A 72,089-nucleotide genomic window follows, 5' to 3' on the forward strand; every position below is an offset into this window, starting at 1 on the left:
GAACACACTTGGACGTGGCATGACGGCGGAAAACACTTACCGATGACAGCGACAGTACTAATGATCTCAGCGATGACGTCGAGTAGACGTATTTGTGAGGCCGAGGAGACGGAGACTCTTGTCCTAGCATTCTCCCCTCAAACTTTTCACGCAGCCCATTTCGAAGAGGTTTTCCAGTCTCTCGCCCTAGGATACATCATACTTGTTATTTTTATGGCTTCAGTTACAAATCGTGTCTGCTCCCTCGGGTCTAGCTATTCAAGAGACTAATGGATTGCAACCTGCAGTTTGAAAACATTGGCTTATAGGATTAACTTATGTATTAATACAAAGTCCTTTGGGGCCTGGCTTTTGGTATTCCAACCCAAGCCTCGGGAACTAAAATAAAACTTTCCTCTGTCAAGTTTTGATCCTCATGAATAACAATTCATTTAATCGTTCTGCTCACCATTGAGCACCTCCTGTGGCCATGGATGCCTGATGACTCACTGCCTGATTCGGAAAAGTAAAGTTTGATTTATTTTTTCAGAATTTTGTTTTGTCACATATTCATCACGGGTGCTGGAATTTGAGAACGGCCAGCAAATAACATCTTTCTTCCCCGCCCAAATTGTAAACTTGTTGAGAGGTAGAGGCAGGAATCAGGAGAGTTGTCCGAATACCATCTCCATTCCTGGTACAGGTGTTGGGGACATGGCCTGGGCTTGACCAGCAAGTGAGTTTCCTAAGGTGCCCATTCTGGATGGAACCCACTTGCCTGCAATAGGCAGTGCCCAGCGCCCCAAGCCTCACCTGTGTCCCCAAACCAGGTTCTTGCTCCAGTAACATTTAATATTTTTAATTGCCTGGATTAACCAGTCCCTCGAGTGCCTCTACCTCTTGGCTTTCTTTATGTAAGATAATAACAAATATTCCCAATTTAGGCAAGTAGAATTGGCATTTTCTGTTACTTGCAGCTCAAAGCATCATTATAGGATGTGTTATTAAGTTTGAGAAACCAATGTGGGCAACTTTGGGGAATTACTTAATGTTATCTTAAATGGAAACTAAAGAGACATTTTAAAAGTTTAATTCAGTACAACTGATGTCTGTCTCTGTGAGTTCTAAATGTTATTTAAAAATATTTGTTGAGCCCTGGCTGGTGTAGCTCAGTGGATTGAGTGCCGGCCTGTGAACCAGATGATCGCGGTTCGATTCCCAGTCAGGGCACATGCTTAGGTTGTAGGCCAGTTTCCGGCAGGGGCCAGTTCCCTGCAGGGGATGCACAAGAAGCAACCATACATTGATGTTTCTTTCCTCTCTCCTTCCCTTCCCCTCTAAAAAGATAAATAAATAAAATATTAAAAAAAATATTTGTTAACTAATTGTGAGCATGGCAAAGAGAAGGTCTTATCCGTGACCTTTGGGTAAGAAGCCCCCTAAAACCACTGTAAGTGATGACTCTCATATGAGAAACCCTCTCTTCACTCTTAGCACCTATGGTTAGAGCTTTATAACTTCCATTTCTATTTGTGGACAAATCTCAAGAAAGTTTTCTTCTTTTGCTTTTTTTTTTGGTCTCTTTACCTATCTTTTATTCTTCAATTCATTTATCAAACAAATGCCACCAATATTTTTCTAATTTTGAGACCCAAAGGGCTCTTTCAAAGCCTCATAGTATGTAGCCACTCCCTGTTAGTAGGTACAATTAATAATGGCTTCTTTTTAATCTCTAATTTCTGTGGCACCATGCCAACCTGCTTTTCCATTTCACCTCTTGGACCACTCTTTCTCACAGTCTTGTATGGTTCCTTCCTTTGTGCTTGATTTTAAATGCTGGCGATCCCTTAGCGTTCTCTCCTTTGGCCCATTTTCTCTTCCCATTTCATGTATTCTCACTATACCTAAAATTCTGTAGGGGGATGATTGCTAAGTTTACATCTCTGGCCATGATTTCAATAACTATTCATGGACTAAATGGAATGAATGAACTAATTTCTCTTCCAAGTCAGTTACCTGGATTGGACTTTGGTGTCTTACAGCGACGCGGACACAGTATGTCTCGGTAGTTACCGTTTGTCCGGTCTGGGTGCTGCTCTCCCTGTGCTCCGTCCCAGCCACTGGTTCGCACGAGACTAGGGCTTGCCCTGAACTATTCCCTCACCTCTCACTGTGTCCTTTACCACCCTGTCGAATCCCAAACACCAGCCAAACGTTATTCTCTGTACACACCTGTTGCCACTCTCCTAGTTCAGAGCCTTATAGTTCTTGCCCAGAATTACCAGTCTCTAATATTGTTCCTTTTTCTTTGACTCCTCCATGATCAAACTGTTAATTTGCACTTTGTATTATGTCAATACCACATGAACGCTATAAATAACATATAAATACTCTGAATATAAAGTTACAAGTGTCTTTTCAGAATTCAAAATACTTTGTTGTAAAGGGATCCTCTTATAGCTTATAATTTATTATTTTAGATATATAGGAAAAATGTTTAAAAAATACGCATTTGCACCCAGTTACATTATTGAACTAGCTTATTAGTTCAAAAGTTTTTCATTCATTTTTTGGTGTGTTTTCTAGCTATGCAATAATATAACTTCCAAATAAATAGAGGTTTGTATTTATAATACATCTATACGGCATATAAGACATTTATAAATTTCATTTTTTAAATTTTATCTTACTGTATTATCCAGAAGTTACACAAGCCAATAATGTTTATTTTAAATCTTGGTAAAAGTGAATAGAAGACTATTTTTTTAATGTAACAAAGAATATTGATATTGACAGGAATTGACAGAATCATGCTTAATGGTGTTTTGTTAGAAGTTTTCCTATAAAAATCAAGAAGTCAAGAACAACAGGCACTCCTATTTTATTTACCAGCATCAGACTTCAGCATCAGACTGAAGTAGGCAAAGACGATTATTTCTATTCAACATACCAAGCCCAACCGAAGTCTCAGATGTTTGCACTTCGGTCCCAGGGAAAGAGAGAGAGAGTGTGGTGGCTTTGCTTGGAGAAAGGTCTGTGTTGGCTTGTGACATCTGTTGTATGGATCAAACAGAATGATATGAAAGTCGAGACTATTTGAAAGATTTTCTGATATAAAGACAGTCTGACTTTCTGGAATAAACCCATGAATAAGTCTTGCTGTTCTTCCAAACTGCATTCAGAATCTGACGTATTCTCCCTGCCTTTACTGCTATACCATGGTCCTGACCACAGGGGACTCACGCCTGGATTATAACACCAGCCTCCAGAGGGCTCCACTGCCTTCACCCTTGCCCCTAAAATCTACTGCCCACTCAAATTCAGAGTGATTCTTTTCTTTTCTTTTAAAATATATTTTATTGATTATGCTATTACAGTTATCCCATTTCCCGGCTTCACTCCCCTCCACCCTCCACACCCCCTCTCACCCACATTCCCCCCTTTAGTTCACATCTATGTGTCATACATATAAGTTCTTTGGCTTGTACTTTTCCCATAGTATTCTTCCTCTCCCCCTGTTTATTTTCTACCTACCATCTATGCTACTTATTCTCTGATTTTTTAAAATTAAAACATGGATCACACCACCCCTCTGTTCAAAACCCTCCCTTGGCCCCCCTCTCCCTTGGAGCAAAACCCAGAGTCCTTCCAGTGGCTTACAAGTCCCAACCTGAGCCGCTCTCACCCCATTACCTCCTGATTTTATCTGTTACTATTCTCCCCTGGACCACCTTAGCCACGTCAGGCACCTGCTGTACCTGGAACACTGCAGGCTCGCTCTCACCATATTGTTTTCCCGGCCGCAAGTAGCTCCTTCACCTGCGTGTGCTGATCAGTACTCTGCCAACTCCTTGAAACGGACCCTCAGGAGACCTCCAGAGTTTTCTCTCTGCACAGCGCTGTCCCCTCTGGTACACTTTCCTGGAAACTTCAGCTGCCTTGGTCTCCCCATCCTTGGAGATCAGGGGGCTAGGCAGGGCTCTGCCTGTGTTCCTCCTCCCAGCACTGCAGCCTGGAAACTCCCTCCAGGCAGTCTGCTAACATTTTTGATGGTTTGATTCTTGTCTCCTCTCTCTCATTTGTCCCCTGACACCCAAAACCACCTTGAAAACCATTATTTTATATATTTTGTCCAGGTTTTCTAGTTGCTTTTAGTGGAAGGGTAAATCTGGTTCCTGTTACTCCCTCTTGGCTGGAAGCAGAACCTCTCTGCCCTTCGTAATTCCTCTTCCTGCTTTAGTTTTCCTCTCCAGCACTCACTAACTCTTGACCCATTCTGTAGGCCACCTAATTATTTACTTATTGTCGGACTTTCTTCACAGGGGTCTTTATTTGTTCGCTCGCTCGTGTATCTTTAGACCCAGAGAAGGGGCTGACACATCGTAGACAGGCAATGGTTACTTATTAAGTAAATGAGCACGGCGAGTATTTGCTAGAGGAAGAATTTTCCAGGATCATCGGGCTGTGCTTCCCCTTCGACAAGAAATCCTCCACGGGCCTGTGTTTGTGGGCTGAATACTCAGTTGCAAGCGTCTATCACCTTCTCAGCCAACACCCCTGTCGCCCTATCTGTGGAACACTTTCTCATTCCTCTTGCCATTTCCCTTCAAGGCCTTTGCTTACCCAACACTCCTTAACTGGATCACAATTTTGAGAAGCATGGATGGAGGGTTTTAAGTTTCTTTTAAAAATACAGTCATTTTACAACCAAGCGTATATGTGTTTCTCCTCTACATTCAACCCTAAGCAGCTGCTACTTAATCCTCCTCTCTTTCTTTGTATAAAACACGAATGTTAAAGGCCCTTTTAGCTTCGTAGGGTGGAAGTTCAGGTGGGAATTCATCCAAGGGAAACTCTGGACTCGCTCGGCAGGGGTGGGCCAGCTAATAACACCACCTTTTCCCACAGACTTCCCCTTGTCACAGCTCCGCGCGAGGGGTTCCCATCTGTCAGCTGGTCCACTCAGCAGTTACTCACTTGAGGAACCCAAGTTAAGTGTGCACATGTGCGTGTGTGTTCCCTGGAATATGTGGAGGTTTCTGGGACACTTTTTCTCTATTTTAATTTCTAATGGGTTTTATTCTGGTCTCGGGGCTTTTGCACTTAGAATCTCTTTCCTCTCATGCCTTATTGGCTCCTTGACATGCTTAGGTCTCAGCTCAAATGTTTCTTTTTTAGAGAGAGCTTTTCTTCTCACACCGCTTAATAATTATTGCCCCCTTTAATCTCCTTTCTGCAGTTATAGCATTCTGTGATTATCCAGTTTGTTTGTTAATTTACTTGATTATTGGTAGTTTCTTGTTTTGATGTGATATCCCCAGGGAAAGGGACTTTTCTGTCTTGTTTACTTTTTCCTCTCTGCCTTCCACAGAGCCTGAAACATAGAGTTTAGAAAATATGTATTGAGCGGGTGCATGAATGACTTCACTAGGAGAACAAGGGACAAGAACACTATGGAGAGACTGCAGGATGTATATGGAATTTTGCATTTACATATGGCTGAGGCAAGAGCCATAAGGGCAGAGGGGAAATTCAAGGTCAAATCAAGAGGCCCATGTAGGCCCTGACATGATGATGACTGGACTTTGTCACTGAGGTGATGTGGATCCATGGAAGAGCTTGAGCAAGTGAAGGCACAGATGTGTGTTTTAAAATGGCCAGTCTAGCTGTGGATGGTGCGTGGATTCAGAGAGTAAGACATGCTGCAAAGGGACCGGTTTGGACACTGTTGTAGTGATTTGGGTGAGAGAGGAAAAAACCCTGAGTAAATCCAATGGCAGTGGAAGTGAAGAAATATTTTAAAGACTGACATAGGAGAAAAAAGTGTTTTGATTGAAAATGGGGGATGAGGAAACAGGAATGGAGAGGGGCAGAAAAAGAACAGCCGGAAACTTAAATGGATCAAGCAGAGCAAAGAAACATTGATTTGAAATGAATCTGGGTTAGACCTCAGTGCAAATGATGGAATTAGAACCTCTGAAGAATCTTTCCCTTATAAAAGCAATGAACACATTTACAAAAATTGTTGGAATCAATGATTTCAAAACAGAGGAAATTAACCCAAAGCTTAAAGCAATCCAGGGAGCATTTATTTAAGAAAAACAGCTGAATATTAATGTGAAAAGCTAGTATGAACAATGGAGTTTTAATTCTCCCAATTCCCATCCCCTCATCGCATGCTCCATGGTAACCTTGAACATCAACAGCCAATGATCCCAGCGAAAACTAGCAGCCTGCCATGTGCCAGAAGAAGAAGAAGGGGACTGGAACTGTTTCAAAGCTCTATTTCTATAGAATTGCCATTAACTGATCTGTCTGATGGTTTCCTGGAAGACCTCGTTCTTGAGGCTGTCCTCATGCAACTGATTCAGAGCCCATCACATGTGAAAAGTCATTATCTTAGAGGCAACTTGTTAAAAACAATGAAAGTCAATTGTTTAATATCATGGCTGCCTAGAGAGAGTGGATAAGAAACTGGGACAAATAACAGTCTAACCACCGCCCCCCCAAAAAGTAAAAGCTGGTGAATAAGATCTCCATGTGGGGCTTTGAATAACTTTGACATAGACCTGATAATGTAGAAGCCCACATGCATGCTTTGGCCTGTGGAATTATTGGAAAAGAACTATGAAGGCTCTAAACTCTCAATAGCGGCTGACTTTGAGGCTCTTCTCTGGGGGAACTGAAAGCTAAGACAAGGGTGTTAGCTGAACAGCTGATCGCTGGAGGCATGGTCAGCATTCACCCAGAACCCACTGGCAAAGCCTGGGAGACATATTGATTCCAAGAAGTTGAGGAAATGTTTGTGTAACTATTAGCTGACCACTAAGCTAAGAAAGCAGAGAATTCAGAGTTGACAAATGTCAAGTAATCCAGACTTTACAGAAATAGTTCAGCAAAGTCGTTAAGCAGACAATAGCAACAAAATCAAACAGCAACAACAAAAACCCTGGTTGGAGGGTGATTTTTAGAATTCCTACATTATTTAAAGTGCTCAGTTTTGACAAATATGTATGAGGTATGCAAAGAAGCATGAAATTATGTCTCTAATACAAGAAAAAGATCTGTCACTAAAAACCAAGGACGCCTAGATGTTAAACTTACTAGGCAAATACTTTAAATCAGCTATTTGAAATGTTCTAAAACCTGAAGGAAACTGTATCTAAATAATTAAAAGAAAGCATGAAAATGATGTCCTATAAAATTGATAATGTCAATAAAGAGATAAAAATTATAGTAAGGCACCAAATACAAATTCTGGAGTTGGAAAGTATAATAACTAAAATGAACAACCCACAATACGGTTTCAATATTAGATTTAAGCATGCAAGGAGAAAAAAATCAGCAAACTCAAAAATGGGTAGTTGCGATGATCCAGTTTGAGGAACAGAAGGAAAAAAGAAAGAAAAGAAATGAGCAGAGCTTAAGAGATCTGTGGGATTTTCACATAATAGGAATCTCAGAAAAGTGGGGTGGGGTAAGGAGAAAGGGAGAAAGAAAATTTGAGGAACTAAAGGCTGAAAACTTCTCAAATATGATAAAAAAGTTTAATGTGCCCATCTAAGAAGACTAGTAACTTCCAAATAGACTAAAGTTGAGGACATGTACTCTTTTACATATTCTAATCAAAGACAAAAGGGTAATCTTTTTTTTTAGATTTTTAATGTATTTTTATTTTTAGATAGAGGGGAAGGGAAGGAGAAGGAGAGGGAGAGAAACATTAATGTGTTGTTGCCTCTCATACACCCCACACTGGGGACCTGGCCCACAACTCAGGCATGTGCCCTGACTGGGAATCAAACCAGAAACTCTTTAGTTCACAGGCCAGCACTCAATGCACTGACCCACACCAGCCAGGGCCTAAAACAGAATCTTGAAAGCAGTAAGAGAGAAGTGATTGACAGTGTACAAGTGACCCCCCCCAAAGATTAACAGCTGATTTTTCAACAGAAACCATGGAGCCCAGAAGACAGTGGGTTTCCATATTTAAGGTACTAAACAATAGTATCAACCACTAATTATTTATCTCATAAAACTATTCTTTAAAAATGAGGTGAAATTAAGGTATGCCAGGATAAATGAAAGAGCATATTCTCCTTATTAAAACTACTAAAGGAATCCTTTGGGATGAAACAAAAGACATATGGGAATAACTAGAATCTGCATAAGAAATACAGAACATCAGTCAAAGGAACTACATAGGCGAGTATAAAACACAGTATAAATATATATTCTTAAGTTTATTGGAGTGACATCAGTTAATGTAAATGGATAATTTGTTTGTAATTTTTTTTCTGCCTGATTTAAAACACAACTGCATAAAACAATGACTATAAATCTATTTTGATGGGCATACACTATAGGAAGATATAATTTGTATGACAGCAACACAAAGAAGGGGTGAGGGAATGGTGTTACATAAAAGCAAAGCTTTTTTTACTATTGAAATTAAGTTGGTGCTACTCTGAGCTAGATTGTGACAAATTAAAAATATATTGTAATTTCTGGGGAAACCACTAAGAAAATAGGTGGAAAAATAATGAAAGAAACAAGGGGATTTAAATATAAGACTGAAATAAAATACCCATTTAACACACATACAAAAATAAAATGATTTAAAGAAAAAGAAAAAAGACACGAGATATACAGAAAACAAATAGCAAAATAGGAGATATAAATCCTACCTTATTAGTAATTTCATTAAATATAAATGTATTAAACATTTCAATTAAAAGACAGAGATGGGAAGACTAAATAAAAAAGGTACCCAACTTTTTGTATCCAGTAAATCCATATACTGTCTACAAGTAGAATGCTTAAATTCAAAGACACAAATAGGTTGAAAGTAAAGGGACTGAAAAAGTTATACCCTGCAAGCAGTAACCAAAAGGGAGGGAAGCTCAGGACTCTCGTTTGTTTCTTAGTAAGGAGGAGCTAGAAGCTGGTTATTTTTGTATATGTACAGCATTGATTTATTATCTGAGAAAAGTGTAACTAGTTTTCATGTTAGAGGATGAGGTCAGGCTTTTGAGTGAACTCTGTCGTCATTGGGTCCTGTGCTAAAGACTCCTGCAGGCATCAGCCTGTGGGGTGCCTGAGCTGCGTAACCAGAGACACCATTTCAGTCAAGATTCTAGTGTCCAGTGTGAGCCAAGTCAGGTGGGCTGTAGCTCACAGAATGCTTCTTTAGGTGGTTTATGAGGTCTGTCCAGAAGGTATCCAGCCATGTGCTATGAAAAATAGAGACATTTATTGAAGAAGGTACAAGATATGAGAAACATTGTACCTAGGACAATGACACCTCAGTCCCTTTCGAAGTAGGCACCTTGTGACCTCACACAGTTCTCTCAGCATCTCTCCCACTGTTCAAAACACTGCCAAATCTTTTGTTGGAATCACCATCAGCTGCTTGTCATATTTTCCTGAATCTCATTAATGGTCTGAAATCTCTTCCCTTTCAAAAGTGATTTTAGTTTTGGGGAAGCCAGAAGCTGCAGGGAGCCAAATCTGGGCTGTAGGGGAGCTGAGTCACATTGGTGATTTGATGTTTCCCCAAAAATCTCTGCATGGGAAGTGATGCATGAGCCGGAGCATTGTCGTGATGAAGTTGCCAAATCAGCAGTTGCCCATAGCTGCAGCCTCCTGACTCATCCATATTTTCCGCAGAGAAATGTTCAAGCTTAGTGCAAAATCTGATGCAGATTCGTTGTTCTACTCGCTCAGTCATTTTGAATGTGACGGCCACACAGTACACATGCTCACTCAGTGGCATCTACTGCCCCCACTGACTAGTACAGTGAAGTTGTCATTGTTCACATGTGTGCATTCCTGTCCACCCTCCTTGGCTGCCAGGTTACATGCATGTCATGCAAACTGTCCTCATTATGTTGACAATGGTTGGACTTTTTCCGGACAGACCTTGCACTTCTTTTTATAACAGAAGAGGGCTTATTCCCCTGCAGACCTCCTGCTTCCTCTATTGTAAAATGAGAAACTCAGAGATGATGTTTTTACATACCCATGGTTGTAGGAGCCTCTGATTCTGCCATAACACTCCCCTTAACCCCCAACCCCTGCCTGTAATGAATCTGAACAGCAGGAACTGAAACGTGAAGTGTGTTCCTTGGTCCTGGGGGAAGGGAACACAAACAACTTCCTAGTGACCTCATACAGCCCAGCCATGGAGAGAAAGAGTAGGGAATAAAAGGTGATAGGAATAAGATTTATGTTGATATATTAGGTGAGGGTTACTAGCCAGGGCCCACCCTTTCAGCAGGGCTGGAAGGTATTTTACCAGCTACAACGATATATGTGAGAAGGAGTCTCCCATTAGGAACTTTTCCAAAGTCTAATAAAGCTATGCTTTGCTCCCCCTGACCTTGGCCCAGTGACAGGTAAGTCCCACAACCTCTACCACCTTATAAACACTGAGATGGGCTATAAGAAAGGACTATAGAGGCTCTATTTAGTGGCTTAGGTCAGCCAGTAGGCAGAAAAATGTCAAAACCACTAATCTAATTTATTGATGGCTTTAATGGGAGTATGTAGGGGAAAGAAGTTCTGCCTTGCACTGCAAATATTGCTCCAGCCCCTTCACCTGGAATACCCTAAAATTGAGAAATGGCCTGGTGAATACGGAGGAGAAGTGTTGCCATCAGATGCAGGTAGAGGGTAGAAATGAAGGGAAGAAAGTGGAAGTGAGCTTGAGCTTGGAGTGTCTCTGCTTTTCCATTTTTTCTTCTCTCTCTCTCTCATATAACTTAGTTCTGCACACAGTGCACACTGTGACAGCAACTGGGTGAAGTATTACAGGACCAGAGGGAGCCACAGTTCACTTTCCCAGGGCAATGGTGAATAGTGAGCTTAAGTGGTGACAACTGAATTGGGTGGAGGTGACTTTGAGATTTGAGGTGGAGGCGTGGGAGAAAGGCTTTCTGGGTATGTGGAATGGTAGGAAAACACAAAGGAGGGTGGTGGTTGTGAAGAAGAGTATGGTTTTTGGTCTTCCTGGGTCATTGGGCCAGGTGTGGGGGGAGAGGCATGGGGATTGCTGGAAGATGAGACTGGAAATGTCAGTTGGTGCTGGATCATGGAAGCTCTTGCCAATGAAGTTCTTCAAAGTTACCTCTAACTGTAGGAAGCCACGAGGACTTAGGCAGGATGGGTGGGGCATGGGTCCTGGTCAGGTCTGCATTTTGTAAAGAGCACTCCAGTGGCAGTGGTGGACGGAAGGTCGGAGATCGGCCAGAAAGCTGTTGCAATGGTGTGTGAGGAGAGGAGGGGTGAATGGGAGCCAAGACAATGGGAGGGGCTGGCACTTTGGGTCCGGAGGGCAAATCAATGTAGGCAGGATGGACTGTCATAGATTTAGGGGAGCCCCATCAAATTAAAATGAAGGAAAGAGGCACATGCACCCCCAATATTGATGGGCTTCCCAAGCCATGCCTGATGGGCAGATGCCAACAAGTCTTAGATCTCAGCAGGGCAGAGGCCTAGAGTAGCCACCGGCTCAATAACAAGGATACGTTCACTGCTATGAATGGAGTTGCTGTGCCCGCAAGTCCCAGGCTTCAGTTTCCCCAGGGATGCAAGTGGTCAGCAGTGCCGGGGTCCAGTGTGGGCTGGGCTGCTGCAGCAGCTGTGAGGCTGTGGGTGTCACCTCCCTTCTCCAGGACTGTGCTCCAGCAAGATAGGGTTATAATAGGTCGTGTTTTAGACTTTCTCTGAAATTGACAATTTTAAATTCAAGTCTATTTGGTTGGTATATGATATTATTACTTATATTAGTTTTAGATGTATAATATTTCAACATTTTTATACCTTACAGTGTGACCACCCTGCTAATTCTAGTAATCATCTGTCACCATGCCAATTTGTCACAATATCACTGACTGACTATTTCCACTTTACCTTTTTCACCCCTTCCCTCCATCCTCTCCCCCTGGTATCCATCCCCCTCTTTAAAATTTAATTTAATTTAATTTTTTCTTTTTAATTGAATTTATTGGGGTGACATTGGTTGGTAGCCATCCCTTTGGTCTCTGTTGAGATGGGTCTGTTTTTGTTTTGTTGTGTTTGTCCATTTGCTTTGTTTTTGTAGTTCCACAGGTAAGTGAAAGCGTTCAGTAGCTGTCTTTCTCCATCTGACCTATGTCATTCAGCATAATACCCTTTAGGTCCATCCATGTTGTCACACGTGGCAAGAGTTTCATTCTTTTTTATTGCTGCATAATATTCCAGTGTGTGCACACCCCATCATTTTTACCCATGTATTTATTTTAATTTTTAGATTTTTTTACAATCACAGTTTGTATCCAATATTATTTTGTATTGGTTTTAGGTGTACAGAGTACTGGTTAGATAATCACGTGCTTTACAAAGTGATCCCCCTGATATTTCCAGCACTCACCTGATACCACACGTAGTTATTACAGCAGTATTGACTGTATTCCCTGTACTGCACTTCACATTCTCATGACCATTTTGTAACTACCAGCTGGTACTTCTCAATCCCTTCACCTTTCTCACCCAGCCTCCCAACACCCTCCGCTCTGACATCCGTCAGTCTGTTTTTTTGAATCTGTGAGTCTGTTTCTGTTTTGTCTATTCATTTATATTGTTCTGTAGATCCCATGTATAATTGAAATCATCTGGCATTTGTCTTTCTCTGACTTATTTTACTTAGCAAAATGCCCTGTAGGTCCATGCATGCTTTCGCAAATGGTAAGATTCCATTCTTTTTTATACAGTTGAGTAATATTCCATTGTATATATTACCACACCTGATGGACACCTAGGTTGCTTGCCTGTCTTGGCCATATCTTGTAAATTATGCTGGCCTGAACGCAGGGGTGCATATACATTTTTGAATTACTTCTTTGGATAAATGTCCAGAAGCGGAATTGCTGGGTCGTACGGTAGATATGTTTTCAGTTTTTTTGAGAAATCTCCATACTATTTTTCATAGTGGCTGAACAAATTGGCAGTGCACAAGGGTTTCTTTTTCTCTATAATCTCTGAAATTTCTACTGTTTGTCGCCCTGGGCCTAACAGTGGCATGCATTGGGAACCCTAATAAAGATTTACTAAAGAAACCAATGAATGAATGGAGTGGAGGGTCTTGGAGGCATCACAGGGAATGTGTACAGTACCACAAAGCTCTGGGACAGCCCCTGATTTCAGGGGGACACTCTTCTCTTGGGGTGATGGGGAGGGAGGGAGTGGGAGAATCCAGCCCTGAATCCTGGAAAACGACCACACCGAAATCAGACCTTCTCTGATGTGTCCCGGGGGTCAGCCTGTGGAGCCGGGTCATCGACCAGCCTAGATGCTGCCCAGAAAGTTGTATTTTCCCCGCAACATTTGGTAGAACGTTTCAGGGTGAGGTGTGGGGAGGAGGGGAGGCTTATAGGAACCAGATGTTTGGGGGCCATCTCTGTGACACAAGTGAGTAATTAGTTTTAAGTGATTATCCATGTGACCAGTCTGGGAGACTCAGCTCTCTGGGCTGGGGAAGCAGGCTGGACTGGCTGTGCCCTGATTGGAGAAGAAGTGAGAGGTGTTGAGGGCTGTGTGCATCTGTGTACCTGTGCTGGTGGGAGATTATTTCCAGAGAATTCGTCCTGAGCCAAGTGTTTTTGGCTGCAAGGGGTACCAGTGCAGATGGGACTGGGATGACTCTGATGGGTCCTAGTGCCGCCTGCGTGGCTGAGCAATTACAAAATACTTCTGTACACACACAACAGAAGCGACTTAGAGGAAAGTCCCTCCCATGGCAGAACCTGTGAGGGGTCTAGAGGTGGCCTGCAGGAACCAACTGCTGAGGGCCGTATTGGGTGCTGGACACCCCGGCCATGGGGGTGTCGCTAGGTGGCAGTTGAAGACCAGCAGCCTAGCCATCCTCCCAGCCCCATGTACCTTCCAATAGCCTTGTTCTGTGTGGATCTCAGATTGTGCCTAAGACACAAGGCCACGAGGGGTGGAAACCCTATGTTGATTGACATGGGCCTCCTGGCAGAAATGGGTGCTCAGGTAGAAAGTGCACTGAATTCTAGAAAAGAAGGGCACGTTTCTCACATCCTTGGGTCCAGGACCCTCGTGAGATTTGTACCTGCAACACAAAGGAAGTGACAGAATTACTGCCACCAGAAGTCCTTGTGGGGAACAGCAGGGAGGGTACCCCCAGGGGAGGCAGAAAAGGCCTCGTAGACAAGACAAAATCAAGGCCTGAAGATCTGGAGTTTCGCACTTATCAACACGCCAATAAGATCTGTCCATTACATTTGTTTTTCAATCACCAAAGGCTGCCCAGGGGAGAACTTGAAACCTCAGTGGCCTTTTGGGGTTTTTGGGTGGGAATTCCCAAGTGCTAGTCCAGGAGGCTCCATTCCCTGTGCTTCCTCTGGCCTACAATCCCACAGACCCTCTGTTCCTTGTGCTCCATGGGAGGAAGTACGGGGCAGTTTGCTTGAGACAGACAGCTCGTCAAGGGAGGGTGCGCCCCGCCCTGAGCGGTCCTCAGTGGGCCTCTGAGGGTTCAGTTGCCATCCCTGAAATGCAGGGCGAGTGGAGGATGGACAGGGAGGGGCTGGACCTGTCTTCCTCCACCCAGAGGAGGCAGGACTATGGTTTGTCAACACAGCTGCTTTTGTTCCTCCACGGAGACCAATGGCATTGTGAGCCTTCTCTCTGTGTAGACACTGCCAGTTCTAATAGGGGTTAGTCTTTAATCCTTACAGCGACCTCATACTGGAGACATGGTGCGACTCAGTTCTGACGGTTGAGAAAACCGAGGCACAGAAAGATGAACGGAACACTTCTGTGGCCCTTACTCTGCCCCTGGCCCTGTTCTAGGCACTTTAGGCACATTCATACCTTTAATCTTCACAATAGCCCTAGGAATCATTAAGAAAAATTACCCAATGCTTGGAATTAAAGGAAAGAGAGGACTGCACATTGTCTTGAGGTCACACTCAACATTGTCAAACAAGCCTGCTGCGGTGAGCAGATCGAACATATCCACACCCTCATCCCTGGATCCTATGTATTTGTTGTGTTATGTGGTAGAAGGGACTTGCAGAAGTAATGTGCATTATAGAATTCAAGGTTGCTTTCTTGTATACTGCATTATCCGGGTGGGCAAGATCTAATCACTGGAGCCCTCAATAAAAGCAGAGAACGGTCTCCAGCTGCTGTCAGTCCAAGGGATGCAACAGAGGAATAGGCAGAGGCATTCGAGGGGCGAGTGGAATTTGGCGGACATTGCTAGAGGACCACAGGGAAAGCAGGAGAAGGCACGCAAGCAGTGTCCAGGAGCAGGACCGGCTCCCTGCTGACAGCCAGCAAGGAAAAAGGGACCTCAGACCTACACCCAACCAAAGGAACTTGAAGTGGAACCTTCCCACAGCCTCCCAGTGAGAGCCCAGCTGCCTGACACCTTGACTTTGGCCTTGGGAAATCTGGAACAGAGAAACAATTGAGCTAAGCCACTTCTGACTTATAGAACCCTGAGATAATACATTTATGTTGATTTAAGCCACTGAGTTTGTTCTGACTTGTTTAGGCACCCATGGTAAGCTAATACTCCCGCCCAGGAGTTCTCTGGGCACTGCTGTCTGCCGGAGCGCTCAGCTGCGATGGAAACTGTCTGTTCTTCTCCCTCTCCACAGCGGCCACTAGCTGCATCTAGCTACTGAGCACCTAAAACAATATCACTCCTGGGAAACTGAGTTTTAAATTTTACTTATTTTTAATGAACTCAAATTTAAATAGCCATATGAGGCTAGTGTCTGCCGTATTGGGTGGTACAATGCTAGCAGGCATCTTTGTTTTACTTACTGTTTCTTATTGAATGGGGCCTGGACTCTTCAAGTTACCTGTCAACCTCTAGGTGTTGTCTGGTAGAGATGCAAATGTTTTCTTTCTGGAGGAAGAGACGACTCCAAAGGTTATGGATTTGTTGCTTGTAGGACATTTACCCAGTGTATAGCTAATCCAGCAATCCTATTCTGATATTCTTTCAAAGTGTCTAGAAAATCTCAGTTTCTCAGATGTTTTGTGATCCATTTCTACCAAACCTGTCAGTCCCCTGCCTAAGGAGTTAGAAAAGGCTTTGGAAACTACACACTCTACATTGGTGTCACATTTTTTTTAACTCCTTGAGAATGATGCTGTTGTGAAATCCTCTCATTATCCTCATTTTAAAGATGGTGAAACTGAGACACCGTGATGTAGATGATTTATCCACGGTCACGCAGGTAAGGAGAGTTAGAGCCAGTATGGCCCAGAGGCCACGCCCTTAACTAACTCAAAAAATGTCTCCATTTGTTTGAACATTGATCCAAAAATCATGGCATCGGAACTTCTTGGAACCTGCCTTGGGAGAGCCCTGAAACCAGCGACTGTCATAAGGCAGAGAGAAGCCTGGCTGTGTCGGGCAGGGGGAGTACATACGGTGTGGCCCACACCTCTCTGAAAACCACGCCAAGGGTGGCCGAGGCGTCTTCGTGGCGGCTGCTTCTCCTGGTTCCTCGGGTGAGGTTATCTGTGTTCAGTTTTTGGTGAGGAAGCTGTCGAGAGTGGCCACCAGACTGTCAGCGAGGGACTTAGCTAGTTTCCCATTTCAGATATGCCTTGGAAAGTGCCCCCTGGCAGAGTCGTACCCGGTAACCAGTGGAAAGGGAACTCCCTCCTTTGCCATGCTGTTGCTGTAGTACATTGAGATTCATTCCTCTGGGCGGTGGCAAACCCAAGCAAGAGCTACTCTGCCTGTTGCTGTGGGTCATGGCAGGAGCCTCCCCCAGCAGCAGAGGGAAGAGGCTCCTCCCGTGCTTAGCCCGGTGTTGGGTTTCCCCCAAGCTCCCCGGGTGCTTTCAAGCCAGAGGGCTGGGCGACACTGGAGATGTCTGTCTGCTGCCCTTGGAGGCCCCAGTCCACCCTTCTGCTTAAGGAGGCCCATGTGAAACTGCCTCTGAAAAAGAGAACAGGTTTTTGAAGCATATGACTGTTATCAACTTTTGTCAGTGTTTAAAAGATTAAAAATCTTTTATTACAAACCAATGATATTGATGGTTATAGCTACTGCTTTTGAGCTTATTCTCTACGACAAGCATGGAATTACTATTTTATATGCGTCACCTTAGTTACTCCGCCCAACCACCCTAAAAAGTAGCTCATGTCCCATTCCTGCTGATGAGGGAAGAGACCTGTAGAGGCTGGCATGGTGACATGGGACGCACCTCTTGATTTGCATTCCCCTAAGCCTTGCTTTTCTGTGTATTAGAAAGCAAATAAAACGAAGGTTAGCGTCTTCTATTTTTGTCCCTAATACCTAGCAGAATCCCTGAGTTTGTTGGTGCTTCATAAATATGTGTGTTTGCTAAATGACTGCTTAGTGATTGAAAAAGTGTGCAGTTCATTATTCTTTCATTAGTCCAGAAGTATATCTTGGGCACCTGCTGTGTGCTGGGTGCTGACCATGAGCTATGATGTAAGAAAGTAGATGTATATTGGAAAAAGATACCTTTGTGGGAACGCAAAATGGTACAGCCATTTTGAAGACAGACGGTGTTTTTTTTCTCAAAATTAAGCCTGCCCTTACCATACAATTCAGCAGTGGTACTCCTTGGTATCTGCCCCAACGTGTTGAAAATTTATGTCAACACAAAAACCTGAATATCAATGTTTGTAAGATCTTTTTTTATAGATGAAGCCAAAACTTGGAAGCAACCAGTATGTCTTCTGTAGGTGAACAGATAAATAAACAGTACTATGCCCAGAGAATGGAATATTATTTAGCACTAAAAAGAAATGGACTACCAAGCCATGACAAGACATGGAGGAAACCTTAAATGCATATTACTAAGTGAGAGAAGCCAGTTTGAAAAGGCCACCTGCCATATGATTCCAACTGTATGCCATCCTGGAAAAGCCACAGATATGGAGACAGGACAAAGACCAGTGGCCTTCTAAGGTAAAGGGGAGGAAGGGGTGAGTATATGGAGCATGGGGGATTTTAAGGCCATTGAAATTACTGTGTACGATAGTAGTAGTTTATTATATATTTGTCCAGACCTACAGAAAGTACAATCCCAAGACTGACCATAACATAAACTGTGGATTCTGGGTGGTTAGGATGTCCCATCCTAGGTTCATCAGCAGTAACAAATGCACCTCTCTGGTGGGGGTATTGGGTAGCTGCGCAGGTGTGGGGGCAGAGGGGCTTATGAGAAATCTCCGTACCTTCCTTTCGATTTTCACGTGAACCTAAAACTGCTCTAAAAAAATCAAGTATTTTTAAAAAGGCACCTTTATTACCCCTGGGAAGCTCATGCTCTGAGGGTAGGGGAGGTTTTCATATTGAGAACCCATCAATCCCACTTACCAGTGATAAGAGAACTTATCAATGATATCACTGTTTGTGGAATGCTGCAAAAGATAATTTTCAGTGGAATGGTAAATTGAAGTGATCTTTCTCCACTAAGTTTTATTTAATCATTTATGAAATCTTCAGTACAGTTATGGCTAGTGATTTGGGGAGAAATGTAGATAGTTTTTCTTTTTATTTGTTTAATTATTGAGAGTATCCACATCTAGTGATGTTTTGAAGAGGTTTTTCTTCACACAGGAAAGATTTCATAACTACAGAGAGATGTGGTAGTTTATCATTGGACCTAAGAACCACATCACGGAATTGAAGTAGTTCTAGAAAGCTGGTGGATTCTCCATCACCAGAGCATTCTGAAGGGAACCCAGAGGCTTAGTGGGCAAGACACTGGTTTTGGTATCAGAGAGACTTGAGTTGTAATGTTGCCTCTGTCATTATTAAATAGTGACCTTTGGAAAGTGATTGAACTTTCATGAAGGTCAGCTTTTCCATCTGTAGAATGGGGATGACACTGCTTCCTTTCAGAGTTACCATGAGCTTGTAAATAAAACCAGCCCAGCACTCTGCCTAGCACACTGTAAGCATGCACCAGTGATAATGGGATGATTGTTATTTTTGCTACCTTCTCCTTCTTCATCCCTAATCTTAGAGTTAACGGTGTCTCCCCAACCCTAACATACCCAAGAATCGCCTGGGGATCTTGATGAAATGCAGTCTCTGCTTCAGCAGGTCTGGAGCAGGGACCAAGGGTCTGTGTGTCTCACCAGCTCCCAGAGGATTCCAGAAACGTCAAGGCTCTAATGAACCTATAAAAATGTGAGTGATGAAGCATCACCTTACATGCAAATCCCAGCGTTCTCTGTTCCTTTGCTGTGGAAGATGGAAATACCACACTTGGAATGGAAACCCTCATTGAAATATGATTTCATCATTTTCTTTGACTGAGCTGAAAACATTAGAAACTTAAGGGCCCGTTTCCTGTCAGTTTTGCCTCACTAACTCTCTGGCGCTTCTCTGTTGGAAACCTTACCCCACTGGGTGGCGTATCCTACAAAGCCTGTGTTTCCCCTCCTTCCCCTGTTAGCATCTCCCCACAACCTCTGACCATCTTGGGGTCAGTGGCTTCTGACAGATGCGTATGAGATTAACTCAGTTTGGACCAATAGGCCACATGTCCAACACCTGGCTGATGCCCATTTTCAAACTAAATTTACCATTTTATTTTTGGTAAAAAATGCTTTTCAGATGAAGATGGAAATTACAATGGAAATCATGGCTAGCAAGGGAAAAGAGCCATTTAGGGTAATGTCCCTCATAATTGGGGTAATTTCGACAAACTCAGACACTGTAGAATTCCTATGCATCCTCCCCACCATCCACAGGCCAGGGAAGAGTGCCTTCTACCAGAGAGAAGCCTGTACTATCCTGCCTCTTACAGCCTGTGGACAGGATGGCAACCTTCATGTCAGTGGAGCTCAGTGCTCTCAAGAATGGAATTTCCTGAGAAAACTAAAAATGGAACTGCCTTTTGACCCGGCAATTCCACTGCTGAGATTACACCCTAAGAACCCTGAAACACCAATCCAAAAGGACCTATGCACCCCAATGTTCATAGCAGCACAATTTACAATAGCCAAGTGCTGGGAGCAACCTAAGTGCCCATCAGTAAATGAGTGGATCAGAAAACTATGCTACATTTATGTGATAGAACACTACGCAGCAGAAAGAAAGAAGGAACTCCTACCCTTTGCAACAGCATGGATGGAACTGGAGAGCATAATGCTAAGTGAAAGAAGCCAGGTGGTGAAAGACAAATACCATATGATCTCACCTTTAAGTGGAACCTAATCAACAAAACAAACAAGCAAGAAAACTATAAACAGAGACGTTGAAATTAAGAACAAAATGACAGTTACCAGAGGGGAGGTTGGAGGGAATAATGGAGGAAAAGGGGAAGGGTTTTTAGGAACAACTACAGAGGACACATGGACAAAACCAAGGCGGGGTGGAAGCAGGAGAGGGAGGTGTGGATAGCTTTGGTGGGGGCGATTGGTGGCGGAGGAGGCAGATAACTGTACTTGAACAACAATAAAATAAATAAGAAAAGAAAAGAAATGTTTTGATTCCACCCCTGGTGAGCAGCTGTGCCTTTGATGGCTGAAGCCAGGAGCTGGGCAGAGTTAAGGCTGGGGAAGTGGTTATGGGGTTTGATTATAACTTTGCTTCTTGTTTTTACATGGATGAAAAATGTGCACTATATTCTCAGTCCCAGAACAAATCGATCAATAGCTTAGGCTTAAAATAGATGGAGCACATTTTGTGCGCTCACATTCCATATTGGAGACAGTTACAAAATGGTTTTTCCTTGAGGGTACTGGATTACCCTGTGGATCCATGATTGTGGGTTGGTTCTCTCATTGCAGGGGAGAGCTGGCGTGTGAGTGTGTGCACACGTGTGTGTGTACCTGCCAGGCCTCCACTCCACTCTCCCGGGTTCCCGTAGCTCAAGCCACTCTAGTGATCTGTGATCTCAGCTCTCAGGGCTCTTCATGTAGAGTCTTGTGGAGCAAACTCTCATGGGTGGAGTGACTTGTGTCGACAGGAGGTTGGGTGGTATGAGGAGGCCTTTGGGTCCAGTGTACTTGGGTTGGAATCCCAGGGATGCTACTGCTGTGCTGTGTGTGACATGGCCAAGGGGAGGCAGGAGGAAATTAGAATGTGAATTTAAGGTGGCGCTCACACTCTGGTGATGGCCCTGCACTTGTAGAACCCTGAGAGTGTGCGGCTCCCGAACCTCTACACTTAGGTGCCTCTTTTCTTACCCTGGCCTGGCCCTGGTGTGTCACTTGTCTCTCTGAGTTCCATCTGTAAACGGGGACAGTAAGAATGGTCTCATGGGATTGCCATGAAGATTAGATAAAAGGGTGGTTATAAATTTTCTTGATACAGTGCCTGGAACTGAGACTAACACAGGGTAGCTATGTTTAGTTTTAATTCACCCATTAATTGTACATCTTGACTGAGCTTCCTTTAAGAGTAGCTAGAGTTAATCCCTTCTGTCCTCTGGAGGAAAAAAAGCCTGGAGGAATATTTAGAAGTGCCTTTACTTAGGACATTGTTTCTCTTGAGTTATTGTTTAGGGAATAATTTATTTTAAATCTATTTTTATGTATTTTGATTTCTCGCAGTTAAAAGTATGGAGTGTTACACCAGCAAAAACCAGGATCTGAAATCGGAGCACATGTGGTTATGTGCAGGGCAGAGCCAGGGCCCCTGTGAGACTGGGCACTTTATTCTGGGGAGACAGAACATCTTACGCAGAGATGGGAGCATCCTGTGATTTGCAGGGGACAGACGAAGCGCCGGCTCTGCAAGGCCCAGGATGGAGCCGCAAGCTGTCCCAGGCTCCAATTGCAGTGCTCTGTCGCTGTGAGCCCTCACCTTGCATGCAGTCAGAGTGCTTCAGTGTCTCCTTGTGGGAGCCTGTGCTCTTTCTGCTCTCTTTTCTCCCTGCTTGTGTTCTCGCCTCCTAGTGGAGGCTGACCAAGGCATCCATCCGTGGGCGGTGATGAGGGGAACCTGTGAGAATATTGGCGAGGTGAGATGAGAAGCTCCGAGGGGCTTGCTTCTTCCGATTGACATTCTTGCCACTGTATTCAGAGGGAAAAAGCGCATTTTATAATTTTTTAAAGTCCCAAGTTTTTTTCACAGTTAACTAGATAAAGACAAGGTATTACTGATTCTACTAGAATTCCCTCCCTCATTTTGAATATTGCTTTCAGCTTGGTTACTAAGAGATAATGGCAATGACTGAGTTACATTCTTGACTTCTGGTTCTATCTGAATGTCTTTTCGCCACCTACTTAAGAGTTCCCTATCTTTGTTTCTTAGTTTGTGAAATGGGAGATTGAGCTTCTGGACTATCCTTTTGTAGGATGGATGGATCCTGAGGCCTGTGTATGTGTGTCCACGTGTGTACATGCACATGTGTGTGTTTGTGCTTGTGTGTAGGGGCTGTTTCCTAGGCTTGGAGGCTGTTGTAAGACAAGACTTGTTGCTTGACTCACAAGCTCTGTACTCAGTTCTCAGCTAAACGCCGCTTAGGAAGAGTCAAGACACATATGGGGCGAGGCAAAGGTAGGTTTACAGTTGTGTGCATAGAAAATAATATAAAACTTAGTAGATAATAAAGCAAACATAAACTATGTGCTCCGCATACTCACAAGTGTAACCCTACTTTTACTCCACCCTGTATAAACGTCATTTTCCTGCTAAGCCTGGATTCTTTCCTCTTGGGAAGCAGTTTACTTACTGTTTACCAGTTCACTATAAAATGATAAAGGGTAGGGATGAACATCCCATGGAAGAGATGCACAGGGTAAGGCGTGTGGGAAGGGGCAGGGCTTCTACACCCTCTCCTGGCGCGGTTCTCCCAGCACCTCCCCTTGTTTGCCAGCTCAGAGGCTCTCCAAAGCTGCACTTCTGGGGTTTTTGGGAGGCTTCCTCATGTAGGCATGATCAATCATTAACTCCATTTCCAGCCCCTCTCCCTGGAGAATGGGGGCTGGGATAGGGCTGAAACTATGAAGCCTCTGATCATGGCCTGGTCTTTCTGGTGACCGGCTCCCACCCATGGGCCATCCAAGAACCCAGAGTCACCTCATTAGAGCCGAAGACACTCTGGTTTCACCAGTCAGGTCTGACCTCCGTGCAGCACGGCCACCGGGGAGACATGGGCTGGCCTTCCTAAGCACAGACCGTTTCTCTCGGCTCGGAGGGCGGGCACCTCTCCCAAGTGGCCTTGTGGACGGTGGAGAGACAGGCGCCTTTGCTGAGAGGTCTGGTCAGTCATTTTCTTGCCACGCTTTTCTGGTGTGTAGTTTGGGAATAAAAGGACCTGCTCGCAGTTCTTTAGTCTGGGAAATAAAAGGGAAACCTGAGCTGCTTGTGAGCCGGAGCGTTACAGCCCAGTGTTTCTCTCTCCTACACTGCCTCTCTAGCCGATGATTTGCCCTGATTGGGAGCTTTTGTTTTAAAGTTTGGCATCGTTGACCCTTGAGAGATGGGGCCTTTTTCTAAATGAAAGAGCAGAATACACCCCAGGCATCACAGGCCACATGCCTCAGACTTTCTCTTGGGACTCAGGTTGTCATTGGGGGCACTGATGAATTGTAACAAGGCATCAGAAAATGTCTCATAAATAAATATGACCCATTGAACACACTGAATTTATAGAAAGTTTAAAATAGATTCCCGAGACAACACAGACACTTCTGCGTGCTAGACAAAAGCTAGACTCGTGCCCTGCTTCACGGGAAGGCAGTCCCAGCCTGCAGGACTTGAACAATGACTGGACAATCCGTCCTAACCCAAAATATAGCAGATTGCCTACTGGGGCTATTTGACAGTGGAGTACGTAGTCATTTTCTGATCTCTCTAGTGCATATGTCTACAAGTCACACCAGGGATGAGCGAAAAGTGTTTAGTGGGGCATTAGGAATCAACTCTGTGAAACATGAGTTTCAGACTGGGCTGGTCCACACAGCTCTGGGTTCCTGTAGCATCTTCAAAAATAAGCATCAGCTTCCCCAGCACCGTCACAGGCCTCTTCTCTGCCCTGTGTTCTATTCTTCTTCCTTTCTCCTTCGACTCACAGGCGACAAAGGCGAGGAAGGAAAATTGAACCCATTTAACATCTGCTGCACGTATTCTTCTTCTCTTTCTAAGTATTCCCTCTCCTCCTTGGGTTTGGCCAGGGTGGATCTAAAATGAAAATGCCACCTCATTTTAAAGGGAAAGTAGGGCTATAAACGGCAGTGTGTGTTGTGGGCAGAATAAGGATGGCTCTGGCTTTGTGCCCGGTCTGCAATCTGGATGCCCCTGCCTGCTCGCTGTGGGCCTTCAGCACGCCACTGAATGCCTCCATGCTGCCCTGTGTGCCCCTGAAACATGGGAAGGACGTGAACTGGTTGGTAGGGTCCTTGTGAGAGTCAAAGGGTGTTGTGAGTCAGATAAGCATGGCTTGTTTCCGCCAGTTGCCCCCTCCTGAAAGTCTCCGGGGTTGTCTCCGATAAAAGATGGTGGTGGGAGGGGGCAAGAGGCAGAAATGCTGGAAAATGGGCACAAGGGAGGGTTAGGCTTTCTGGCCTTTTTGTGAGTGGAGGGACCTTGCATTGCCAGTGGAAGAGACCTATATCCCTTCTGGGCTGGAATAGTCCATGGCATTGTGAGAGCATCCTTCGCTGTCTTACTGGGAACTGGCTACCTCTGAGGTGGTGGCTGGGCCATTAGCTGATCCCCAGAGACTCTGATGAACAAGCCCTCTGCTGATTCTTGGTGAACATACTGTGTGATCAAAGTGTACATCTCTGCTGCTTTAAACCACCGATGTTTGGATGTTGTCCAAATATCAAATAGCAAAACCCAGATTACTCCAACTGATACCATTCATCTGGAGATTACGGAATTTCTCTGTTTCAGATTCACACCTCTTCAACACTCAGACCATGTTCTTCCTCTCTCAAGTTTCTGCCGTAAAGTCCTACAGTTACTATTTGAGACAGTAGCGCCTGCTTTGGCGGTGACCTGCCCAAGGAATTCTTGTCAAAGGCAACATCTCTTTTGTTCTTTGACTTAAGCCACCTTGACTTTTTGGCCAGAGAGGCCAGGCAACTCTGAAAAGGCCCCGTATTCTGACATCACATGTTAACAACTCCACGTTTTGTGTGTCTGGTCTGAGTCCCTCTCCCGGACTGCAGACTTCTTGTCCAGCTGCTGCTGTGTGGCGACTACGGGCATCTCAGACTTAGGTTGGCTAAAGCGCCATGGATTCCCAAGTCGTGCCCCGCCTACTCTGCCTCTGCTCTCTGCCGACATGCCCAGGACCTCTCCGCTCCTTCCCCTGGGCTACAAGACCAGGCCGGCCTCTTGGATGCTTTCATGCCGGACGTCACGCCTTGTAAACGCAGGAGGGTCCCGCTGTCCTGGCTTCCGATTCCTCACGCAGCCTTTTCTCTTCAGGCTCTGGCTCTCTGCTCCTGCTGGGCCCACTGCTTGGATCCTGGCTCTCCTCCCGGATGGCCTAAGCTGACGCGTCGCCTCCTGTCCATCGCTAGGGATTTGTCCCCTACTGCATTGTCCTGCGTGCTGTCTTCTTCACAGGTCCAGCACCTGACAGTAGTAACACAGGATATTAAATATTCGGCCAAGAGACTCCTCTCTGCCTCCTCATCCTCCCTCAGAAGGTAGGCTCACTGAGGGCAGGGACTGTCTGTCTGCTTCCCTCTGTATCCCCAGGGCCTGGAATTGTGCTTTTTTTTAGCACATGGAAGGTACTAAACAAATACCGATGCTGGAGGCTTGGGTGGGCATGGGAAGGGAGCTATGCTGAAACTATGGAAGTGTATGTCTCTGGCCTCTGGGCAGGCAAGAACTGTCTTTTAGGTGAGGCCCAGTGAGAGTTCGACAAATTCAATCAGCAGCGTTCATTACAGAGAAGCCCGTTAGGTTCTGAGCTAAGGTTTGGGCCCAAGGTGAGGGGTGTCTCTGCCTTCCCCCAACACTGAGGGTCCAACCATGGTTTTCATTTTTGGTGTGTGTTTCACCTGCCAGGCACCGGGATGGGTATGTTCCCTCCTCCCAGCCTCACGCACGTCTTTTGGGGCCCTCTGGGATGTTTTCCCAAATCTCTCCGGCCCTTACCCTCTGGGCCCATGGCGTCATTGCACTCCTTGGTCTCCTGGCTGCTGGGTGAGGTCCAGTGGTTAGTTCTGACCCACAAACTCTGAGCTACGTGCAATGACGCTTGCCGCTTCTGGGGCGGGGCGCTGGACTGCCGCCGGGAGGCCCTCTGGAGCGCGTGTTCCCTCTGGCAGGGCTGCCAGCCGTTTGAACCCTGTCCCGTTGGCCTCAGTTCCTGAGTGATATGAGAAACGAGCCCCCTGCTGACTCCCGATGGGCATCTTGCATGATCAAGAGATACCTTTCTGTGACTTCAGGACACGGAGCGTAGCCAGAGGGGGTGCAATGGTCCCGCTTTATTGACGAGACACTTCCTGCTCAGAGAGGTGACTTCCCAGGGCCACTCAGCTAGCAAGTGGGACAGGATTACACTATTGTCACTGTTCATGGAATCATACTATGTGTACTGCATTTATGACTTAGCCAGTAAAAACTTTACTAGTAGATTTTCCAAGAGCTAGTGTATCTTTGGTTTCTCTAACACAGTCCTGACCTGACTCCAAGCCCGCATGGTGCAGGCTGGCGGGAAAATTCAGTCTCACCGGCTCACGCTGGTGTCTTTGCTTTTCCTTTCCCAGGCTCTAACAATATCCCAGGTGTTCTTTCTGGAATCTGAGCAATTGTTTGCTCAGATTGTCTGGAGCACACAATCTGGGGAGACCTGGTTGACCTCATGGTTACCCCTAATGCACTGCACGGTCCCCGCACACCTAGAGGCTTTGCCGACTCAGTGGCACACTTAGATTTAGCAATCAGCTCAGTCCTGGGCACACCTGTGTCCGGAGACCTGCATCCCTCAGAGGCCTTGCTGCCTCCCCCAGGACTAGGAAGGAGGGTCTTTACATTCTCACTGCTCTGGCATGCTCCGCGCTCTGCTCTTCCCACCCTGTCTTCCTTCCACTCCCCTTCCTTCCTCCCTCCCACCCTCCCTTTCTTCCTTCTCCAACATTTATTGAGTGCCTGCTATAGGCCAGGCACTGTCCTTTGTGTTGGGGATAAAGAAGTGAAACGGAGCCCTGGCTGGTGTGGCTGAGTGGGTTGAGCACCGGCTTGTGAACCAGAGGGTTGCCAGTTCGATTCCCAGTCAGGGCACATGACTGGGTTGCAGGCCAGGTTCCTGGTGGGGGTGCACAGGAGGCAACCACACATGGATGTTTCTCTCTCTCTCTTTTTCCCTCCCTTCCCCTCTCTCTAAAAATAAGTAAGTAAGTAAGTAAGTAAATAAATAAATAAATCATCTTTAAAAAAAAGGAAGTGAAACAGACAGATGCCTCTGCTCACAGGGTGCTCAGGGGCAGGATGGCAGAGAGAGAGGGAGAGAGAGAGAACAAATAAAATAAATAAGTGAATTGTATCAAAGCTGGGAAGAGTTTGGTGTTACAGAGAAAGAAAAGCAGGGAAGAGGGACAGAGGGGCGGGGTGTGGGAGGGAGGTCAGGGTGGGCCTCACATTCTGCCCGAAGGCAGCACAGGAGATAAGGCAGACTGGTGGGTAGCAGAAGGGAATTCCAACCAAGGGGACCGGACATGCAAACGATGAGAGGGAAGATGGCCCGGTGTGTGCTGGCAGCAGCCGGGAGCCTGATGTGGAGATGAAGGGAGCTGCGTGGGGGCCAAGCGAACCCCACTTTTATTTGGAGTAAGATGGAAGCCACAGGAGGAGTCTGGGCTGAGAAACGGCGTGATTTCATTTGGAAGGCATGCAGGGCATGCCAAAGGCAAGGCGGGAAGCAGGAAGGCCACTTAGGGCCCTTTTCAGGGATAATTTCTTCCCAGTGGGCCCCCCTGCCCTCTGTCCCACTGTCTAGGTGACACTACCCCTTCCAAGGTGCTCACCTCATTCCCCTGCTCTCCCAGGGACAGCTGGCTACAGGGGTCTGGAGGGAAAGACTGTCCCAGAAGACAGAAGGACCTCAGCACCACAAGCCCCTTCAGTACTGGCCGGACCCCTGGAGTTAGGGGACACCACCACTCAGCTGCTCTTGGAGGGAGAGGGAAGAGTACGAGGACCAAACACACACAGTGCTCATCCTTCCTGAATGTTTCATGGCAGCAGCAACAAAACACCAGTCATCTCACTAACATCCTGTCCCATGGGCAGTAGGGGCAAACAGGTGCTCAAAGTGGGTACCAGGTGCCTGGAGGGGCAGGAAGGGGAGGTCAGGAGGTCACGAGCGTGGCAGTGTGAGGGCAGGCATGCGCAGGTGGGAGGGGAACGCCTTGGAGCAGTTAAGGCGGGGTCTCTGGGGGAGGCAGGGCACGGCTGAAGCTTTTAGACGGTGTTGCGAGGTAAAATACAAAACATCCAGTGACCTTTGCATCGTTGCCAAACAAAGAAAACATTTTAAAATGAGCGTGTCACAAACATTTCATAGACATACTTATACAAAAATATTTCTTTCAAGATATAATATTCACTGTTTTCCAAAATTCAAATTTAACTGATCTTCCTGAACTTTTATTTGATAAGTCTTGCCCGTTTAATCTCAGATGAATTTTGAGTGTAGCCATGGTTTAAAACCAGGGTCTGATTCTTTTTCTTTTTTTCAATCCTCACCCTAGGATACGTTTATTGATGAGAGAGATGGGGGTTGGAGGAAAGAGAAACATAAACATGAGGGAGAAACATCTATTGGCTGCCTCCCATTTGTGCCCCAACTGGGGATCCAACCTGCGAACTTCTTGGGATGATGCTCCAACCAACGGAGTCAATCAGCCAGGGCAGCCTGATTCTTCTGAGCTGTGTGTAGCCCAGGTAAAGAAGTGGAGAATGAGCAGTGTGGTGCTCCTGGTGGTGGGACAACAAATGAGGGCTGGCAGGACTTGTAACAGCCCGTCCCACTTTGTGCTGAGGGAAGGACGGGATTCACTAACTGAGTGGAGGCCTGTGCCTGATGGGCCGAGTGTGCTTCAGGGCCGCTGGCTTACTTCTCTCTTACCTTCCTCCATCTGGGAGAAAGACTCATTTGTCCTTGACCAGGGCTAACATCCATCACGACATAGTTTGTCTTTACACTGCATTTCCAAATTAATTTGATAGTTGGGATATATTTATGTCATGCAAAAAATCACCCCCACGTTTTCTCCTGGGCCCTCAGCGGGTGTATAATAAATTAAACATTCACCCAGACCTTGTTGACAGAAAGGGGAAGTTTCTGACTTGCAAGACTCCCAAACTGAGAAAGTGAGACTTAAGATGAAGGGGGTGTCTCCTTCCCTGTTATCACAGGCAGGGTCTCCTGGGGCTATTTGTTGCTGGTGGTTGACAACAGCTGTCATTCGTGCTGGTCACAATTGTCCACCGACCGGGAAGTCCATCCATAACGTACATAATTCAGATGTTTCCTGCATAGAACATTTATTAATACTTGACCTGCAGCACATCAGTGGGAAGACTCTCATCTATAACATGTTCCTGTTTCATGGACTTTTCTTTGCTTCAGTGGAAACCATTTTAATAGACTTTCTTTGGACTCGTGAAAATACTCAGAGTTGAAGGAACATCTCTGAACTGTCCATCTCCTTAAGTTTTTCATGCCACAGGAACTGGGATTTTGCATGTCTTCCAGTTTGCTTAACTCTGGCTGGATAAATATTTCTTGAACACCTTCCAGGTGTGAGCCCCTTGGACTAGGGTGAGAGGAGGGGCAGTGGGGAGGACCTGGCATTTGCAGTTCAAGGAGCGGGATTCGAATTCCGGTTTCAAAGGCACCTGTTTTTGATACTATGTGGTGTCAGGTGTCCAATAAGATGCTAATTTCCATCGCAGTCCTCATACTGTTGATACTGGTACTAAACCAGCTCCACTGCCAGTACTTGCACTAATACTTGTGCCAGTAACGGTAGCACTTTCAGTAACAATACCCTTTCTGATTCTCTGCAGTAGGCAGGGTTCTGCAGAGAAGCCGGACCAATGAGGTATGTATATGTAGAGAACTGATTTGATGGGTTGGCTCACACAGTTGTGGTCACTAGGAAGTGCAAAATCTGCAGGGTGGGCCACAGGCTGGGGTCCTGGGGAGGGGCTGGTTAACACAGTTCAAGTCTGAAGGTCACCTACTGGCAGAATCCCCTCTTGCTCGGGGAGGTCCGTCTGGACTCTAGCCAGGCCTTCAGCCCATTGGAGGGGGCCCAGCCACATGATGAGAGGCAATCTGCTTTCCTAAAAGTCTACCAATTTAAATGTTAATTTCACAGAAACAGCCAGAATAATGTTTGACCAAGTATGTGGGCACTGTGGCTTAGCCAAATTGACACAGAAAATTAACCATCATATCTCTGATACTACACAAGCACCACTAACATGATATATATATACTGCAAGGAATTGGCTCGTGTTATTTTGGGTGCTGGCTAGGCAAGTCTGACTGAACCCCACAGGGCAGGCCCCAGGGAGGACACCCTGGAACTTGTAGGCAGTAGCTGGTGCTGCATCGCACAGGTGGCCTTTCCTCTTCTGGGCAGTGTCAGCCTCTGCTCCAAGGCTCCTTCAGCCGACTGCATCGGGCCCACCCAGACTATTGGGCTAATCGCCCAAGTTTAAGGCAACTGATTATGCGTGTCACTCACCACTACAAAATACCTTACCAGCAACACTTCGCTTAGTGCTTGGTGGGCCATTTGGGGACAATAGCCTAGCTAACTTGGCACATAAAACTGACCATCACAAACCTATAAAGCAACAAGCACACAGCTTGGCACATTTATGTGTCCAGTCATTTCTAGCTGGGGCGGTGAGAGACAGACCCAAAGGCAGACTGCACATTCATCCTGCTATTCAGAAGCTTGTACTGTATTAGAAAAACATGGTTAGACTCAAGTATTTATATGATATGGTCATAAACCTACAGTTTATATTTGTTGAACCATTGAAATATAGGGTCACTGTGTTAAGAGCTTCACATACATTTTTTACATTTCCTCTTCCTACAACACTGTGAGATAAATATATTCTTTGTACTTTGCAGCAGACCAAACTGAATCTCAGGAATTTAAGTTATTTGCCCAAGATCACACAGCTATTAAGGCCCAGAGTGGGTGTGCTTGTCTGGGAGGGGCCTACATGGTTGGCTAAGCTGGAAAGAATGCCACGTAGTTTGTAGTTCGGGGGGAAAAGAAACTGAGGAAGGGTTCAGTAGAGTCAGAGGCCGGTGGGGGGAGGTTGTCCAGTACAGGGGGAGGTGGCACTCAGCAGGCCTGCGGGAGGGGGAGGACTTCAGTGAGCAGAAGGAAGAAGGAGGGGCCAAGGAAGAGCAAAGCATGGTCCAAGGAGGGGCAAAGACCAGGAAACAGGACACACACGTGGGGCACAGGGACTCCAGGAGTGGTGCCCACCATCGGCGGGGTGTGAGAGCAGGGACAAGATGTATCCACAGCAAACCAGTCAAATCTGTCAAACTCCTGACACTGTGGGGTTGAGGGGAATTCTCAGGAAAACCAGCGAAGATGCTCAGCTGGGTTTCTAGATGAACAGTGGGCCCCTGGAGACACTGGAGGAGAACCAGGAGCCCGGGCAGGAGGCACAAATCACTGGTGATGTGGCTGATTGATGCTAACGGCAACAGCGAGAAGAGGAAGAAGGGGAGAAAGAAGAGAACCCTAGGAAGAAGGAGAGAATTCTGAAAAGGTCACTTTCTTCCCAGAGCCTATAGTGTGTGTGGCTCATTTGCAGGAAAGTGAGCTTTCATGCCGTGCTCATGTAACTTTTCGGGACACGATCTCATTGTTTTCTTAAGTCCCTAAGCCGTAAGGAAAGTCATGGAAAAATGGAGGATTTGAATATCTGAGAGCCGCTAGTCCAACTTGGCCGAGGCAGTTTTTGGGTGCAAAATTTATAAAATGCCTTGAAAGTATTTTCCACAGCACATTCGGTGACTTCACTCAGCCCTGCTTAAACGGTCTGTTTTGGTTTTGAGTTCATAAAGCCCCTCTCTCTCCCCCTTGTCTCCCTGCTCAGGTTCACGTCCAGATAAAACAGCTAAGTCAAATATGGTGTAAAAATACAAGCCCCTTTTAGCCTGGCTTTTCATGCTGTGCCCCGAAGTGCGCCTGGGTGATGAAAGTGAAAAGGGGCGGGGCCGGGGGAAGGGTGGTTTTGCAGCCCGAGCTCTGAGAGTGGGCCTTCTCTGGAGCTTGCAGCCGGCAAGTGCAGTCCAGGCGCAATGTCACCCTTGCTGCAGTGGGAGTCGTTCGGAATCGCTCGCTCGCATGCAGTGGTCGGTTGAGAGCGGGAAAAGCTGCCAAAGTCAGCAGCTGCAGTAAGTAGAGTAAATCACGTTAAGAGGGAACGGGACAAGATTTTGGAGAAGGAAAGAATACATGGGTCAAACCATTAACCAGACCTGCAGGGTTAGGATGATGAGATATAAATTGACTGGTATTTCCTGGGTTTAGAGAAGGAAGTCTGGATGGGATTTATACCTGGTCCTCTGGCCCTCTGGCCCTCTGCTCTCCGGTCCCTCCCCTTCCCTCTGCCTGCCGGTCCAATGGGCCTCAGGTGTGGGGCACTTAGAGCAGGTTGGGGAGCAGGCCAGAAAGCTTAGGTTTTGCAGCTATAAATACATTTGTGCAGCCCGTCATCCTCAATTACTGCTGGAGTGCCCACAATGCAGCGCTCTTCCTGCAGGCTGCACCGGAGATCACGGCGCTCCCTAACCTCTCCTTTCTGGTCTCTTAAACCTTTCACGTCCTGACAGAGATCCGAGGGACAGACACGGCCCTGCTGCTTTTGGAACCACCACAGTCAGCTGTCATGGTTGCTTGGGACTTGGTGAAAGGGGACTGCGCCTCTAGGCAAGTCTGGAGGTTGGCTTGGCCATGGGGGTCCCTCTCCCCTACCTGGTCCTGCTGACTCTTGTTGATGGAGGAGCTGTGCTCAGTCCATGTTGTCCTGAGGTGAAAAGCACTCCTCTACCAGTGTTGCTTTTGTTTGGGTTTTGCTTCCGTGTACTGCCGTCCTGTGAGAGAGGTAGTAATGGCTCTGTGTTCCCTCTTGCAGATGAGGCGACTGAGGCTCGCAGTGCTTCAGTGGCTCACCCATGGTCACACAGGCCACACAACGCAGCAGAGGCAGGGCTGTGAGGTTGACACAACTATCCCCATTTTGTAGATAAAGAAACCGAGGCTCAGAAGTGAGCAAATGATGCAAGGGTACTTAGCATGTGAGGGTCTGAGCTGGGTCTCAAATACAGGTCTGCCTGACTCTCATGCTTCCCCAAACTCTGCTGGCTGTTCTGGAGTCCATCTGCTCTGGAGTCCCACTGCTGCTGTCCCTGCAAAGACCCCTGGAAATGCCTGGCAGGGCCTCAGGGTTGGGGGAAATGGCTGCTGTCTCGCTTCTGAACGTCACACGTCCAGCATTGCTCTAGAATCCACTTCTCACCATCCTTGTACCATCTGTTCATCCATCGTCCTTGGATCCATCCATCCACTCCAAAAATTAGGTGCTCTTCATGTCAGGGCCAGAGCTGGCTGGGTAGTCCCGCACCTGGGAGTCATCCTTGACTCCTGTTTTTCCCGACTCTCAGTATCTCCACAGTGTGGTCCATCACTGGCCCCATCAGCTCCATCTCTAGCCTGGACGCTATTCCTGGAGCTATGGACACTGAAAACAGTACTCGCATGAAGTGGGCACTCGGCCAATATTTGATGAATGGATAAGATGGATAGATATGATCCCTGCCTTTATAGAGCTTACATGTAGTATGGGACATTACCATTTTTACATGGTTTTAATTTTACCAGTTGCCCGATGACCCATGTGACTGCAGACTTGCTCCCTAATTCTGACCCTGGGCTGCGCCTTATCTCCATGGTCCACAATGGTTGCTAGTGCCCTTTGTCTTCCTTTCAGGGGAGAGCGATCAGAGCACAGCTGTTCAACCAATGTTTTGGTTGGTCAGTCTTACAGAAGGGCTTCCAGGTATGATAAAAATGTGAATGAAAGTCTTCTCTTTCCCCTGCTCAGCAGGGAGTTGAAGACCTGAATCTTCACATCTTGTGTTCACACCCGAGTCCTACTTTTGCCCTCTGAAGGCTTACAGGTTACGTTTGATGTTTTTTCCCTTTTTTGAACTAGAATATGATTAATTCCAATATTTTTAGAATGTACAGCCAAGTGTAGAAGAACATAAAATTACATAAAGTCCCATCCATCAGAGATAAAGGCATTGTTACATGCACTGGTCTTCTTTTCTTCTTGTATTTTTGGCATGCAATGTGTAATTCATTCCATCTCTACCTGTCCTTCCAGAATTTTTCAGAAGTTGGGCATCATGGAGTCTGTACAAAGTGGCATGTTTGCAGAATGGGGAGAATCAGTGAAGCGAAGCTGAGTGCTGGGTGTGGGCTGTGCATGGGCAGACCCACTGCGAGAAGGTCAGCTTTTGCATGAAGGGCAATGGGAAGGCATTGGAGATTCTTAAGAAAGGGAGTGCCACGCTGTGAATCATGGTTTTGGCAGTGCACTCCTTCACTCTTCCGGGACTGGAGGCAGGCAGGAGATTAGGAGGCTGTGGCAGTGACCCCAGTAAGAGGTGGGGAGGGCTGAACAGGGAGATGGACAGAAGTGGCAAAGTACAGAGGATGCACTGTTGGATTGGCTGTTAGAGTGTGAAAGAGAGGGAAGGCTTCTTTGTTGGCACGTAGGTTCTCTAGGGATCCTAGCAATTTTAAGAACATCAAAGACATGAGAAAGGGTTTGCACACTTAACAGACAAGGCTGGAACCCACGCTGCACTGCTGTGATATACTGCCCTGAGGAACTGCTTCCGAAAGATCTGATGACCATGTGCTGACTTCATCTTAAGGAGGTGGAGGTACCTAGGTGTCAGTAAGTTTCTGTCTGTCCAAACGTGAATGATTAACTTCAATTACTGCTGCCTTTGGAGAACTGTGCAGGTCTTTTAGTGTGTTTCTAAGTATTTAATTTGGACGTTTTGGAAAAACATACATCTCTATTCATAGCAATAGTTGCTGTTCTGATTTATAAGTTCTGTTCCACTGTAAATCATTCAAAATTCAAAAATTAAATTTTATAGCATAAGACTTTGATGGCTCTATGCCTGAGTGAAGGGTTGGAGGAATGCAATTTTTATTACTGCCAATTATGATTGGACCTCTTTTCGTAATGTCTTTTTTTAATTTTTAAAAATAGAGCAGATGGTTCAAGTCGTATATATATATATATAGAGAGAGAGAGAGAAAGAGAGAGAGAGAGAGATACACCAATTCTCTGTTAAGAAAAATATTCAAAGCCTGACTTTAAAAAAAAGTAGTGTGCTTTTCATCATTAGCTCAATCTTATTTAGTTTTAGAATTAAGAATCTTGAGCACACTAAAATTTTAATATAAATTCCCATGTCTAAGGCATAGATGGATGTCTGTGGGGCTTGGCCATTTAATTGCTTTGGGTGCAAACATGAATTATTCAGTTATACCTCAGTGAGCAGCAATGGGTCTTTATACAAACGGGCTTGCTCTTTCTGACATGGCTCAATTCTTTTCATATAATTTGGAAAGGAAGATGGGATTAGTTTGGCTTCCTCTGAGGGGGCGGGGGGAGCCACATCCGCTGAGTGACCACTGCGCTCAGGGCCCCTGCACCGTACCTCACTTTCACCGCATCTCCTCTGCAATCCTGCCAGTGGGGCCTTCATAGTCTAGTTTTATGGTGATAAGTCAGAGTCAGAGAGGTTCGGAGGCTTTCAGTCTCGCACAAATTCTAAATTATGGAATGAGGACCTGAGCTCAGACCCACCGGTGCCACCCTGTGCTATTTCATCTTTATTGTGGTCAAAAAGGAAAGGTGGTGTCAGGCACTTTGTTCTGACTTGAAGCCAAAGACAACGCATTGCTGTTGACCTGACAGCATATTTGATAATACCTGCTCCTGAAGAGTTTTAGTGTTGTTAGTTGTTATCCAGGTCGTCATAAGACAGAAGAAAACTGGGACAGGGGGGAGGTGATTTAACAAGCATTCACCGAGCCAGTTGTGGGCACCATACTAGCCCCTGGGCAAGGGTCTCCGGAGGTGAGGAAGGAGGGCTTTGAACAGTCCAGCTTCTAGCAGCTGGGGGTGAGGGTGGGGTGGGGTGGGGAATGGGCTTCAAGGGAAGCACAGAGCTTGTGTGATGGAGGCTGGAGAAAGGAGTGGGCAGGAGGCTCATGGAGGATGTGACATCTTTGCTTGGAAGATGAATAATCTTCAGAGAGGCAGAGCAAGGACAGGATTTGGGCCTCAGGGACCAGCATGAGATTGACTTGCCCCTCAGTGGTTCCTCTCTCCCCTTCTTCCTGACCTCTTGCCCGGGGAGAAGTTTCTGAGAGATCCTTGTCTCAGAACAGTAGGCAGACCAGAGCCTGAAGACTGGGCCTGAGGTTCTGTGCTGAGGGGAATAGGTGTCTAGAGAAGCAGACTCCCCTGGTGAGCATTTAGGTCAGCTGCACAGGGAGAGGCTGAGCCCCAGCCAGGGCCTCAGCCAGACAGCCGGTGCACGGCGTCCGTTTTCTGAACCCTGAGCACATGTAGATCATTTTATTGTAGCTTAGAACCACTGTTAGATCTTGTATAAAGACTTCTATAAATCTTCATTCCATGTTGATGCTAATAGAAACATTTTGCATGAAGGTCACCATCACCACAAGAACACTGTTTTCCTGACGTGGTAGAGCAGTTAACAGTCCAGCACATGTTGGTGAAGGCTTCTCCGAGGCCAAGCAAGCCCGTGCTTCTTCATGCACAAGTGCCTTTGTTCAAGAAAGGATTTACAAAGGTTAGACAAGCTCGCTAGAGAAAAGAAACTTATAACAGAGGGGAGAATTCAGAAGAAAGAAAATAAGAGTAAGAAAGGCAGGTGGTACCATGAATGGGTTAGAACAGAAAAGCCACACTATGCTTTTGTGACACAAAAAGTCGCATTTGTTTCTAAATTTTTGGCAGCTCCCAATACCATTTCTTCTGCTTGGTCATTTCTTCACTGTCATTGAGAATGTTGTTTTTCACGTACATGTCTTGTTTTGCCTCCTTGACCAGGCACCTCCTAAGGGCAAGGCCCCTGGTACATTCATTCGTGTTGATGCCCTGAGCCATGGACATGACAGTGACGGAAAGAAATGGATGACTAGTTGAATGAAGAAGGATTTGACAGCACAAATAATGTCAGTCCCACGTTACAGATGAGTCAGAGAAGGGGTGGGTCCAGATCGAAAGCAATGCCTTTGACTCCCACCTTTCAGGTCCCACAGCTCCTTTTTGTGGTTGCCCAGCCTTTGCCAGGTCTGCAAATGCTGAGGAACGAGGTGTTACTAAGAAGACACTGAGCAACCCTTTGCACATCTTTGCATTTGGCTGCAATGTGCGTCATGGGACACACAGGCCTTTGAAATTTTTATTTCCTTTTTGTTGTTTTTTTTTCTTCTTCTTAGAACTGAGTAGTTGGTTTCTCTCAGCCTTTGTTCTTTTTCCATAATCACAGCATTGCCTAATAGCTTTCCGTTAATCACATCATCCCGTATAGCAACTCTTAAATAGGGAATATCAGCAGATCTGTGCATCATGTGTGATTTAGGCATCGCGTCTTCTAAGAACATATATCGCAGAGTTCTGCAAACTATTAAGGCGCTCTGGTGTAGTTATTATCTTTCAAGTCGGCGTTTGGAGCCTGACCTTTCTTCAACGACCAGAAACGCCCTTACACAATAAGTACCTGGACACAACAGCCAGGGCAGCTGAACTATTGCTAATAGTCTCAGTCTCCATGTCCCATTCTTCCAAGAAAAATCTGGACTCTCGGCTGATGAGTCAAAAGTTATTTTCCATAAGCAGAAAACACGGGGGAACTTTTAACCTTTGCGTTATACATTCCAAGCAAGGAGCATATCCATCTTTTTGTGTTCTTAATGCAAAGAAAGTATTTATTTTATGGGGACTATTAAAGTGGGTTTCTTATGCAGTGCGCCTTCTAGAATGCAGACCATGTATGTTACATAAAACAGACATACTTCCATCCCGGGGGAATCTCTGGTCTTCTCGCTTTTCTTCTCACCTCTCAGAGCTTTGATCTTGACGAAGTGATGCTTTTGTTTTGCGCTGGAAGATTCATAAATCTAAGGGGAGGAAGAGGTTGACTTCTTGGCTCTTCCCTCTCTTAGAGACTCAGGCGCAATTTATCAAAGGGCTCCTGTCCCAGAACATGCCTGTAACACCTCAGCATTCTTGTGGGCTTTCTGTGAGCCCTTCCCCTCTGCCCTTTTGGTTTTTAAAGGCTGATGCCGCTTGTGGTATGTGGGGCATTTACGAGATTGATGGGGTACTTCTAGGAGGTTTAAGTTTTTGCCGGCATGGAATGGCGAGGTGGGTGCACTTTTGCTGCAAGGGGACACTTTAAGCTGACATGGGATAGGATAAGATCCTGCGTTTCTAAATTAGGAAACTCTCTTTCAGATAGATAGTTGCCCAACAGTGTAGCCCAACCATAAGAAACCCATGGACTCTGGAATTTTATCTTTTAAGTTTCAAACACTTAAAGTCAATTGGAGTTTTGAGCCTGGGAATGAAGAATAAGCTTATTTTTGCTGAACTTCATTTTTCCAAAGAGATCAATAAAACTCTGCAGGGTCAGACATTATGCAGAAACATTCCAATTTTCTGCTCTCCCTGATTTCACTAAGCTTTCCCCTTCTCATGGGCTTTCAGGCTCACCTGCTCCAGTCTGCCTAGTTTTTCCCTTCCTCATTTTGCACCAGGGTGCTTTGGGGTTCGTGGATGCGTTGTAGACAGCAGGGAGAGTTTTGAAGCCAGACACTTTTGGTCTCAGTTCTGACTTAGTCATTTTCTAGCTCTATAGTCTTAAATAAGTTAGTCAGTCCTCCATTTTTCTTATCTGCAGAGTGGGGTTAATAACCTTAGCTTTACTGGGTTACACTATATGGATTCAATGTTATGCATATGAAAGCATCAACACTTAGCAGACGTTGGATGGATGCCACCTTTTTGCTTCCTGTGACATTGAAGGAAGGGTCTGAATCACAGGAAGGACATCATCAGGCTTGTCTGTAGAACCATCACTGGCTGCAGGGCTGAGTGTGCTTTGAAAGGGTGTATTAGTTATCTATTGCTGTGTAACAAATCATCAATTAGTGGTTTTAGAATGATGTGTATTTATTAGCTCATAGTATCTGTGGGTCAGAAAGTCAGGCATGACCTACTGGGTCCTCAGGGTGTCTCATGACGCTGTACTCAAAGTGTTGTGCAGGGCTGGGGTCTCCTCTAAAAACTCAGTTCCAAGCTCTTGTGGTTGTTGGCAGGATGCAGTTCTTTGCAGACCATTGGACTTAGGACCTCAGCTCCCTGCTGGACGTTCAGTTGGAGGCCACTTCTTGTTCTTTGTCAGCTGGGTCTCTCCATGGGGCACCTTATATATGGCAGCTTGCTTCATCAAAAGCAGCAAGGGGAGAGTCTACTAGGGAGACACAAGCCAGAATCTTCTGTAATCTGCTCACAGAAGGGACACCTGATCCCATTTGGTATATTAGTCAGAGTTCATGTGGAGAATCAGAACAAGCAAGAGATACATTAAGGGACTGATTGCGAGGAATTCACTTCCATAGTTGAAGGGCTGCCTAGGCAGGTCGGAACCCTGCACTGTGGGCCTTCAGTATGGGTGGGCTGTCGGGATGGGCAGGCCAGCATTCCCACACAGGGGAGGACACTGAGGTCCATAGGCAGAGTGTCTTCTTCCTCAGAAAGGCCTCAGCTCTGCTCTTGCGGCCTGACAACTGATTGTCTAGGATAATCTCCCTCACTTAAAGTCAACTGCTTAAGCACTTTCATCACTTCTGCAAAATACCTGCCCAGCAACCCCCAAGGTTATGGTTGATGGAGCAGTGGGGTTGCAGCCTCGCCACCTGGACACCTCAGAGGACTGTCAGCTTGAGGAGTCCCTGGTTCCTTATCTGTGAGGCGGAGTGATAATGCCATCTGCAGAACTAGTGATTCTGTCCTTGTTCACTTGTCCTACCCCACCTTGCCTTCCATCAAGCTTTGCTGCTAAGACAAACCTGCTGGTATCTGCTGCAGTCTCGTTTTTACTGGAGTGTCTGGTAAATATCTGATGCTGGAGTATGTGATGTGGAATGTACATTTATGCTGAAAAGGTCCATTTGCCTACTTACTAGCCTTCAAATAATTTCTAATTATTGAATCTGCAGGGATGCAAAGGTTGCTGTAAATCTAGGTAAATAATAAATGTCACCACAATGTGGTCAGTTTGCTGTCAGAGGTTACCACTTGCATACACACAGCTCATTATCTGTGACCCGGGTGATTTCAGAAAATAGAAGAAGGTGTTCCTGTCGACTGGATCCCACAGCAACAGTGGGCCTGGGCTTATGTGCTGGAAGACCAAAAGGGGCTGTGGACTGCAGAATTTCTCTGGGGTTCTAGTAATGGCCATAGGGTCAGGGTGGGTATGCCAGCTGTGGCGAGTCACCCCTTCCCTGCAGAGAAGACCAGATACTTTGCTGTCTTGTCTGGTGTACTTTGAGTGCTGAAAGAAAGAATTATTCCAAGACAGTAGCTCTAAAGCAGCTTTGTCCAGGTCAGCTGAGTCATACGGTCACCCCAAACTGGAGAAATTCTGTGAGCCCATGGATCTCTAGGGAAGGTTAATGTTTACCAAGCCCCTTCCATATGCCTGGCCTCTTACAGATCCCATAGACTCTAAACCATAGTGCAGGGTGGGCAGAAGTAGGTTAATAATAATAATCAATACCACGGTGATAAAGAAATAAGTAACTAATACAAGAATAAACTGTGTTTTGTGTGCTCACAACTGTAAACCTCCTTTTGCCCCACCCTGTGCATTATAACTGCCTGTTTTGGCTTTGCTTCTCCCATCATCTCTGTATCCTCCAAGGTCTAGACCAAATCATGTAGCAATTGGCTTGGGATAGTTTCCCACTGATGTGGGCTGAAACCTGTGGGGCAGGTAGTTGTCTCTCCTCCCCAGAGATGAGGAAAAAAGAGCGGGCAGGATTGCCACCCCAGGAGCAGGCATGCCAGCGGGGTTCACCAGGCTGCCAGGCAGAGGCACAGGTCTGGAGGCCCCTAATGCAGGTCTCAGGCCCCAGGCCTGGGCTTTCCCAGGCACACGTGACCTCTGATGATATTAAAGGTCAGGCAGGTCCTTTATAGGCCGCAGGAAGTGAAGCTTATTTCTTACCAGGGGAGTTATTACGGCAGTATCACAGGCTTTACAGGCCTGGGAACTGTGTCATGGGGCTTTTGAGTTTAAATGGAGGCAATTCATGGGCTCCAGAAGACCTGTAACATTTATTAGAATCACACAGTGTCATGTAACTCTCAGGTGCCTGACATGCAAGCCCCGTTCCTCAGGTGCTCTGAGACTCAGGCTGTCACAGGGAGTTGCGTCATGCTCTAATTTCTGGGAGGGGCCTCAGGGCTAAATACAGTTTCAGCATGCAGCTTAAAACGCAGCTCTCCAGACTGCTTTTGAAAATGTGAAAAATGCCCCTTTTCCCTAAGTTTATCCTAGCTTGTCAACAAAAACAGTTTTGGCTGATAACATCGAACTTGAGAAATTACAGTAAAGAATGCAGAACTTTGTAGGACAGTTAAAACACCACATTTTTAGTTGTAACCAGACTGGAACTGTGCAGTTGACTCATAACTTTATGTTTATGATGACTTACACTTGTATATGTGTGTGAGAATGTGCGCATGCGTATGTGCACAAGAGTGTACACATGTGTGTGCATGTGTGTATGTGCATGCCAGTGGGTGTGTATATGTGTATTTATGTCTTGTGTGTGAGTGCGTTCATGTGCATGGCATGTGTGTGGCAGGGGTGGGTGTCCTTGTGTGTCTACTTTCACTAGGGCCGTGAGGGAAGCCCTCACAGGGAATCCGACACTGTGAGTGAGGAAGACAGCTGTGCAAAGACAGAGATTGTCAGGCCCCAAATCCTTTAGCAGGAAAGTGTGATATGACAAGGGAGACCACGAAGGCAGGGTGGCCAGCACCCTTGTTCCAGGTGGGGAGGAGAGAGGTGAGATCAGGGGTTGGGCAGGCTTAGACCACATGGGGCCATGCAGATGACAGTAAGGACTTTGACTTTGGACTAGGGTGCATGGGACATTGTTGGAGGATTTTAATCAGCAAAGTAATACTGTATTTTGACTTATCCGTACAATGGTTCTCTTTGGCTTTTGTAGGAAGGCTGGCGAGGGAGCAGGAAGGCCAGCTAGGAACCTGCTGGAGAAGGGCAGTGGGGACTGGGAGGAGGATGAGTGCTGGCTGCTGTGGAAGGGTTGGGTCTACTTTACACCAAGGAGGTTGATGGCCATGCGAATGAATCGGGGGTAAGGGGCGAGGCAAAGACAAAAATGAGAGGTTGGGCCTAGGCCTCGGTCCATGGACAAGGTCGTCCACGGTACCCTTGTCAAGTACGGAGAACACCAAAGAAGGGCTGGTCTGTGGCTGGACGGTGGCAGAAAACGAGACTTTAACCATGTTAACCTCGGGAAGCAATTCCCCTCCTCTCCCCTCACCTTCCCTTCTGTTTTCTTCCCTTCCCTCCTTTCTCTTCCTCCTTCCCTCACTTCATCTCTTGTTGCCTTTTTATTTTTCTCTCTCCTTCCCTTCCCTAAAGGCCTAAGCATCTGTATTAGGTGCTGGTGATACAGAGGAGAAGGTGACAGAATTGTTGCTCTCAAGTAATTAATTCACAGACCAGTGGGATTGGCTGCTGCATGAACGGTTGGAAAGGTGTGAAGTAAGTGCTCTAAGAAAGGTTTGCCCAATTGCCATAGAAACAGAGGGGAGGCAGTACCTAGCTCTGGCTAGAGAGGAATCACACAAAAGACGTAATACTTCTTGAACTGAGCACTTCTGTCTTGTCCCTGAATTCTTATTTTATTCTCTGACTCTTAACTTTTAACCTGGCAACTGGTCATTGATTCTTTGATTCTGTGAACCCTCTTATATTTCCTGGGTTGAGATGCTGGCTCCCTTCCTGGCTGCTGCGTCTGCCCTTTGACTTGGTGCCTTGATAGATTAGCCTCTGAGTAACAGCAGGCTGAACCTGACCTTTGGTCCCAGGACATGGTTCTATGAATGGCAGCTAGTTGGCACTGACCTGATGGGCAGGATGTACATAGATTCCATATGAATTTGGGGAAGGCTTTATGGAGGGGGTGAGTCTAGAAGGAAGGGTAAGGGTAAGCCAGGGAAATAAGACAAAGTCCTCATCCTTGCCTGTTCATGGGTTTGGGTATCAAGATATATTATGGTTCACATTTCATCTCCTTTACCTTTAGCAAATACACTGTGCTTTTCTAATCTTCACTTTCCTGAGCTGTACCGTATTGGACCTAAATTAAATAACACTTTAATTTAGGCTTTTTTGGGAAAAGTAAGACAGACACATTTAGTAAGTACTGATTAAACTGGTCCAACAATGAAGAAATGTTTTTAGACTGACATTTTTTAATTGGAGTGGTGTGTTTTTTCAGGATTAATTTTGTTCAGGGTATTCTGTATGTGGTGAAATATCAAGCTGGAATGTTTAAATAATAGTTCAATGAAGTGAAATCATGAAGGAAAAGAACCTGGAATCGTGTCTGGCACATAATCTGAACTCATCAGGGTCTCACTTTTATTACATAATTATTCATAGTTGCAGAAGGGTTTCCTTTTGGTCTCATGAAGATTGTAAAATAGGTAAATTACCTCTTAAAGACTTTCTTTTCCTCCCAGAATATGCATTCCAGAAACTGGTCTTCTTTGATCTTCAGGTGCACTAAGTGTATGTGTGTGTAAAAAAATATGTGTGTGTGTGTGTATAAAGGCCATGTACACACACACACGCACATCCCATGTCAAAAATGTGATGGGAGAAGGAGAGTTGTATGTGACGGTTTGAGTGGTCTCTCAGTAATATTCACTCTTCCCCTCCCACTGTGGGCAGAGTACGCTTCCTAGCTTTGATTTCAAGCTTGCCCCTGTGCTGTATTTTGGTCAATGGAATGCTAGAGGATGGAATGCAGCAGTGTGACCTGAACTGCGTTTGTGTAGTTTGACTCGGCTCTTGGCTCCAGCAATCACCATGAGAAGAGCCCCATGAGGATGAGAGGTGTGTGGAGCAGGCCTGAGTTTTATCTGTGGCTTTCAGCCAAGCCCATTTTACCCATAGCTCAAAGTAGAGCGCTGACCTGTGGAAGCCACAAGCATGAAAATACATGCTTATGGATGGTAGCCACTTACTTTAGGGCTGGCTTGTTATGCAGTGTTGTTGAGAAAATAGCTGACTAATACACAGTGCACGCATCTTTCTTGTAGACAAAATTTTCTATGTTTCACATTAATCTGAATGTATGGAGTTCTTCAGTTTTGTAGGCAGAAGGTTGTATAAAGTCATTTAGTTCAGGTGAAGAAGTTAAGAGAGAAAGCAGTTTGGCTAAAATGTTGCTGTTCGTAGAGGAGGGGAGAGAATCCAGGCATCCTGACGTGCTCTTCTGTGCATTTTGTCTATGACTTTTAATCTCAATAATTGGACTGTAAATCTACATGAGCAAGGGAGGAAGAGCTGATAAGCAGAGAGGAAGGTGCTAAGGAAAGTAGAAAGTGATGGGTTCATCAGGTGTTGGGCACGGTTGGGAGTAAAGCTTCCTCTGAAGTGTGGGATTGTTGGACTTGTTCAAAGAGTTTCTCTGGGAAGAAAGGGATAAAATTAAGCCACGGAAAGTTTGGCCAAGTCATGAAAAAACATTTTCCAAAAGAGCTGTTAATTTGAAGGTGGAATGAGTCACAGCCCATGGGCAGGGCTGAAAATCCCATCAGCTGAATTACTCAAAACTTAACTGGACAATAAAAAAACGTATGGTTAAGGCAAACATCCCTGCAGGGTTAGGCCAAAGAGACACCATGTCCCTGTTTGAACTTTTTCTTTGTATTTCTAGGCCAAATCTACATGGAAAATTACCTGGTACCTCAAATCATAAGAATAGCGGGGCCAGATTATTTCAATATGGAAGACTTTCCCCATTTTACTTGTCTTCAGGGTCAAATTTGTTGAATGGTGACCAAACTTTTAACATTGTTATTGTGACAGGTCTGGCACTTACTAGTTGATAGTTGAAAAATAAAGTTTCTGGGTGAACTTAAACCTTGAATTTTCCAACTTATAGAAAAGTATGATACTGCTCAACATCAATAATATTAGCACAGAGCTTACTAAGTAGAAGTGCACAAAGCAGAGTGGTTTAAAAATAGAAAAGTGGTTAAAAAGTCTTCTTTTGTAGATACACAGAGGTCCTCCCATCATCCCCCCAAAAGGTTCTGCATCTGATTTCAGTGTGGGTGTGGGCATTTTTCTATACCGCCAAACAATTCTCACACGGCTGGGCATCCTACAGTTCAGCTCAATTCTGGTGCTGTCTACCCAGAGATGGCAACAGTTAAGGGCTCAGTCCCGCAAGACTTCCCTCCACTGAGATGTCAAATACAAGTCCAGGTTGTCCCCTCTGCTTCCGACTGAGCGTCTATAAATCAGAAGTTGTCATGAGCCCCTCATTGGGTTCAACTGATGTGCTAGGGTGGCTCAGAGAATGTAGGAAACCCATTGGCTCACCAGATCACCGATTTATTGCAAAGGATATTAAACACACACACACACACACACACACACACACGCACACACATCTACAACCAGATGGAGAGATAAACAGGGCGAGATTCCAAACACAGGCACTTCTGTCCTCTTGGAGTCTGAGGACTGGCAAGGTGGCAGGTGGATGAGTTCTGATTCAACCTGGAAGCTCTCCGTACCTGTCATTTTGGGTCTTATCAAGGCTTCATTATATAGGCACGATTGACTGAATCATTGACCATTGGGGACTGATTCAGCCTCCAACCTGTCTCTCCTCCTGGGAGGTCAGGGGAGTGGCAATAATAGTTCCAACCCTCTAATTACATGGTTGCTTCTCCTGGCAACCAGGGCCCGGCCTTCGGTACTGTCCAAAAGTCACCTCATTAGCCAAACAAAAGACCCCTGTTTTGCCCTCATCACTTAGGAAATTCCCAGGGTTTTAGGAGCTCAATGGCAGAAACGGGCATGAAGATAAAATACATACTTTTTTTTTTTTATTTTAAAATATTTTATTTATTTATCTTTAGAGGGGAAGGGAAAGAGAGAGGAAGGAAACATTAATGTATGGTTGCTTCTTGTGCATCTCCTGCAGGGAACTGGCCCCTGCCAGGAACTGGCCTGCAACCCAGGCATGTGCCCTGACTGGGAATCGAACCGCGATCATCTGGTTCTAAAATACATACTTTTTAATATACGCCATAACATCACACTCGCTTTTTCTTCTATATAGAAGAAAACATTGAAATGTGGTGCCCACATTGCGATAAACAGTAAATGCCCGGTGTACACTGGTGCGTGCTCATTTCTGAGTGCAGGGAAGCCCTTCTCGCACCTTGGTTTCTGACAGGCGTGAAACTCACAGAACCGAGTTCCTCTTTCTCAGGGCATCTGTGTCGGTCTGTAGTTGTGCGTTGATTGATGGGATTGCTTGGTAAATCTGTCTTCCTCAGCAGCCTGTATACTGTTTTCCCTCAGTGCCTTTGATTCAGCGAGGGAATCAATGAGTGATCGGCTGGAGGGTGGACACTCTTGGCTTTTACCTGTTATTCCTCGTCCCTCTTGAGACATCTCTTCAGAGCTCTTCCTGTGTCTCCTGTGGAACGGCCTCTTCAGTGGCTTGTCGTTCTCCTTGGGTTAAGTCCAAACTCCCCCTTGTGGCCCTGAAGATTTCTCATGACGTGGGCTCTCCCCGCTTGTCTAGACTCTTCTTTCTCCCTCATTCCTACCTGGAACTCAACTTCCCATCCGTCACTGAACTCTTCAGTTTCAGTCATGGAAAGCTCAGTCTTTGTCTTCTTTCTTTGTCTTGACCACATTTTCCTCTGGGTTTGTACCAGCTTTACAGTGGCTGTAACAAATTACCACAAACTTGGTCACCGAAATTTATCCTCACACAGTCTGGAGACCAGAAGTCTGAAATCAGGGTCTCCATAGGGCCGTAATCCTCTGGAGGCTGGAGGAAATAATCCATTTCTTTTTTCTGCCTGCCTCTGGTGCTGTTAGCATCCTTGCCTTGTGGCCACCTACCTCGCTGCTCTGTCTTCACATCCCCATCTCTGTGTGTCTTTTTCTTCTGTGTTTATCTTATCAGGATGCTTGTCATTAGATAAGGACCTGAGTGGCCCAGGACAGTCTTCTCATCTCAAGAACCATAATTTTCATTGCATCTGTAAAAACCCTTTTTCTAAATAAGATAATTGAGGATTTGGACACAGATATTTTGGGGTGGAGGGACCACCATTCAACACACTACAGGTCTTAATTTTTTTCTCATGAATGAAATAACTTTTGTTTCATTCTCTGTAATGGCTATACATATGCTCAGCAATATGTTCCATATTATCTTTTCACAGCTTTCTGGTTTTCTCATATCTCAAACTCTTCAAAATGTCTTATTCTTCAAAACACTCCTCCCTCATGAGAAAACCTTTTTTTTCCGTGTTAGAAATAATCAGGAACTTTAAATATGGACTGAAATAGCCCTGGCTGCTGTGGCTCAGTGGATTGAGAACCAAAGGTTTGCTGGTTCGATTTCCAGTCAGGGCACATGCCTGGTTTGCAGGCCAGGTCCGCAGTAGGGTTCCCCGCAAGAGGCAACCACACATTGAACTTTCTCTCCCTCTCTTCTTCCCTTCCCCTCTCTCTAAAAATAAAAATGAATAAATAGATAAATAAATAAATAAAATGTTTTAAAAAACACAAAAATATAAATATGGACTGAGGTACATATGATGTGAGACATTAGTTTTGTTAGGTTTGATGAAATTATGTTCTACTCTTACCAGCAGAGATGTGTGCTCATGTGTTTTCTGGTGTCTCGGGTTTACATTTAAGTGCTTCAGCCAAAAATAGGGTAGTGGTGGGGATTACATAAAATTAAATCCATAGAATATGGATCATTGTAGTTGGGTGATCAGTGCATGGGGATCCATTATACTCTTTTCTCTCTACTCTGGAGTGTGTTTGAATATTTCCCCTTTCCACTACCAACCAGTCCCAGCCTTTACTTTGAAGGTAGTCTAACCTCCCTCTAAGTCCGCCTCATTCTCTAGCCTCATTGTTGTCCCTCCAGCCCTCCATTCTGCATCCTGTAGCCTTGAGGTGGGTCAGGCTGGGCCCAATCCTCCTAGGAGGGGCAGAGAGGGGAGTGGCAGGCAAGGGGAAGCCTGTGAACACTGTCATATCAATACACTTTTATCTACAACCGAGATTTTTCAGCTTTTCCTAATCACATCTGTAGATCTTGTCCTTTGGGTGTTCAGGAATTACTCTAAAGTTAGCAAGTTGGGTTCTTCATGTTTGAGGTTCCATATTTTTATATTCAGTATTTAGTGTTGATAATACTCTCTTGCACTTATTTGTATTTTTATTTACTACTTTAAAGGCATGTAATTAGTCAACACATGATTCCAGAGCCTACTTTAGGTGTCATAAGGGGAACTAAGGCTACAGAAATAAAGTCACATATAGGCTAGCCATCAAGGACTGTCAGTCTGGAGGGGGAGACAGGCCAGGCATAAATAGGTCAAGTGCAGCATAGTAAGTGTCTATGTTTCGGTCTGTCCACACTTCAATGTAGGATGGAGGAGGAAAGAATTTATACTCTAAATTTTCAGTAGCTGATATTTGAGGCCCAGCAATGAGTTCTGTATGTACTTATCTCTATCTACTCTTACGAACCTTTCAAGACAGCTGCTACTGTTACTGTTGTGTAGAGGTGGACACCAAGATTCAGGGAAGTTAGGATCTTGTTCAAGGTCACATAGCTAGTAGGTAGTAAATCAGATGTTCTTTTCATATGAAAAAAAAGGTTCAGGCTTTCAAATATTTAATGGACACTTACTTTTATGAGGTCATTTTAGTTTTAAATTGTACTCTGTAAAGCAGGCTTGCTGTGGGTATAAATTATGTAATTTTTATCTTTCAATGTTATTTTAAAATTTGACTCTGTTTTTCTACATAGATTAATAGATTCAAAGAAATGAGCATTTGAAATGGGCCTTTATGATCAGGGACACAGGCTCCCTGGGATGAAAGGGACCTTCCATACCTTCCAGATGGGCTTATCTGTTTATCAATTTATAAAATCTTGGAAAACTATTAGGAAATATAGACAACTCTCTGATCTCCAGATGTGTAATACTGTTTTGAGCACAAAAACAATGGGAAGAATGGCAAATATAAAAGAATGCTAATTTAACAACCTATCTAAAATTTCTACCTGTCAAAAACATGCTAAATGTAAATGCAAATAGCAGAGGGGGAAAGATTTCAAAAAGCATTACAAAGTTTTTATATCGTTAATAAACAAAAAGTTAACATTACCCTCTAACATGCTTTGCCCCCCACCCCCATGCTAACTGGGAATAAACAAAGAACTCATTGAGTTCAAAAGGATGATAAATAGAGGTGGGAAATTATCTTATTTTTTCTTACAAGGTGGTGACACATTTTTCTTGGGGAAGAGAGCTGTCTTTTGTTTAGAAAAACTGTTTGTAACTTATCTCATTCCGAGAAGTTAGAGTTTGGCTTCTTTATATTTTTTACGTATCTGGCATATGTAATAGTCTTTTAAACCAAAGAATATTGGTTTAATATTCTTTTAAACCCAAGTAAGTTACATAAACAGTATTTTTAAATAGATTCCCCCAGCACAGGATGCTGCCCACCCACTTGGATCTGTTCTTGTTGCCTGCATCCTGACTTCTGTCTCTGTCAGTGTCTCCTGATTGAGTCCTTCCAGGAGGGAGTTCAGGCCGGTCTCTGGGAGAATAGCCACACCTATTACTTCTCATGATCATGTGAAATAATCAGGTTCACCTGGGCGCTTCCTCCGTTTCACACAGCATTGTCTGGGCTGCAGATGTGGGAGGCTTCCCTGGAGCTGGAACCATCAGGGGGTGACTGTCACAACAGGCAAGTGGGCCAGCTGTTGGCTGGGAGTGTACCTGGACCTGCGTAGGGTCTCAGCTCTCCTCCGTGGGGGCCTCTCCGTGGAACTGCTTTGGCTTCCTCACATCATGGTGGCTGGGTAACAAGGAGCCTTCTGAATACATAAACAAAGATGCTGTATGTAGGTCTGTTAGTGCTTAGCCCTGTAAGTTATTGTATTAGTCAGAGTTCTCGATAGGAACAGATCCAATAGGATGTATGTGCATGTAGATGGAAAGTTATTTGTTATAAGGAATTAACTTGTGTGATTATGGAGGATGACAAGTCCCAAGATTGGAGGTTGGGTACTGGAGACGCAAGAAAGCTGATGATGTAGTTTCAATCTGAAGGCTGGTAGGCTCCCGACCCAGGAAAAGTCCATCTCTCAGTTAGTCAGAAAGCAGGAAAAAAACCATGTCTCGGCTTGAAGGCAGTCGGGGGGAGGAAGTCTCTCTTTTGGGCTGGGGAGAGTCAGCTTTTATGTTCTCTCGAGGCCTTCCACTGATTGAATGAGGTCCCCCCACATTAGGGAAGGCAATCTGTTTGGCCCAATTTACAATTCAAAGGTTAATGTCATTCAGAGACATTTTCCCAGACACATAGAATAAGTTTTCATTAACTATCTGGGTGTCCCGAAGCCCAGTTAAGTTGACATATAAAATTAATCATCACAGTAATGTTGAGTCACTTCTGGTCCAAGTCCATTACTGCCAAGGTAATGGGAGGAGAAAGACTCTGCCGAGTCTTCTTGCAGAGTCTGTGTTTTACTACAGAGAGGCGATGGTGTCTCTGAGAAATGTGTGTGACTGGGTCTTACCTCATATCTATTGATTTAGAATCAACAAGAGGGGCCCCAGGAATGTGCATTTTTACAGAGCTTCCTTAAAGATCATGGCTCCAGTCACAGTATGAGGACCTGTGTCCTGAGCAGTGGGAAACAGTCTGTGTATTGGTTTCAGATCCTTCTCCAGCTCTGATTTTTCTTCAGAATTTAGACCTTTGTATAAACTGTCTCTGCCTTGTCCAATCCTGTCTCAGTATGTCTTTTTGGAATGTGACCTCATCACACAAAAGAAGGGCACTTAAAATTTTTTTTATTGTTACACTATTACAGTTGTCCCAATTTTCCCCTCTTTGCGCTCCTCCACCCAGGCCACTCCCCACTCCACAGTCAATCCCCACACCCTTACCCCTTTTCATGGGTATTTATACGTGTTCTTTTACTGGTCCCTTCCCCTTCTTCCCACCATTACCCCTCCTGCCCCCCCCCCCCCCGGTGGTCAGCAGTCTNCCCCCCCCCCCCCCCCCCCCCGTGGTCAGCAGTCTGTTCCATATTTCTATGTCTCCGGTTTGATTCCCCTTGTTGGTTTATTTCGTTCATTAGATTCCTCTTATAGGTGAGATCATATGGTATCTGTAGAATGGTACTTACACCTATTTTTGTCTGACCCTTTTGTTTAGCCTTAAAATGTGCTAATTTACTTTCTTTTGAAGACATACTTTTTTGCTTTTAAAATAATTTTACATTTATAGGAAAGTCATAAAAATAGCACAGAGAGTTCCCATTCACTCCTTATTCTTTCTCCTGTCCCCAACAGGTAAGCATGGCACATCTGTTAAAACTGAGTAATTCATACAATATTATTCACTCAACTGCAGGCTTTATTTGGAATTAACTAGTTTTCACATAATGTCTTTTTTCATTTCACAGGGTCAAGTCCAGGAAATTGATTTTACTTTCTCACCATGTCTCAGTCTCCCCTGATCTGTGATAGCTTATTACTTCCCTTGTTTGCTATGATGTTGACGGCTTTGGTGATTACTGGTCAAGTGTTTGTAGAGTGTCCCTTGGTTGGAGCTTGTCTGATGCTTTTCTTTTCTCCCTCCCATGATTAGATTGGGCTTTTGTGTTGGGGAAGAATTCTACAGAGGTGAAGTGAGCTTCTAACTACATCATGTCAGGGAGAACATGAGGTCAACATGACTTGTCACTGGGGATACCAACCTTCATCATTTGGTCAAGGCAGTGTCCACTAGGTTCTTTCACTACAAGTCGCCATTCATCACTCTCCACACTCTCTCCTTTGCAAGTGAGTCTTAAGTCCAGCCATTCTCAAGAGGCGGGAAGTTAAGCTTCACCTTCTGGAGAGTGGAGTATTGACATGTATTATTATTGGGTACCCTGTAAAGAAGATTCTAAATAGCATGTGTTTGGCCTTTTAAATCCAGAACTTTTCAAAATGGGGACACTGGGTAAAATGGGTTTTCTTCACAGCGTTGTTCAGGACAAAATGAGGACCACTTCCTCCAACTTGTACCACAATTAGGCATCTTCTTCTCTTCAAGTAGATCTTTCAGACCCATCACAACACCGTGTGCTGCCTTGGTGAAGGTGATTTCTGGGATTTCAGGGTCACTAAGTCAGCTGCCCAAACCAGGCTTCTAAAAACCAACGGAAAAAGACCATACCGTAAAAAGTACAATTGCCAGCGTTGCCACGGAAACCAGAGTACAAAGGGGCTGTTTGCCGAGAGGTCTGTTTATTTTATTTTGTTTTTTTTAAACGATCAAGAATAACCCTTTGAGATGTGACATTCTGTTTTCACAAGCGCGCTCGAGGTGTCAGACAGAGCCAATTTTATGCTCCTTGAAAACAGAGCGCACTGCAGTGTTTGCCGGACTTTTCAACATGTCACTTTCAACCAATTTTATGTACAAATGGGTTACAGTCCCATGAAAATATTCAGGAGAAGAGGAAACTGTTTCAAAAAGCCGTATTAAGTATTATTACATTGAAAGCCGTTCAGAGTGGAAAACCTTCCTGCCCAACGTCCTGTCTCGCAGAGGGGCCGAGATCCAGAGTGTTCATATTAAATGGGAGGGTCCCGTGTGCACCAGCGAGAGGTGTGAAGGGAGCTAAGTTCAGTTGGCCATTCATCTTCCCTCCCCAGAAAACATGCTCACTTTGGAGAGGTGACCTTGGAGTCACTTTCAAAGGCACCCCTGGTCCCCTGCTCTCTGTGGCACTTGTCTCAATTCTCTTTCCAAGATGGTGGCAGGGCGTGTGTGCTTCGCCCGGGACCAGGCCTTCAGACCTGCGGAGAATGTGTTACATGAGGTTCATTGAGACTGTTGGGTGACGGGATATTCCAGGAGTCATTTTCACCTTTGAAAGAATATATTCATTTAGAGTACCAAGGCCCTTCTTCTTGGACCTGTCATTTTAAAATATGGCCCTCCCACACCAACCCAGCTTTGATGCAACTGCGTCTCAACAGCAGCCTTTCGAGGTTGTGTCGAGACAAGAAGTGCGGTAATTTACGGTGACAGGGCCAATATGAACACAGAGGCCCAGTGTTCCTTATTTTGGGGACTGGGCTCAGACTGAGCTACTTTGTGGCATCTAGAGCTTCTTAGAGAGAGTTTCAAGTTGTACTCTCGACTCCCAGGAAAATGAAGCTTTCCACCAACAGCACAGAGGGAACCTTTGCCCAGGGCAGATTTCAGATACTTGAAATCTAGAGCTACCCTGTGAATTAGGTGGAGTTCCTGTTGACTCCCCTGAGCTTTTTTCTAAACCGGCTCTTTTAGCATTGTACATATTTTATATTCATATATTCTGTTCATAGATAGTTTGCATTTCAAAACCAACTGCTCCTAACATTTTATCTTGCTGCCTCACTGAAGTGAGAATTAGGAGTGGCCAACTTTTAAAGAGATTATGACCCAGGTGGAGGATTCATTTTTTTCTTCTTCCTATGCACGTCTTCCTTGTCTTTCCAGGTGCATAGCCCCTGTTGTAATGTCTTGAATAGTGTGCCCCCCAACCCCAGAAAGAAACCATGTTCAACCTTAACTCCCAGTACCTGTGCCTGTGACCTTATTTGGAAAGAGGGTCTTTGCAGATGTAATTAAGTTAAAGATCTCAAGATGACATCATCCTGGCTTAACCGAATGGGTCCTGAATCTAGTGAACCATATCACTAGAGAAAGGAGAGGAGAGACAGACACAGAGGAGAAGGCCAAGTGCAGACCCACGGAAAGACAGAGGCAGAAATCAGAACTCTGCAAGCCAAGGAACACCTGGAGTCTCCAGAAGAGACAGGGGAGGATTCTCCCTCAGAGCCTCCAGAAGGAACACAGCCTGCCAACACCTTCATTTCAGACTTCTGGTCTCTAGAACTATAGGAGAATAATTTCTGTTGTTTTCAGCCATCCAGTTATGGTAGTCTGTTGTGGTTGCCCTAGGAACTGAGTCTACCTGTGTCTTCTCTATTATTCTTATCACCACTTTCTCTTGGGGAATGTATTTGAGCCACTCATCTTGTACTAACCATAGTCTAGGTTCTGTAAATGTACACACCCATAGGGCAAGTCGACGTCTTTGCGGAGTTTCTCACCCAGACATGGTGGAAGACAGAGACAGGTCTCCGTGAGCCCCGACAGGCATTATCAGATGTTTGCAGACCCCCAGGTTAACCTGTCCTCCCACCTCTATGCTTTGCCTGTGGCCGGACTGCTCCGCCTTCACACTGTGGACACTTGGGCTGGCTACATCCTGGTCGTTGGGGTTGCTCTCCGTGTTGTAGGCCGTTCAGCAGCATCCCTGGCCTCTGCCCAGTCCATGCCAGGAGCAAGTCTCTTCTCTGTGTGACAATCAAAAATGTATCCAGACATTGCCAAGTATATATCCCCTGCGGGCGCAAGAGTTGCTGGTGAGTGACGCATCTCTGCTTGGAACAGTTGCCCTTGCTGGTCTGGGAAGCTCCTGAGCTCCCGTCCGATCCTCACAGTTGGGTGCTTCTCCGTTATTCATGTAGCGCTCTGTACAGACCCTGGTAGAAGCAGTCATATGGCCTTTCTGCCTTCTTCTGTCTTTACTTCTATCTTCCTCCCAGACTGAAAGTGTGGCCCGAAGAGGCCTGTGTCTCTCTGCTTTCCCCCACACCCAATGTTCGTGGTGACAGGAAGAAGAGACCTCCCAGGGTCAACCACGAGGCTCCAGAAGGAGAGGGCTGTGCAAGGCCCAGCTAACAAACATGTGAGCACTAGACAGGGCTTTGTCCCTCACCCCAGGGGGCTGGGCTGGGCTTCCTATGGGTGATCCATGCTTCCTTTGTGCCTTTGGCCTGCGGTCGGCACTTTGAGCAGCGTGGGCAGCTTCTGCGATCCCTTATCCTAGGCCAGCACCCCAAGCCTTGCTCTGTGCTCCCTTGAGATGGTCCTGAAAAGGGGTCTGGCAGTCATGGACCCTAGGGGGACCTCGCCTCTGAGATGTCCCTCTTAGAAATTCACAATGGACATTGGTGATGATTAAAGATTGACATGAGAAATTTGTTTCACACTGTTTAGACCACTGTTTTCTAAACTCATAGGAACAGGAAACCTAGAACACCTAAGAAACCTGTAGCATCATTAAATATACTTTAGGAAATGTTCACTCAAATGTATACCCGAATGTCACCTGTTGGAGGGAGGAGCTATGCACTGACCCAGTTTGGCTTTTGTTTGTTTTCAGATTTGAATCAATATCTTTCCATCAGGAGACTTCTCCTAAAAATTAGCTTGGGGGCTTCTTTAATTTTTCTCTTCCTGTTTGGTATGAACTGGCTGGAAGTGACTGGTGTCTGCTCAGTACCAAGGGGACATTGCTGTCTAGTTCACCCAAACCCCCACCACACTGTGACCTCCCTGAAGGGAGCTGAGGGTCAGATGTCATGCACTACATGCTTATATACTTGATTTTGCTATAAATAGAAAAATGCTGCTCTCTTAGAAACAGGGATACAGAGACATAGGCCTGAAGGCTGTGTTTCAGGAAACAAATGGGCGCAGGCACCGTGAGTTTCTTCTACAGTCATAACCCGCCCCTTACCCATGGGAAATAAGTTCCAGACCCCCAGGGGATGCCTGGAACCATGGATAGTACTGAACCCTGTCTGTACATACTCTTTTTCCTACTCATACATACCGTGATAAAGTTTGTTATAAATAAGGCACAGCGAGAGATTAACAACAAGATAATAAAATAGAACAATTACACCCATATACTGTAATAAGTGTATAAATGTGGTCTCCAGCCCTCTCTCCAAATATCTTGTTATACTCTACATACAGCCTGGATGGATACGCTGGGCAAAGGGGTGATTCAGGGCCTGGGTGGGATGGAGCAGCACGATGCAGTTCACTCCGCAGGAGTGAACACAACTTAAACCTTAGGAATGGTTTATTTCTGGAATTTTCCATTTAACATTTTTGGACCATGGTTGACTATGGGTAGCTGAAAGCACAAAAAGTGAAGCTCCGAGGTGGTGGGGTGAGGGACTCCTGTACCCATGCAGCGTCACCTCTTGTGGTGGGCTTTGCCCGCCTTCCACAGAGAGAAAGGGCAGTCCCAGGCAAAGCTCATCCAGGGAAGTCAAAGACCCTGTCACTCCAAGGCCTAAAGCTGCAGGTCTTGGCATGCAGGATTTCCACCAGAAGGAGGGCCCTCTTCCACCCTGTTAGAAGGGAGTCTAAAGGCAGCCTCCCCTAAATGAGGAGTCCCACAAAAATGAGAAGTCTTTGGGGTCTGTGCGATTAGATAGCTGGGTACGGGGTGGAGGCCTCCTTTCCTGCCTGGACACAAGTAAAGAGATTGGACAGGGCAGGGTTTGTCTAACACGTCCCTGGAAGAGCCTCTAAGGAGTGGTTACAGCTGTTCTGTGGGGCTGGAACGGGGATGTGGCAACAGACAGAAGGAGGAGAAGCGAGGGACGTTTTAAAGATTCTCATGGACTCGGCTCACTGGATTTGAAGGGTGTTAGCAGACTGATTTACCCCTTTTATTCCTTAAACTTGGATGGATTTATTTGCCTTGAGATATAATGACAGATAAGCCCAAATAGGTGTAGTTTCATTTAACAAGCGGGGAGAGGCACAGGGACATCCACCAACAAAAGATGTATACTTGGGGAGGACTTCTGGGAGTGATGCTCCAAATGCAGGCTCTCTCATGGCACCCATCCCTCTGAGCTCCTCTGGCTGAGGGACCGAGGCAGCACAAACCCGGGATCTTGGGCTGGCATTTAGACTTGGGTGTTGAGGACGGCGATCACACATTCCTCCCAAGTCAGCCTGTCTTTGTGAAAAGGTCCCCTTTCCCCTGAAAGAGTTTAGGTGGCGCCTAACTGCGAGCAGTGCAATTAAAAAGTCATTTTGACACTTGGAGAATAATCTGGCTCCAGATTTAAAGGGCCTCGGAGAAGACCTCATGGGCCCTTTAGAGAATGAGATAATGTTGTTATTGGTGTGCAAGAAGGGCGAGGGAGCAGGGTCATGGTCTAACCCAGGGAAGATCAATCCCCCTGTGCTGAGCAGAGGTCTGGCTGTTACCTTGTGATGTGGACTTTATATACAGGATCTGACTTGTGATTCATTAAACTGTTCCCATTTTAGCCACCAGTGCCCACGAAGGCAGATCTGTGCAATGTCATATTCCAGGAAGTAAATGTAAAGTCACAAGCCAATGAAATTGACTAGTGTGACAGGAACACACAAACAACCAGGATGTAAGGCTGCAGCCCGCATCCCCCGCTGTGTTTATTTAGGAGTGGAGGTCCATTAAGTGCTCCGTGATGGCCTTCTGATAACATGCCCACCTTTGCTGGGCGGCTGGGGCTGGATGTCTGCCCTGAAATGTGACAGCTGACATCTTTGGATACACTTAGAGATGGGCCTGTCCCCCACGACGCAGAGGACAGAAACCACACATTTTAGAGTTATAGCCTCTCTAGCTCCTGCTTAGAAACAAGTGGTTCTTTTCAGGGCTTTCTATTCATGTCAAAGGTCTCTTTCCCCCATGAGAATATTGTAAAACCTGGCACTAGAGACTGGGGATCTGTTGCTGGAGGGAATTTCTCAGCAAATATTTATCAGATGCACAAGGAAAATAATGATGAGATGCACGCACTTTACCAACAGTGTAAATTTTGAGGGGTATGGGAGTTAGGCAGAGATCCCACATCTTTATCCTCTTGAACTTTGATTCCTAGGGGCCAAGCCTCTGAGAGCTGGGAGTGTGAGTTGTAGCTTCAAGGTACAGCCTGCCTCCCGAATCATGTTTCAGGAGGCCCCCTGTGGGCACCCAGCAGCTCTCCCCACCTGAACTTCACCTCTGGGTCTTGTTCACTGCTCCCGATCCCTCGCCCCGCACAAAAGACCTGTCTTGGATCTTTTGTTTTCATTGATTGATTGATTGAATCACCTAATTTTAACAGAGGGCCTGTCATTGCCCTGGTGTGGGGGACACTGCGGTAGACACTCAGGAAACGCCCCGTTCTCATGGAGTTGTTATTCTGGGCCAGGGCAAGAAGAGACGCAGAAATAAGGAAATCAGCTAATGAAGGCAATGCATGCAGATGATGAATTCTAAAATCAATGATGAGGATACACGCCACTGGTAATAAATAAGGAAATCAATCAATGAAGATGATGCTATGAAGGAAGTGAGGCAGGGGGATGGGAAAGAGTGGTGGTGGTCGGGGAAGGTCTCACTGAAGGAGTCCTGAGCTGAGCCAATAGAGGGGGCAGCTGGTTTGGGGGCAGATGGTCTATTTGGAGAGGCAGTCAAGGGCAGGATCAAGTCTGGGTTGCTTGCAAAACACCAGGAGCTCTGGGAGGCAGGAAGGACATGAGCCAGGGGCATGTAGGTGAGCTGGGGAGGACCAAGAGCATTTGGGCTCCGAAGGTCGTGATTAAGAGACTGGATTTAATTCAAGAGGGGAAGGAGGGGAAGCCAGAAGAGTGTGTAAGCAAAAGTGTGATGTGATCAGATGTGTATCAAATCAGTGTTGTGTCTCTTGTCTTGTGGGGGCCACCTGAAATGTAGCAGAAGGAATCTGCTCTGGGGTCCGAGACTCCAAGTGTGACTCTAGAGACATGCTCCTCCTTTCCCACTGCCCTTGAGCTCCGTGAGGGCAAGGACTGGGCCTCATGGGCCCTGCTTCTCCATGGTGCTTTGCACACAGAGTCTAGTCAATAAACGTCTACTGCACTGACCTGAATTATTAGCTCCTGGAGGTCAGTGCCATCTTCCCAGTTTATTCCGTAACATTCTAAAGGGCTCTCAAGAAGAGTTCTGGAGGATGAGTTGGGCCCTTGTGGCTGTGGTGTGAATGGGTCATCCCACCGATGACCCTATACATTGGGAGTTGATTGGGGTTAACTTGCTCTGCCCCCTGCAAACTTATTCACATTATTTCCCTCGGTCTATTCGTTTCCTGCAGATGATTTTAGCATGTTTCTAAACGTGTCAGGCAATGAAATCAGGATGAAAAGCCCGGACTCCATGTTGCAGGTCCCAGAAAAAACATACATTTTAACGGCGGCTCCCCAGCTTCAAAATTAAACATATTACATTCTTGGGAGTACGATTTCAGCTTCTTTACATTTATGACACAAAGGGAACCATTTGCCCTCACTTCAGTCTATAAAGCAAGACTCATTAGAAGGAGGAAATTTCCTTTATCATTAATAGGCCACACTCCCATGATAAAAACCGTCTCCATGCCCACCCCCCTTTCCCCAAAACTTCCATTCTCATTTTAAGCAGTTCCCACATAGACTATTTATCTTCCACATTTCCCCAACTCTCAATGGCACCATTATATCCTTTATTTGGAATCATAAAACTTGGAGAATAAAAAAGAAGCAAATTAATCCTCCTCAGGGAGAAAAGGAAGACAGATCCTGCCAGCTTTTAAATTGTAGGATTGGACTGGCCTCCAAACACCGTTTTCTTTTTCAACAACTTAGCTGGTTCGGGGAAATGAAGGGTTATGACAGCGAATCCTGAAATAAAATGCAGAATTAGGCAAACGCGTTAAAAACTGACATCTCGAAAGAAAAACTGTCGAAAGCTGGAGGGATAAACAATGAGGGCTGGAAGGGGAGCATTCTGAAGCTAAGAGTGGGTTACCTGCTTTTATTATTCACAGCGGAAAAATAAGCTTGATCATGATGTGAAAACCACAATTTCCTCTACTTGTGGATCATGCTGGATTAAACGGCATTCGGGGAAGAAGGGTGGCCGGCCGGGAGGACTGAACATGGTGTGGAAAGGCCAGGGCCTCTCATCCTGAAGCCTGTCGCTGGCCGGCTTGGTCCAATCGCATATAAGTCACTTAACCTCTTGGTGACTCCTTTCCCATCACCAGGCTGGATTAAAGAGCCGGCCATTCCTCGCGGCCTGAGCGCTGGATTTCCTAACTGCAAATTGGATAATATGCTTTGCCCTTGCTATTTACTCCAAGGGGCCTCAAAGTTGTTGTGAAAACAAGCAGTAAAAGTCAGTTAAGAAGTCGGCTGCCACTGGCCTGGCCAGCGAGCAGAACCGAGGCTGCGGAGTGCCTCCTGGTGAACCTCTGGGTCTGGGGCTCTGGACACAGGTTCTAGGGCTGGGGAAGGATTTATTTTAAAATTTCATTTTATTTGTATTAGATTTTAAATTGGGAGGTAAAGTCCCAGGATGATGGGTGAGTATTGTGTTCTCAAAAAGTCAACTGAAAATCATTGATTTCAGGAGCAGTGTACACACTGAATGTGATCGTTTCAAACACTCTTGGAGAAAGTCTGGTCTCGCACCTTCATGTTGCAGAGGAGGAGCGGAAAGCTTAAGTGGCCTACCCGAACTTGAGAAGCCAGGTACCAGAGACCTGGTGGCTGCAGATGACTTTGGGACGTGATTTTGACTGTGGTCTAGTTACTCCCATCATTTGACCAGGGATCGTTGAAGAAGGGGTCAGTATCAGAAGTTCCTGCATAGCAGTCGATTTGGTGGTGGGTCAGAGAGCTACTGAGGCAATGCCAGATACCCCCTATTATTGTGGAGGAAGTCTTCCGAATCTTAAAGTAGGCACCAGTCGGAGAGATAATGGAGGCATAGCTGTTGATTGCGATGGGTAAGTTGCAATCATTTTTAAGTTTAGTTTACATTTTTCCTCCCTCCTTTCCCCCACCCCTCCTTCTTTATTTCCTCTTTCTCTCTTCTTTTAAAAGGTTTTGTTTTATTTATTTTTTCACTTGAAGAGATATTCTGGAGAAAAACTAGAGCAAATCTAGACCTCGGTGACCTAGTGTTAAAAGAAAAACCAAGGAGGTGGAGGGAGCTGATTCGCATGGTCAAGAGGGAAAAGCTCCCTGTGATTTACTCTGACTTGCTAATTTTCGGAAGGAAATTAATAAAATTGATTCCAGTAAAAACTCTAAGTGGACAAATAGAAGAAAAACAGATTGAGAATTGTGAATATTTAGGGCAGAGAGAAAGTTCTTAGAGAAATCTTTCCCTCAGGGAGAAATAAATATTTAGGAGAAATCACTAACTCTAAGGGTTGTTAAAGCAAAGATCACTCATAGGATGGAAGCAAAGCCTCCCACCAACTATTAATTCCAGTTTCTAGACTCAGTGGCAGTAACATGATTAGTTATTGTGGGTTCTGGAAGAAAGCAGGGCCTTTGGCAATAAAGCCCTGGAAATATGTATTTTTAAGTACTATAAAAGATGTGGAAAGCAACTTTGCTTTTCATCCTGGGGACTAGAAATAATACACCTGCAAGGACAGATGAATGGCATAATGTTGGCATTCAATGGGGCATTAAACATTTTGCGCCACGTTTATGGGGTTTTCCTGTCATTAATTCTAGGTAAAATAAACTTTAAAAAATGTTTTGTTGTGTTTTTGGACTGCGTTTATTTTTCACCAACTTGCTTTTCTTTGCCATTTTCCCCCTGCCAGGTTTTGTGTCTATTGTTTGCTTGTGTCCGTCACACTCTTGGCTAACTTCTCTCTGGCTTCCCTCTGCTCTAGGGCCTTTTTCCTTCCCGGACCCCCTTGGCGTTCCTTCTTTCAGTCCTGCTGTACGTGTTCAGCCCCATGTCAGGTCGGATGTGGTTGGTTCTGCTGGCCACAGTCACTGTGGTTTGCCTGCGGCGCCCCAGGATTGGCAAGGTCTTGGACAGACTGTCCAGGAGCTGCAAAGATTGGGGCCACCTGAACCTTTCTGTGAATAGGGCGTCCATTCTGCAATTGGTTGTGATGGCAAGGCCTTGCATTTCTTCCTTGTTCAATTCATGGCCTTCCTCCTTAATTCTGTCTGCCTCCTTTACAAAAGTTCCCTTTCCTGTTAGCAGTATCCATGCCTTTTTTTTTTTTAATTTGGTGAAATTTGCAGTCAAGGGAGAAAGGATGGTGTGTTAGGCAGAACAATTCAGTGGGAGTCAGGAAACCTGTGTCATTTGTTTCAGCAGCTACTCACATAGCTTTGTGTGATGTTGTGCAAGCCACCAAGCTCTCTGAAGGTGCAGTTTTCTGAGAAGTGTGGAGATCGGAGTGCCATCTTCTCCTGGGATCTGCAGTTGGGCTCAGTTCTCCTCTGGGGCTCCAGGCCTGATAGAGGCAGCCAACAAGACAGAAGTGGAGCAGAACATGGTGTCCGGATGGAGTGAAACAGAGACCTGAAGGGGTAAAATTTGCCTCGAGGATCTAAGGCTAGCAGCTGGCAGAGAAGTGTTCAAGGACTAGCCTTATGGGACTCCTTGGAGCTCTTGTGAAAACTGGATTGATTTACTCAATAAATAATTAAGGGAAATTTACTGTGTGCCAGGCTCCATTCTAGATGCTTAGCATATAGCAGCAGACAGACAAGGCTGATCCCTGGTGTCCTGGAGCTTGACCATTGTTAGTATGTTAGGTAGTTATAAGGGCTGGAAAGAAAGTCCAGCATGCTAAGGGTGGGCTGAAGGGCTGCTGTTTTATGTAAGGTGGTCAGGGAAGCCTGCTCAGAGAAGGCAGCTCTGAAGCAGAGACCAGAGTGCAGTGGAAGAAGGAAGGATGTGGATGTCTAGGGAAAGAGCATGTCAGGTGGGGGTCACAGCCAGTGCAAAGGCCTGGAGGTGGAAGGTGTGTTTGAGGAACAGCACAGGAGACCAGGGTAGCTGATGCAGAGCAGGTTGGGGATGGGGACTTCATCATCAGATTATATTATCACTGTGTCCCCAGGTCTAGAGTTAGACTAGAGTTGGATGCTCAGCAGGTGCCCTTATGCCTTTGCAGCACTTGCCTCTGAGTCCTGCCTGGGACCAGGTGATGGGTGAGGAATCTTGTGGCTCTGGATCCGGAGTTCTCCAGGCCCATCATTGAGCATTCTATGGAGGACTGGTCCTCTAGGATCCTGAGAGTCTGTGTTAGCCTCTCTGGAACCCTGTTTTGGTAGGTTGGGAACAATTTCCCCATTAATTCCAGAGAAATTCACCATCATGGCTATTGGATAACTCTTTGGTGCCCGTCGCTGTGGGTACTGAGCCATTTCCTGTGTCTAAGCCATTTCCTCTTCCATTCAGCACTAGGAATGTAGAACAATGAAGACTCAGTCTCTCCTGGTGCTCAGAGGGGACTTTCAGACTGGGTTTAAGGAACGCCCAAGTAGTCATTTAAACACTTAGAAGCAAGCATCAAAATTATTGACTGAATTGATCCAGTCCGGTAGGGAACCTCTGCTGGCTTTCAGACCATGGGTAAGTGACTGGTGCCTTTTTTCAACTGGGAAGCAATTTGAGCATCTTTGTGACTTACCCCACTTCTCGAAGTACTTTGCAGATGTTGCAGTTTATCTTCATATCTTTGTAAGGATATGACTCAGGAAATTTTTTTTTCAGTTCCAAAGCCCAAGCAGCCAGGCCTTGGAGAAAGAAATATACTCACTGACTAACGACATGAAGCTCAGAGTGTAATGGGTCCCTCACTGGCTGGTTAAACATAAGGTCTGCTTAGCTGTCTTCACAAGGAGAAACTTCTGGAAAAGGGATGTCCACTTTCATCTGAGTGGCCTTGTTCTTGGGGACCCCTATGACAGCATCCAGACATCTCAGTGAACAAACAGATGTCTCGTGGGTCCTCATTTGCCAGGGTCCCTTGCCACCCTCTACTTCCTGAGCTCATTTGTGCAGCTGTGATGTCAGCTCTGGGTTTCATCCCTAAGGTTCTTAGCCAGAAACCCCACCTCTCTGTATCTCCCCAAATCCCACTGTTGTGCAGGCCCAGCTCAAACCTTGCACCTTCCATGAAGATGCCCTGGGTCTCTCCATGGTCCCCCTCTTCGGAAGCGCTAGAACATTCCCTGGCTGCCCCACCCCAGCACTTCCAAATCACGACCCTTTCCCGGCTTCATCTCCCCAGTTTGAGTAGAAGCATCTTGTTGTTGGAATTCAGTTTATCCGTGGGGTCAACATGAAACCCAGTCTTGGTGTCTCTGGGTTTCTTGAAGCTGCGTCTTTTTCACTTGGGTGTCCCCAGTGCCAGCTTGGTGACACATTGCACATGATCCAAGTATTGGACTGTAATTAGCCAAATGGATTTAGGTCTAGTACAGACAGTCTGTCCAGCACAGGATTTATAACATGTCTTGAAGAACTGCTACTATGAGTGAAAACACAATCAGAATACCAAATAGCACACACACAAAAGATCAGATGCAGTCATTCACAGCAGGTAGATTAAGAGACAATGTATAGCTTCATTCATTATAAGAGAGCAAAACACTCATGCCCTTTGCTGGCAGATGCCCTGGCCTGACTAATGTCTGCATTGGTGGCAGCAGGCGTGTCGGTGTGTGACTTTGTGTGTCAGTAATGTGGATGATGAGTCATGTAATACATGCCTTGACACAGTAATCCTACTCCTAGGAAGTTATTATAAGGAAATACTCCAAAATAAAGAGAAAAAAATCTACATTTTTTCATGGCTCTGTTCCTTCTAGTTTTAAAAACAAAGCTGCAAACTCCAAGTCCAATAATAAAGATTAAACAAAACCCAATATGTATATATTCTGTGAAATTCTCTATAGCTATTTTACAAGGCACTTAGAGATTATGTACAAACTGAGCTACTATTTTAAATATAATGTCTACTAATAAAGCAGGATCTCGTCCTCATTCTGTGCTACACTGAGTGGGGGAAGGCTCAGTTAGAGGTAGAAGAGCTGGAATTCAAATGAGGGGCATTTATTTGGCTTATATTTCACCCTTTGTGATTCTTGGATTCTTCATCTACAATACAGACACAATTTTTTTTACCTCTTAGGATAGGTATAATATGTGCAAAATCCTTAGCATAAAGGGCATGCTCAATGAATGTAGGTATCATTATTATTAAAATTTTACTGTAGCAATAATGTAGACCAAGGAACCACGATGTAACAAACACTTAAGGATGAATGAAAACAGGAGGGGGGGGACTTCACTTCCTACTGCAGTGGGAATTGGGGGAGGGACATATTGCTGAGAAGATGAGGCAGGATTTCAAAGGATGGGGTAAGAAGAGGGTTATAGGAGCTGGAAAGGCAAAGAGGGGGCTGTGAGGTGGGAATCTAAATGGGCTATGGGGAAAGAGAGAGGTGGACCTGGTTGGTAGAGAGGGGCGTTTCTGTAGGGAATGCCTGGATAGACGGCACAAACAAGAGTCGACAGGGACAAGAGTCCAGAAGGCTTTGCCAGCATCCGCTTTTGAAGAGGAGCCTCCTCAAGAGTGAGTGGGTATTTTAGTGGGAAGGTAAGGCTCAGGGGAAGACTGCCCTCTCGCAGCACCCAGAGAACACCTTTCTTCCTAGAAGCAATGTGGCATGGTGGCTGAGAGCAGGGACTGGCCCCGACCTCCCCGGGAGCAGCCTGACACCCCCACTTCCCAGCTGAGTGGCCTTGGGGAAATTACTTGAGCCGTCTGTGACTCAGTTTTCTTATCTGTCAAATGGGGAAAATAATAGCTCCTGCCTCATAGGGGTGTTGTGAAATTTACATAAGAGCCTGGCCATGGTAGGCACTCGTTAGGTCAACTATTATTAGCAGGTGCTCAAGAACCGTTTACGGAAAGGCCAATGAATAGATTTTAGTGTGTGAGAGTCTCAGGAAGTCTGGCTAACATGAGGGTATTTATTTGGTTCAGAATGTCTGGTTTTTGACCTACCTATAATTAGTTTCTATTACTAGGTTATTATTAAGTGGAGAGGAATTACTTTCCCGTGATGGTCAATGTCCTGAAATACTGAAGGTGAAATGCTTCTAATATCCACGTGGGAATTACTTTGTTGGTGTCAGTAATACGGGTGAGTTCTAAGGTGAGTAGTTTGTCCAAAGTTGAGGTTTTCCTGTAAAGCAGTGACCCAAAATATCTGAGCCGTGGCTTCTGAGAATGTTTGGAAATATTCCCTTCAAGTCTTAAATTAAGTCTTCCACTGTACAAGAATCTGTGTTTTGTCCTTTTGTGGGGGAAATTCCACTAGATGATAAACCTCTGAGGAGAAAGGCCTGTCTTACTCTTTGTGTCCCACTCGGCTTCTAGAACAGTCCTGGACCCACAACACTGCCCACTAAAGACCCGGGAGTTAATTAGAAAAAGAGTAAAGCCTCTAACATTTCCAAACCTAGATTTCACACTCTGAAATTTCCATGTGATTGTCACTGCACCACAAGGCAAGTGCTAGTATTAGTTTATATGGAACCTCTATTTCCAATTCTGAGAGTTAAAAAATACGTGAAATAATGTTATTTTTCACGGAGAGGATTGGCTGAGGGAGACCCGCGGCTGAGTGTCCTCTCTGCCTTCAACCTTCAGTCAGCTGAGTGGCCTTGGTCACGTCTGTAGGTGCCCTGAACTTGTACTCCCTCACCTGGACGTGAAGCAGTGAGACATGAATCGTCATAATAACGAGGACGCCGCTACTGACTGACACTGAGCTAAGTGCTGTAGAATAAATACCCTCGAATTTTACGTCCGCAGCAACCCCAAACAGTAGCTACTGTTTCCCTCCTCATGTTACCAGGGAGGGATCTGAGTTTAGGTGAGCGGAGTCACTTGCCAAAGGTGTAAATAGCAGGCTCAGGACTTGAGCCTCGGTTTGTTGATATTCCATGAATCTATAAATAATCGTCGATTTGTGACAAAGAGCGTTAACATAAATGGGGTTTTTCAGGAAGGATTAAGAGGTGACTTTCCCCGTCTGTTAACGAGTTCTCTTGCCCCCGCTCCTCCCATCCTTCCCTCCCAGCGCTTCTTCAATCACATCTCTGGCCCACCTTCCACAGTGCTAAGGTTCCGAGTTACCCTCCCTCTGTGGCATCCAGTATTTCTCCTTCGACGTGCCTGTTATAATATAATTGCTGTGAAATATTTAATTATCCACTTGGTTGTTTCATGTCTGTCTGGCTGTAATGTAAGCCTCACAATGACAGGGCTGCCGCTCCGTATTCGGCCTGACTCTAGCCTGGCCCAGTGAACAAGGCCAAAAGCAAATGTGTGTTCAGGGGAGGAAAGAATGAGCACCTACTATGCGCTGCTCAGTGGAGGAAGCCCGAATAAACAATGCTGGGTGGGTGGCGAACCGTGGTGACATTCCTGTCCCACACCAGGCTGCCGTTCTAATTATACGCTTGCCCAGTGTGGGCAGCAGCGAGCTGGTGAGCTCGCTGCATCGAAGGCCAAGTGGCCACCCTTCAGGGGAGCTCTGAAAGAGACACCCTGACCGAGTGGGAGGTGACGTTTGATGACACTGCAGGCCTTACAGTGTGAACACTTTGTTCCTTAGTTCTCTGTTCATCCTTCCAGTCTGTCACTCTGTGAAGCCACAGTTACTGAGCACTGTGCTAGTTGCTGGTGACGTAATTGTGAACAAGAACTTATCTAGTAGGAAAAAACAACAACCCAGCTGCCGTTTCCTAGGTCCCTCCCATGAGTCAGGCAGGGTGAACGCATGACCTCCCATCTTCGCAATGGCCCTGCAGGTTATTATAACAACTGTGCTGTGAGTGAGAGTCACTCTCCAGAGTGTGAGGAGAGAGGGGAAGTGGCCCGGCTGAGGCCACGCGGCTAGGGGGTGGCAGCATCAGACTTGAACTCAGGACCGATGGGACTCTAGACTTCTATTCCTTGAGACGAAAGAAAGTGTGACTGCAGAGTGGGCAGCATATCGGTGAAACTCTCAGTGTTATGCAAGAAACTCATTCAGTTATTTGTGAAAACTCGCTCTTTAAAGGGCTGCACTGATGCACGGGACCCCACTTCTCCACATAAGGGGCTCGTAGTAGCGAAAGGGACAAATGCAGGCAACCACATGCTCCGGAGGTTGGAAGGGTTGCAGCCACTGGAGCAGGTCACTTGGGTGTCTTCGTGGGACCATCACAGGGGGATAGTATGAAGGGAAACAGGAGCCCACGGATGCTTGGGGACTCAGGAGGGAGGGTTTTGCAGACCAAGAAAATCTCTCATATAAACCTCCTATCTTTTATTTGGAAGGGGAGGGGTTGTGTTTTGTTGCTTCTACCGGATGCCACAGTGAGAGTCTTCCTGCTTCTCCTCATCCCTCCTCTGGTGCGTGCATTCAAGGATGCTTTTTCCTCTGACTGCAAGGGCATGTCTCTTCAGATGGGAAGAAAATGCATTTAGACAACTGTTGCCCGTGATGACTGAAAACAGACCAAACAAAATTAGCCAGCAAGGAGAGAATATTTTCCCCCTGAAGCTGAGGCCACATGCTGGGGTGGCCTGAGCATCGGCTGGGCACTCTGGTCCCAGTGTTGCTAGCGTGGCACCTGGGCTAGGTCTCCTGACCTCTCTATGCCTTTGTTCTTTATCCCTGCAGGGCACGGGCTTTGTAGACCCATAAGAGGATTCTAACTCTGCTCTGAGGAGCTCCAGGGATTCTGGGACAGTGTCTGGGACAGTGGGTCCTAGTGGGACACCATGGTGGGACCCCTAGTCCTGCTCCCACCCAGCATTCTGCGCTTGTTTGCCTTCTCCACTGGAGATTGCACTGGAGCAGAGTTTCCTCTGCTTTGCGACAGATGCACTGGGCCTTCGTCCCTGTAGCACATCCCAGGGCCCCCCCTAAGGAGCCTGGCTGCCAACTCCAGGCCGACTGAGGCCTCTGTGTGACCCTTTGGAGACACCCAAGTCTGCTCACCAAGGGCTGAGGCCTGGGATCTGGCTTCAGGTCAGGAGTCCTGGTGCTGTCAGCGTGTGCCGTGGGACGGAGTCCCAGGGCTCACAGAGAGTGCGGCTTTCTGGAAGGATGCGAGGAGATTTAGCAAGTCATTGAGGAGGCGGCTGTGGAGCAGTTCCTGATCTGCACCAGCCGCAGCTTATTTACTTGGCCAGTGGTTGAAACAGGATCTTACCTGTAGCTTCCCCTCCAGCGGCTCCTAGCCAGCCCCTCCCCCGTCTGTTGTGACCCAAAAGCTTCGAGGTCTCTGTGCACCCAGATTTGCAGGGACAACAACAAATTGCGTGGGCTGGAGGCAGAGGAGAGCAAAGAAAAATGACAGGGCCAAAGAAAACGGTCATTATGGCTGTCCTCTGTCACAGGGAAGCCTGGGAAGTGCATCTCCAAAATGGTTTTCCCATCCAGGCAGAAAGGTATGACAGACTCCAGGTCAGTGGCGGGGCCGTGTGACTCCAGGCAAATTGCAACTCCTCTGAGTCTCGGGTTCTTCACAGACTGGAGATAATAAACACAACACACAGTCTTCACAAGGTTGTTGGACGTTCCCCATGGTAGGATCCCCGTGTGTACTTAGCATGGAGCCTGCTGTGTACACAAAGGTCTTTTTTTTTCCATTTATTGTTTGGTTCTTTTGCTATTCAAATGGTGATAAAATAAAGCTAATGGGGGAATATGCCACTGACCTTCATGCCTGGGGGTCAAGGGCTATAGGTGAGTATGCATGGGTACAGTGCATATGCAACATGCTTACACATTGCGTGAAAATCACACAGATGTATACATTTGGGCCATAGCATTGTGTCTCTTCTAACCACACCAGAGAGGTAAGGAAAGCCTTTCTGATAGTCACATGCGTGGTGCTGACTAGCGTCAAGCTCTGCTCATTTCTTTAGCCAGGGGACGCTCGCTGAGTGTCTCCGTCCCAGGTTAGGCCTTCTTCTGCGTGCTGAGAGTGGACACAGGACTCCCAACCTTGTAGAGTTTGCTGTAACAACTGGATAGACACTCCTTCACTCAACACGTACTTAGTCAGTGTCTGTTGTGTGTTTGGCATTGTCCTAGGTATGAGTTGAGATGTAAAGAAAATGAATACGGGGTCTTTGCCCTCAAAAATCTTATTATGGCTCAACAGTTATACCACCAGAGGCATCCCGATGCTCAGGTTCCTTTGCTCTTCATTTACATGACGCTGCCCACCCAACCCCTGGATAAAAAGGCCAGTTACAAGGGCCATTTGCTAGTTCTAATGTCAAATGGGAATCACTCTCATTCCAATTGTTTTCAATAAATTAAAAAACAAAGTCAATTTCGACAAGCCTTCTAGTCACCCACATGTCTTATGACTTCATTTCCAGTTTCATGAAATGGAAATGACTGTCTACATTATAGAGATAACAAGTCTGAAGATCATAGGGGATTTATGTCACTCACCTTGGGTGGCACAAAGCTTCCTAAGCAGAGCAGAGAATTGGTGTGTGTGTGTGTGGGGGCGGGGGGCTGGTCACAGGCAGCAGCACAGGAGGGGGGCACTTCTAGGGAACGAGGCTCCCTGACCGATCTTAGCCTTGTTTTCCTGCTTCTCTCTGAAGCAGCAATTTTGAGTCCTTTTTGCGGCCACTGCTCGTTGGTGGCCAATAACCTTTCCCCTGGTGGCTCTTTCCCAGTTTCTGTCACCTCTATCCCAGCTGACTTCTCTGCTCTGGCTCAACAGAGCCTACCTCTCCTTGCCTCATCCATTTAGATAGAGTCTTTCTACCCCACTGTGTTTATTTTTTTATTTTCCAAAACCCTCGTGTACTAGAATTTTAATACCGGGGCCTGTTTCCTGGTTGGGTCTCGGATCTGTTAGCCAATGATATCGTGTTTCTTTTAAACACATGGCCGGTGGTTTCATTCTCCGCCACATTTGGATGCTGTTTATGACTTCTGTGAGGGAAAGGTTAATTTCCCTTTTTGGTGTCTGATTTTCTTCTTTAACCCACAAACAGCAGAGTTGTTTTAGTCGGAGTCAGAGATCTTTGTGTTGACCCTAATCTCTCAGAGCCTCTGAGTAACGATCAGTGGCGCCTGACCAGGAGTGTGTGGGCGGGCTTTGCAGTGATTCTTGTATTTATTTTGACTTTCACGTCCTGTTGTGTCTACCTCTGCAGAGATCTCCTCTGTCTTCTCCATTGTCCACATTTCCATTACTCTCTTCCCTATTTAGGCTTCTGAGTCTCTCTCTCTTGGGTAACCACAGTGGCCTTATAAAGGGTCTCCTGGTTACCGTTTTCTCCTTGTGCCCCTCTCACCCAGTGCTGCCAGACAGATATTCCAGAAGGACAGATAGATCTGATGCTAATACACACCTGCTCCAAAATTTACCCATGGCTTTCCATTCCTTCCAACAAAGACTGAACCCTTATATGGATTAGTCCTCAAGGTTCTCAGTTCAACCTTGAGGTTTCTATGAGATTTATGGGACGCTAAGCCAAGCTTCTGGGAACTTCATCAAGTCCTCTAAGGATTTTTGTTAGTCCATAGCTCAGGGACACATGTGGTGATAGTCTTCACTGTGCCTCAGATCTCTCCCCCACCCCCTTCATTTCTACACAGTCTGGATGCCCTCAAAGCTCAGATTAATGCCATCCCCTCGAGAAGCACCCCCACCTTGTCCAGCCAGCCCTCGATTTCTTGTCTGAATTCTCAGTGTAGTGCTTGTGGCAATGTTTACCAGCCAACTGGCCTCTCATCATTTCATGCATGAGCCACAAAATCTACTAACAGTCTATCTAGTTAGGCTACTGTCAAAGTTGAATTCAGATTGTATACTGGCTCTATGCCCAAAGTTGACACTTAAACATTCCTTACTAGACCCTTCTC

At 45.8% G+C, this 72,089-nt stretch overlaps 1 long non-coding RNA gene across 1 annotated transcript; it reads right to left on the reverse strand.

Moving 5' to 3' along the window:
* Nucleotides 1-9,763: 9,763 nt before the first annotated feature.
* LOC118989779 (uncharacterized) lies at nt 9,764-25,096 on the reverse strand. Its single transcript, XR_005067084.1, has 3 exons — nt 25,083-25,096; nt 23,493-23,495; nt 9,764-9,897 (listed from the first exon to the last, which is right to left on the reverse strand). It is a non-coding gene; the product is annotated as an uncharacterized LOC118989779 (long non-coding RNA).
* Nucleotides 25,097-72,089: the final 46,993 nt, after the last annotated feature.

Source organism: Sturnira hondurensis, unplaced genomic scaffold (genome assembly GCF_014824575.4).
Source record: "Sturnira hondurensis isolate 20B ecotype Veracruz unplaced genomic scaffold, ASM1482457v3 Scaffold0000780, whole genome shotgun sequence".
NCBI lineage: Eukaryota > Metazoa > Chordata > Mammalia > Chiroptera > Phyllostomidae > Sturnira > Sturnira hondurensis.